This window comes from Arachis hypogaea, chromosome 20, assembly GCF_003086295.3.
Source record: "Arachis hypogaea cultivar Tifrunner chromosome 20, arahy.Tifrunner.gnm2.J5K5, whole genome shotgun sequence".
In the NCBI taxonomy this organism is placed as follows: Eukaryota; Viridiplantae; Streptophyta; class Magnoliopsida; order Fabales; family Fabaceae; genus Arachis; species Arachis hypogaea.
Window position 1 is genome coordinate 123597637 of NC_092055.1, and position 72089 is coordinate 123669725.

At 33.1% G+C, this 72089-nt stretch overlaps 4 protein-coding genes and 1 pseudogene across 10 annotated transcripts in view; 1 reads left to right on the forward strand and 4 right to left on the reverse strand.

Moving 5' to 3' along the window:
* LOC112783209 (uncharacterized) overlaps nucleotides 1–3050 on the forward strand; it is a 6365-nt gene extending 3315 nt beyond the window's left edge. For 3 of the 6 annotated variants that reach the window (XM_025826020.3, XM_025826021.3, XM_072230532.1), the window contains 8 exons: nucleotides 413–467; nucleotides 1098–1184; nucleotides 1487–1571; nucleotides 1670–1765; nucleotides 1965–2149; nucleotides 2217–2305; nucleotides 2543–2642; nucleotides 2748–3050. In XM_025826020.3, coding sequence (XP_025681805.1) covers nucleotides 413–467; nucleotides 1098–1184; nucleotides 1487–1571; nucleotides 1670–1765; nucleotides 1965–2149; nucleotides 2217–2305; nucleotides 2543–2642; nucleotides 2748–2792 — 742 coding nt within the window. In that variant the 3' untranslated portion in view covers nucleotides 2793–3050. Of the gene's footprint in view, nucleotides 1–412; nucleotides 468–1097; nucleotides 1185–1486; nucleotides 1572–1669; nucleotides 1766–1964; nucleotides 2154–2216; nucleotides 2306–2542; nucleotides 2643–2747 lie in introns of all 6 variants that reach the window. The other 3 variants (XM_072230530.1, XM_072230529.1, XM_072230531.1) reach the window with 1 other exon arrangement.
* A 24830-nt stretch (nucleotides 3051–27880) lies between these two features.
* Nucleotides 27881–28696, reverse strand: LOC112786274 (uncharacterized; annotated as a pseudogene).
* Nucleotides 28697–29147: 451 nt separating this feature from the next.
* On the reverse strand, nucleotides 29148–33475 carry LOC112784391 (uncharacterized). 2 transcript variants are annotated; one of them, XM_072230533.1, is made up of 2 exons: nucleotides 33182–33475; nucleotides 29148–30433 (listed from the first exon to the last, which is right to left on the reverse strand). In XM_072230533.1, exons 1-2 carry the CDS (start codon nucleotides 33390–33392, stop codon nucleotides 29445–29447), a joined length of 1200 nt encoding a protein of 399 aa, XP_072086634.1. In that variant the 5' UTR covers nucleotides 33393–33475; the 3' UTR covers nucleotides 29148–29444. The 2 variants fall into 2 exon arrangements, with proteins under 2 accessions (XP_072086634.1, XP_025683354.1); XM_025827569.3 differs by having other exon boundaries at nucleotides 29148–30446.
* A 13851-nt stretch (nucleotides 33476–47326) lies between these two features.
* On the reverse strand, nucleotides 47327–49416 carry LOC112784273 (aquaporin TIP4-1). The gene is made up of 3 exons (XM_025827421.3): nucleotides 49050–49416; nucleotides 48420–48658; nucleotides 47327–47916 (listed from the first exon to the last, which is right to left on the reverse strand). Exons 1-3 carry the CDS (start codon nucleotides 49177–49179, stop codon nucleotides 47542–47544), a joined length of 744 nt encoding a protein of 247 aa, XP_025683206.1. The 5' UTR covers nucleotides 49180–49416; the 3' UTR covers nucleotides 47327–47541.
* A 13492-nt stretch (nucleotides 49417–62908) lies between these two features.
* Nucleotides 62909–64746, reverse strand: LOC140183203 (uncharacterized). The gene is made up of 4 exons (XM_072231227.1): nucleotides 64457–64746; nucleotides 63966–64284; nucleotides 63110–63256; nucleotides 62909–62944 (listed from the first exon to the last, which is right to left on the reverse strand). Exons 1-4 carry the CDS (start codon nucleotides 64744–64746, stop codon nucleotides 62909–62911), a joined length of 792 nt encoding a protein of 263 aa, XP_072087328.1.
* Nucleotides 64747–72089: the final 7343 nt, after the last annotated feature.

Below are 72089 nucleotides of genomic sequence, written 5' to 3' on the forward strand. Positions count from 1 at the left end.
AACATCATTGGGATATATTGTAATTGAAAAGAGTTACATTCAATATTGCAATAATGAGTTAATGTTTTTTTTTTTTTTGCAAATAAAAAAGTTTAAATGCTTTAGATAAAAACTAGGAAATGAATATTTCCACTCCAATTTTGATAATCCCACTTCTTTTTTCCACAAATTCATAAAAATATACAATGCAAAAGAATCATGTGTGGAGTGGCATTATCAAAAATGGAAGTGGCATTATCATTTCCCTAAAAACTAGTTGGGACCAACATAAACGCCATCGCGAAGTTGGTTGATAACAATTATGCTTTGCATGATCACTTTCATTCAAGCTGATACTTTGCTAATAGCACTCAAGGAATTTCTGGTGTTAGAGAGGAAAATATGAAACTTGTTATGACTAACTTGTAAACAGGAATAGGACCATCGAGGTTAAACCTTCTGGAAAGATTGCTTCGGGCACAACAGAGGTAATATATCATTAGTGAATGAATAGAAGTTTCTATTTATTACAGTTTTGTCTTTTAGACTACTTATCTTATTTAAGGCATGATATCTAGTATCAGCTGTCAAGTGGATAAGATATTGAGCTAGCCCATTGTGTTTTGTTTTCCAAAGAGGTGGGCCTGGTGCATGAGGTTCTTGTTTTGGGGATAGAGGAATTTAACTTGATAAAAAGATAAGCATAACCATATGTGATTCTGCAGAGGTTTTCTCATAATTATGGTGAAGTTCAATTAAATATCTGATTTCTAGACTTGCAACCATCTGGAAGATTAAGCTTTTAAGAAGCTGTTTTGTTATATGATTTTACCCCTTAATGAGTGTCTTGTCTCATCTGGATTTACTTTCTCATTTTTGCCAAAAATATGATACTGTCCTACGAAACAAATCTGATCTCACTGTTCGAATAACATAGTTGGATTTGTTCTTGCAGTTCCTGTCTTAAGTTGGCTTTTCTGAACAAAATAATATTTGACATACTATAATGTTCTTTTGAGTGAAAATTTAGTACCATATTTGACAGGTTTTCCTATTAATTTGATTTAACCTAGTTCACTGTGTTCATATTCATTTAAAGGTTTGCAATCTTGTGGCAGATACCATTTTCGGTGACCCTTAGACAGCAAGGTGAAAATTTGGAAAAGTTTTATGAGACTTTCCATGGGGCAAATATAAGTATCCAGGTAATGTAATGGAAGATGCTTTCTTAGCCGACTGATCTACATGATTAAATTTTCACCACCATTCATACTATTGATTATTATCTCTCTTTTTGACATTTGGTAAAGAAGTTGGCTTTGATCTTAATCAAGGTTGAATATTTTTACACTAATAAAGTTTGGTGATGCCATATGGTTCACTGATGGTGTAAATTCTTAGAATTGAAAATTGATCAAAATTAACTCATTTTACACATGTAAGTCTCTGTTTTATTTATTTAACTTATCAACTAATTTCGACAGTTGGTGATTGATAGCCTTTATAGTATTTGGTGACTGTAGATGTGACTCGCGGATACTTACATAAATCTTTATCAACAACAATGGAGTTCATTGTTGAAAGTGATAAAGGTATAAGTTCGTTGCAATCAAATGTTCTGTTTTTATACATTTATTCACGTAATCATGATTAAACTACTAGTATTTCTTTTGTTTGTGGATTTTTTCAGCTGATCTTCTACAACGGCCAATTCCTCCAGAAATGGTCATCTTCTACATAACCCAGGACACTCAACGACACTCTCTGCTTCCTGAATTAAAATCTGGTGTGTTGTTCTTTTATTTAAGGGTATACTTTCTACTCAGGCTTCGTTAAAACCATTTATCTTATTGCTTTCACATTTCTCATTTACTGTGGCAGATATTAACTTGCTTGTGTTTGTTGGTAATGAACTTGAATAATAGTATTTGCAAACATTTTAATGGAAAAAATCATGAGGTTAATGCTGATGTATTGTTGAATAGGTGGATTTCGGGTGATGGGGAAGATCTCTTCTCAGTGTTCTTTGGCTGGTCCTATTAGTGGTGAGTTAACTGTAGAAACATCTGCAGTTCCGATTCACTCAATCGACATTCAGTTGTTTCGTGTTGAGTCCATTCTTCTTGGGGAGAAAATTGCAACTGAAACATCTTTGATACAAACGACCCAGGCAAGTGATACAAATTTAAAAGCATTTGAAATTAAAACAATGTTTTAACTCCCTTTCCATTTATCAGATAGCAGATGGAGATGTATGCCATAATTTGACTATACCTATCTATGTAATACTTCCACGGCTTCTGACGTGTCCAACAACTTTTGCTGGGTAAGTGTCTTGTTCTTGATAATTTCCATTCAGTGTATTGCACAATAGTAATTGTTGTAACTTTTTGCATGTGATGTGCTCAAGGATACTCGGTAAACTATATTTCCATTTCATAAATAACCTTATAATAAATTGTTTCATATTTGCTTGTGAAAATTCTTGGATCCTACACTCCAAATCTTGATGGCTTGATTGATGTCTATTGTTTTATTTTATTCTCTCTCTATTTCCATGCAGTCCCTTCTCAATTGAGTTCAAAGTTGCCATTGTCATAAGTTTTCAGTCAGAGCTATCTCAACTGCATAAGAAGACTGACTCCGGAACTCCAAAACTTTGGGTAAATTCAGTTCCATTTTCCCCAAATAGCAGTTCATTTGTCATTTATTGTTCTTCACTTTATTAAGGATCCTTTTATTTTCCAATTTCCTTTATGAAATTTCAGCTAGCAATGGAAACATTGCCGCTCGAGTTGGTTCGGACAAAGTAAGGTTGTGTATAAGAATGCACCAAGCTATAGCAGGCAGGAAGTGGATATATTGTTTGATATAACATTTGAGTTGGTTTCAAGTGAATTGGCTTTCCATTTCATGTAATGTAACTTCCCAAGATTTGGAACAGTGATACTTGAAAAGTCTCATGTAGACTTTACAAGTGTTGATTACAACCATATAAACTAAGATTAAGACTCACCGGATACGCGGAGAGCTAAATTAATTATATTATATAGTATAAATTTAAAATGCTATATATATTGTTTAGGGATATATTAGATAATATGTAAATTAATATTAAACTTAAAAATTAATTTGTAAAAATATTGTACAATATATTTATTTAATTTGATAATTTATATATGATTCAATAATATTTTATTATTCAACAAAAAGATAAATAAATATACCGTTTTAATATAGATAATAATTGTGTTTAACTGTTATTTTGTAATTTAATTGAATAATAATATAAATTAGATTTAGAGAAAAGGATAAATAGGTCTTTGATTTTTTTTTTCGTGGACATTTTTGTGTCCGATGATTGAAAAATATATTCATGTTCCTGACTTTTTAAAAATGTGGACAAATCTACCCTGCCTCCTCCCTTCCGGGTTAAACTCAGTACGTTAGCCCTGTCGGAAAACGTTGACGTGTCTCTTGTGGCATTGATCTGGCCGTTATGGGATGACACATGGGCTAGATCATTTGAAAATAGGACATATTAGTCTCCAGACTCCAAAACGACGCCGTTTATCCCTCACTCCTCCAAACATAGTTTAATTCCCATATGCAAATACCCATAACACCCATGTTTGCTCTTTTGAATTATTGAAAACCTAAGAAGACAAATGATCAAAGCCCCTCCCCCTGTTTCTCCCTCCAAAAATTACACTACGTGGAAGAGCAATCGGTGTGTGGTGAAGTTGATGCGGGAGGCTCAGAAGGAAGTTTCTGTTGAGGTCGTAATTGCTGTCTTCATCAGAAAGTAAGATCGTGATGCTTAGCGTTTAAGGTTTGGTTATTGTGGTGTGAACAAAGGGTGAAGGCAATGTGTGTGCATGTTGAGAGTGTGGGTAACAGTGGTGTAATGAAGGGGAAAAACTCTTTTGAAAACGTGCGTAGGATTAGAAGGAGGGATTGTGTTCGAGGAAAGGGATTTTGTTTATATTTTTTGTAACTGTTTTTGGACTGACATGTTGTTGATAATTGGTTAATTTCAGATGGTTGATGTTTTTGTGGTCCCGATTTTTCACCATGGAGGTAACTTTGTCAGAGAAAGTGATGGAGCCTTGGTTTATCAAAATGGGAAGGAAGAGAGGTTCCCTGAGATGGACCTGGACTTTGTGAACTTCAGAGACCTTGTAATGTTATTTAAGGGTTTGGGATACCAGTCATATAAGGAAGTATACTGGTATGATCCCACAAGTAGCGACATTGAGTCTGGACTGAACATGTTAACTGGAGATGCAGGAATAAATGCAATGCGAGAGAACATATTGAAGAACCAAAAGACTTCTGAGTTCCATATATACTTTGATCACGAAGTCGATGTCCTTAAGGTCGTTGAAGATGCTGGCAAGAATAGTGACGGGGTAGTGGATGTGGATGTGGATGGGATTTTAGAGGAACTGAAGACATTCTCTTCATCAAATGACGGGTACGAAAGCACGGAAGATGTGCTGTACAAACCTCCACCAGCTGGAGTAGAGACCTATAGTACTAAAAATAACAGTAATGGAGGGGTCGCTGGTTGTAAGAGAAAAAGAAGTACCAATGGGTGAAAAAAAGGTAGTGACTCCGAAAAAGCCAGTTGCAAGGAGGCAAGGGTCAAAGAAAAAGTTTAAGGTTGGAAAGAAGATGGTTCAGCATAGGACAAGGGTGAATGTAAGAGGAGAAAATAGTGCAGGCACTAATGCTGGTGGTCAGGGGACTGATGGGCCAAATGATCAAGGAGGTGGTGATGATAATCCTGGTATGTAGCCGGATAATGCAGGGGTAGGGAGATTCTATGTCAGTGAAGTGCCAACAGAAATGGAGAAAATTGTATTTGAGTATGAGTCCGAGGCGTTGCATACACCCATTTCATCCGATGATGAATGTAATAACAGGAGATTTTCTGAGGGATCAAAACAATACTTATCCCTAAATAAAATGTCTAAGAATGATTGTGAAACTATTTTGTGATTTGTGTAAGTAATAAAAAAATTCAATTGAAGTTTATTCATCTAATTTTATATAATTAATTTTTATTTTTATTTTTAAATAGTTAGTTTTGTTTATTTTTGTTTATCTTTTTAGGTTATATTTACATATTATAGTACAATAATAAAATTATTAGATAAAATACCAATATGAATATTATTAATGTTTTGATAGTTAAAAATGATATTTAATTTTTTAATTTTATTTTTCATGAATTATGACATGTATTTTCAACGATATTACTACAACTAAATGATATTAAAAAAATATAAATGATTGAAAGGAAAAAGAAATTATATATAGGCGATAAAAATAATATATAACTCATGAATACAATTACACAAAGAAATAGAAAAACTAATGGATATACTCACTTAATACATACGTTTAACAAATTAAAAAAAATAAAAATAAAACTATAATTATCTACTAAATTCTAATTGTGCAAAAAGTTAGCAAGAATTGAGAGAGAGAAGCAAAAAAGAGAAAAAGGTATGAGATTCTGCGAGAGGAGATAAAAAAATGTGTGAAATAAATGTTGATTTATATAGTAAGAAAAAATATAAAAGTGAGTAATGAATATGAAAGAAGAAGAGAATGAATTAGTTTTTAATTAAATTTTTATATATTAAAAAAATTTAACATTAACATTGAAAGTAATAGTGTAACCTACACAAAAATAAAGGATAAAAGAATATGAAAAGTTAAGGTTAAAAGGAATCCTATAACATTATATAAAGATATGTTATTATAAAAAAAATAAAAATACAATAAAAATCTTATAGCATAATACAAAGATAGAAGACTGTACTCAAATTGTGTGAATTAGCCACTTAAACTAGGATTTTTTATTTTTATAAATTAAATAAATATAATAATTACCAAAATAAATAATTTTAAAAATATTTGCCGAAATAAATACCCTTTTCTTAGTGATAATTTTGCATGTATCTCGTTTACAGTGTAAACGAGATAAGACAAATGTATGCGACACGTGTTTATCTCTGTAAACGAGATATATATCTCGTTTAAAATGATTAAAATGGATATGTTTGATCAATTTTAGTACATTTTAAATGATAGGATTAACACATTTACTTGAAAATCATTAAACTGTCCACTATTAACACGGTTACCTATTTTCTAACTACCCTGTTTAAAAATTTAAAATATAATTTATTTAATGACTCAGTTAATACATGTCATTACTCTATTGGTATATAATTTTTATCTTTTTTACTTAAATATGAAAGAAACAAATATATTAATAATGTATAGTTAAAAATATATTTGTAACTGCTCATTATTAATAGTGTGCTGCAAATATATTTGTACCTACCCATTACTATTTACACGTGATTTATTTAATGGATAGTTAAAAATATATTTATAACTACCCATTATTAATAGTGTGCTGGAAAGTGGAAATATATTTGTAACTATCCATTAATTCACATGTAAATAGTAATGGGTAGTTACAAATATATTTCTAGCACACTATTAATAATGGTAGTTATAATATATTTGTTTCTTCCATATTCACCTATTTTTTTCGTTTGTACGGAAGTGGGAAGTACATATAAATTTTTTTTATTGGATGGGAGTACATAAAAATTTGAAATATAATTCAAGTAAAAGAGGTTTCATATTATATACCAATAGAGTAGTGACATGCATTAATTGGGTTATTAAATAAATCACGTATACTTAAATTATATTTTAAATTTTTAAACAGTGGTAGTTAGAAAAGAAATAACCGTATTAACAGTGGGCAGTTTAATGGTTTCCAAGTAAACGTGTTAATTCCTATAATTTAAAATAGACTAAAATTGATCAAACATATCTATTTTAATCTCTTTTACCAACTTTTTTATGTACTAATTGCATGACAAAAGTTTGGATTATTGATATTATTAATATTTTTATTATTTCTATTTTAAAAAAATACATATATCTCGTTTACAGTGTAAATGAGATATCATATATCTTGTTTACAGTTTTAAACGAGATAAATACATATCGCATACATCTATCTTATCTCGTTTACACTATGAGCGTTTGAGAGGACGAGAGGGCGGGGGGGGGGACACTAGGGGGAGCGAGGTAGGGGGCTTTCAGCCAATCGCAAAAGATCCTAGAGTTTGGAATCGTGAAGAATATCAGCGCTTGGAGAAGGACTCTTTCTCGGTGTTTGTGGATAATCTACCGGAGGATATTTCTAGGAGGGAATTGTATCACTTGTTTGGTTGGACGGGAAGGATCAATGACATCTATCTCTGTCGGAAATAGAAGAATGGCCAGATCTATCTCTTTGCCTTTGTCCATTACACAACAAAAGGAGGCACTCTCAAGGCTGTTACCGAGATGAACCAATGGCGATTACGGGGGAGGGTGATTAACGTCGGAGAAGCCAAGTTTAGAAGGTCTGGACAGACGCGGGCACGACTGGGGAATATGGACTCGGGGAGCAAGCAAGGAAGAGGGCCAGAGGACTCTCGTAGGGGGAAAGAGGTAGCTCCTGCCCCATTAGTAGAGCAACAGCCAGGGAGTAAGCAACTGGAAACCTATTCGGGTAATGGAGGTACGAAAAGAATTGAGGTGGCCATCGTCGAGGCAAATATGAGTTGGTTGAGGAGGAGCTTGGTGGGGTTAACCTTGAAGCCTTTGGATCCAAAATCTTTGAAGAACATGGTGTGTACGAATATGCCACACATTGTGGACATCAGGGAGATTGGGGCATGCAAAGTGTTGCTAACCTTTGATACTGTGCAACATGCGGACGAGGCATTTACTTTCAGACTGAATACTTTGCTGCATGTCTTTCATAGAGTGTGGCGTTGGGAGGAGGCGGACCGCTGTGACACTCGAAGAGTGTAGTTGGAGTGCTATGGAATTCCTCTGCATGTTTGGTCTCCGGAGACGATTAGAACAGAAGCACGACAATGGGGTGAGGTGCTTCAGTGTGACGTACCGGTAGAGGAAGGTGTGTCGTTTCGAACTGGAAGGGTCCAAGTGGAGACACGGGTGTTTGACATAATACGAGAGTGGGTTCATATCTCGGTTGAGAATGCGGTATATGAAGTTTTCGTGAAGGAGGGGGGATCGGAGGCTTGTGGGGGGGGGGGGGGAGTACCATGTCCTGTGCTGCGAACGGAATTTCTGGCACCCATGGTAAGGGCCTGCCGACGGTGGCGGTGCAGTGGGATCTGGCGGCGGATTTGATTCAAGGCGGTGTAATGGAGGCTGATAAAGACAATGACATATTAGTAATTCAAGATGTGCTGTTAAATGATGTTAACGTTGATTATTTGAATTCAAAAAGGGGAAGAAGGTACTAAATTCAATTAGCTGTACCAAGGAGGAAGGAGGTGCGGTTTCTAAGGGACTTGAGATGAATACGGAAGAGGAGTCTGAGAGAACGGTTATAGAGGTGTGTGGTACAGAGGGAAGAGAAGTTAGTCAATGTGCTATCTATGATATGGGCCGTTTGTGGTGTTCCCATGATAGATGGAGTAAAGTGGGGAGGGATGAGTTGGGCTTGGGGTCCCGTGGCCCAATAGCCACTGAAGAACGAAATTCTCGTGCGATCTAGAATTTTCACAAATAAGTTTCCGTTGTAAGTATAGCTTCTAGACCGACAAGAATTCCTTTCTTACAAACGTTTTGGTTGTCACAAGTAACAAACCCCTTAAAAATTGATAACCGAAGTATTCAAACCTCGGGTCGTCTTCTCAAGGAATTGCAGGGAGGTATGTTCTTATTATTGGTTATGAGTTTTGTAAATTGGGGTTTTGAAAGTAAGGAACAAGTAATTTAAATGACAAGTAAAATAAATAAATAACTATAAAATAAACTCTTGGCAAAATATGAAAATTCGGAAGTCCTATCCTAGTTATTCTTATGAGAATTGAGTTTAACCCCACTTAGTTAACCTAAAGCAAAGGAAAGTCAAGTGGACTAATTAGTTAGATTCCCAAGTCCTAGCCAACTCTTAAGGAAAGACTAGAGTTAGTGGAATTCCAGTCAATTAGAGGAATTAATCAACAATCACGATAAGTTTAATAACTCAAGAGCCTCCAGTTAATCAATTAAAGCCAAGAATATAAAAAAAGCTAAATAAGAATCATAAATTTGAAATACCTCAATTTATATCAAATAAAGAAAATCCTAACATGAATGGTTCATAAGCCAATTTGGAAAAGAAGAAAATCAATAAGAAAAATAAGTAAACCAAAGTACTAGAATAAATAAAAGTAGAAGAGAAACTAAATTAAAAGAACATTGAACCTGTGATGAAGAAGAAATAATCCTAAATCCTAAGAGAGAGGAGAGAACTTCTCTCTCTCTAAAAACTACATCTAATCCTAAAATTATGAATTATGAAAGCATGATCGACCTGTTGTATCATGAATGGATGCATTCCCCCACTTTATAGTCTCTAATCTGTGTTTTCCGGGCTGAAAACTGGGTCAAAAACAGCCCAGAAATCACCCCCCAGCGATTTCTGTTACGTTCAGGTCGCGGCAAAGTGACGCAGAGGTGTCGTACACGCGTTTGCGCGGATTGCACTTTTGCCAGGTCACGCATCCATGTGATCTACGCATTTGCGTCGTTTGGCGTCGGGGCAGCTATGAAAAATTATATATCAAATCGAAGCCCCAGACATTAGCTTTCCAACGCAACTGAAACCATCTCATTTGGACCTTTGTAGCTTAAGTTATGACCGTTTGAGTGCGAAGAGGTCAGGCCGGACAGCTTTGCAGTTCCTTCAACTTCTTGTATTCCTTCCACTTTTGCATGCTTCCTTTCTATCCTCCAAGCCATTCCTGCCCTGTAATATCTGAAAACACTTAACACACATATCAAGGCATCGAATGGTAATAAGAGAGGATTTAAAATTAGCTAAATTAAGATCAAAGAAACATGATTTCAATCATAGTACAAAATCAGGAAGGAGAATGTAAACTCATGCAAATAGTATGAATAAGTGGGTAAAGAGTTGATAAAATCCACTCAATTGAGCACAAGATAAACCATAAAATAGTGGTTTATCAACCTCCCCACACTTAAACATTAGCATGTCCTCATGCTAAGCTCAAGAGAAGCTATAAAGATGAAGAGGACTGGTAGATTAATATAAAATGCAACCTATCTATATGAATGCAACTACACGCAAAATATTTCTACCTACTTGGTTAAAAGTAAATAAGTTATCCAAGACAAAAATAATTCAAATTTCACTTATTAAAATCATATAAAATAAAGACAAGTAAACTTGTAAGAAGATAGCTCATGAAAGCAGGGAACATAGAATTAAGCACTAAATCCTCACTGATAATGTATATGCACTCTAGTCTCTCAAGTGTATAGGGTAATCACTCTACTCTTCTCTAATCATGCTTTCTAAACTTTTGTTCTTCACCTAACCAATCAACATTATTTAATGTACCAATGCAAATATCATGAGGTCTTTTTCAAGGTTGTAATGGGGTTAAGGTAAGGGTAAAGGTATATATATGGCTAAGTGAGCTATAAATTGAATCTTTGACTAACCAAGCTCTCACCTAACATACATACACTCTATATAACTCTAGAATCATGCCTAGCTACCCAAAATTTCTACTTTTGCATCACATACTCATGTATCAACTTTTCTTTTTAATTTATCACATGTGCATTGATCTTTTATTATTAAACTTAGTATTGGGGTAATTTTGTCCCCTTATTTATTTACTTATTTATTGAATATTTTTTGGATTTTTTTTTTGGATTTTTTTTAACATGAAAATAAACATAGCTTATCAATGCACATGGATTTTTGATTTTTCTAGTCTCACATGAGTAGGTACCCAAATTTCCAATATTTTATCAAAGTAAAAACGTAACACATTCTCTTATTAACCCATGTTCTCACAGTTTTCCTACACTTAATTGTTACACAATCCCTATCTTAAGCTAACCAAAGATTCAATTGGGATATTTAATTGTTTTTCTGCTTAAGGCTAGTGATGTGGTAAAATACAAAACAAATGGGGATTAAAAGGCTCAAAGTGGCTGACAAGGGTGATTTAAAGGGTAAGCTTATTTGGGATAAGTGAGCTAAAATCAAACAATGGCCTCAATCATATGCAAGCATGTAACACATTAAACATTGGACATATAGGATGAAACAAAATAAAGATTACAATCATAGAGAAGTAAACACACAAGAATAAAATATTTATGGTTAAATAATGTAACCATATAAATAAGCTCAAAATCTCACGGGTTGTGTGTTCTTAACTTTTTAAACTATGTTCCAAATACAACTTCAAACAAATTTAACACAAAAATTTTGATTTAAATTAGTGAAATTTTTTCAAAAATAGAGTCTTAGAAGAAACTCATTACTTTAACCAAGCAGTAGCTAAATGCATAAAATCAAACAAACATGCAATTAAACATGCAAATGCAATAATGAACAAACAAAGAAAATAAAACAATGGTGTTGGAAAGAAGAAAATAGCTAACCCATGGAGATCGGTATCGACCTCCCCACACTTAAAGGTTGCACCGTCCTCGATGCATGCTAAGATGTACAAGTGGATGGGCTGCTCCAACTGATGCCTTTTTCTATAGATTGTGCAGATTGACTTGCATGTCCCCCCATATAGAAGTTCTTCCTTTTTCCTTTCTCGGTGGCCATCCTGAAAGAAGAGGAAAAGGGGAAAAAGTAACCCAGAAATAAAGATAATAAATAAAATATGGGTTGGTAATGCCAAATAATAAAGGTCTCAATTACATGGTAGCTACAACATGCAGTGAGAAAACAGTAGAAGCATACGGCATATCAATAGTGCAAGAATTGCAACAATGGAAGAGGGTGTGGGTAATGCGAAATAGTGTAAGTGCATATCAATGCAAAAGGAATATCAGTATTATAAAAATTAGCATTGACTTATGAATAATAATACCCAATTAGAATAAAACAAGTCATGAAGCACCAGAATAATTCAAAAAGATGTAACAGTTGAATGAGAAAATTTTAACACCAATGAAAAAAATAATAATTTTAGAAAAAAAAATAAAAAATATGCGCAAAATTAAGATGCAATGAATGAAATATGTAATTAAATTAAGTAAAATAAAATGAAAGATAAGAAAAATGAGAAGGGAAAGAAAGGAAGAAGAAGTAAGCAAGAAAGGAGGGGGAAAAATTAGGATTGGGGAAGAAAAGATGAGATTTTTTGCGCTGATTTGGATAAGCTGTGCTGCGCGGGCGACGCGAACGGGTGAGTGACGCGGTCGCGTGGTGCGCGATAAGGTCAGGTGATGCGAACGCGTGGGTCACGCGATCGCGTGGCCTGATTTGTGCGATTGGCGCGAGTGCAGCCTCGCGTTCGCGCAACTCTCTGTTTTAAATGCATTTTGCCAAAATCTGGGTGACACGTTCGCGTGGGTTAAATATTGAAATTTGAAATTTGATTTTTGAAATAAGATAAGATAAGATTTTGAAAAAGATATGATTTTTGAAAAATATTTGAATTTTGAAATTTAAAACTAAGATAAGATAAGATAAAAAAGTTTTAAAATAAAAATCTGAATTTTTAAAAAGAAAATTCGAAAATCTAATTAAAATAAAGAGAAAAGATATTTTTGAATTTAATGAGGAAAGAGAAAATAATAAAATGACATCAAACTTAAAATTTTTAGATCAAAACGAAGAAAACAACTAAGAACAACTTGAAGATCAAGATGAACACGAAGAACAAATTTTTGAAAAAAAAATTTAATAACTAAATAAAAACCAATAATCTCTTAATTTATGAAAAAGCAAAAATAAAAACAAAAATAAAAACAAATAAATAAGCAAAAAGCAAATATTTACAATAACCAATAATAAGGCACACGTTTGCAATTCCACGGCAACGGCGCCATTTTGAAGAACGAAATTCTCGCGCGATCTAGAATTTTCACAAATAAGTTTCCGTTGTAAGTATAGCTTCTAGACCGACAAGAATTCCTTTCTTACAAACGTTTTGGTTGTCACAAGTAACAAACCCCTTAAAAATTAATAACCGAAGTATTCAAACATCGGGTCGTCTTCTCAAGGAATTGCAGGGAGGTATGTTCTCATTATTGGTTATGAGTTTTGTAAATTGGGGGTTTTGAAAGTAAGGAACAAGTAATTTAAATGACAAGTAAAATAAATAAATAACTATAAAATAAACTCTTGGCAAAGTATGAAAATTCGGAAGTCCTATCCTAGTTATTCTTATGAGAATTGAGTTTAACCCCACTTAGTTAACCTAAAGCAAAGGAAAGTCAAGTGGACTAATTAGTTAGATTCCCAAGTCTTAGCCAACTCCTAAGGAAAGACTAGAGTTAGTGGAATTCCAGTTAATTAGAGAAATTAATCAACAATCACGATAAGTTTAATAACTCAAGAGCCTCCAGTTAATCAATTAAAGCCAAGAATATAAAAAAAGCTAAATAAGAATCATAAATTTGAAATACCTCAATTTATATCAAATAAAGAAAATCCTAACATGAATGGTTCATAAGCCAATTTGGAAAAGAAGAGAATTAATAAGAAAAATAAGTAAACCAAAGTACTAGAATAAATAAAAGTAGAAGAGAAACTAAATTAAAAGAACATTGAACCTGTGATGAAGAAGAAATAATCCTAAATCCTAAAACTAAATCCTAAGAGAGAGGAGAAAACCTCTCTCTATAAAAACTACATCTAATCCTAAAATTATGAATTATGAAAGCATGATCGACCTGTTGTATCATGAATGGATGCATTCCCCCACTTTATAGCCTCTAATCTGTATTTTCCAGGCTGAAAACTGGGTCAAAAACAGCCCAAAAATTGCCCCCAGCGATTTCTGTTACGTTCAGGTCGCGGCAAAGTGACACGGAGGCGTCGTCTACGCGTTTGCGCGGATTGCACTTTTGCCAGGTCACGCGTTCGCGTGATTTACGTGTTCGCGTCACCTGGCGTCAAGGAAGCTATAGCAAATTATATATCAAATCGAAGCCCCGAACGTTAGCTTTCCAACGCAACTGAAATCATCTCATTTGGACCTCTGTAGCTCAAGTTATGACTGTTTGAGTGCGAAGAGGTCAGGCCGGACAGCTTTACAGTTCCTTCAACTTCTTGTATTCCTTCCACTTTTGCATGCTTCCTTTCCATCCTCCAAGCCATTCCTGTCCTGTAATCTCTAAAAACACTTAACACACATATCAAGGCATTGAATGGTAATAAGAGAGGATTTAAAATTAGCTAAATTAAGATCAAAGAAACATGTTTTCAATTATAGCACAAAATCAGGAAGGAGAATGTAAACTCATGCAAATAGTATGAATAAGTGGGTAAAGAGTTGATAAAATCCACTCAATTGATCACAAGATAAACCATAAAATAGTGGTTTATCAGCCACTCTTGAAGAAAATGGGCTGAGAGGTAATTGGGCAAGGAATAGGGACAGTTGGGCGGATAGTGGGCTGGAACAGGGTGGGAGGAGGGATGACCGAGTGTATGGAGCTCCATTTGTTGAGGGAAATAACGCAGCGGGTGATCTGCAAATGCTGGAAGGGCGCCCATGAGCGGACTGCGTGGCTGGCAAGGGTTCCACGCGAAAGCTGACGCCGCCAGGGGAATTGCGACCGCCGGCAGGTTGGCTTTGGAGGCGGGGACTTGGAACTTGGTGGCAGATCTGGAGGACACAGATCTGAGCGCGGAGGAGGGAGTGGGCTGCGATATGGTGGGGTTGGGGAGGGGAGGACTGAACGCCCGAAGTGCAGGTTGGCGGCAGAAACAGGCGGCCAAGGCAGGAAGGAGGACGGGCAGGCTTCCTTGTGCTGAATCCCTGTCAAGCCTGGACCGGGTAACCGGGGAGGAGAGGTTCTCGGCAGCATACCGCACAGCAGTGGACGACATCCAGTGTGTGGCTAACGGTGAGGAAATGTTCGGGGAAGTAGTGGGGGCTGAATTGGAAACAGGGCAGTGTTCCGGGGGTGCTGAAGACAGGGAGAAGCAGGAAAAATAGCGGCAGGAAAATGAAGCAACCTGGGCTCTGGCAGTAGAATTGGGAGCTTTTTTGTATGATGAGGAGGACGATATTATGAGAATTCTGCAAGCACAAAACGAGGAAATAGAGGCAAAGAAAAGGTTGGCGAAGCAAAAGGAAAAAGCAAAAAGGAGTCGGCCGAAGAGTAAACCTAAAGTGAGTAAAAAATGGATTAAATGATTGTCAGCTGTTGGAATATTAGGGGGTTGAGGGGAGACGGAAAGCTAAGTATGGTGAAATCGTTGAAGAAGAAGTATAATTTGAACATGTTTTGATTGCTAGAAACAAAAAGAGAAGTGCTTACTAAGTATGATGCTGCCCAACTGTGGGGTCATAGTTCTGTTGGGTGGGAGTTTGTGGAGTCTGTAGGGATGGCTGGGGGTCTATTATTGATGTAGGATGATGTAGTGTTCAAAGTACAGAATTGTCATAAAGGTGAGCAGTGGTTGTGCGTTGATGGCACATTAACCAAGACCAATTTTCATTATGCTTTTTGTTTGGTGTACGGAGCCCATGGGAGGGAGGAGAAGCGGGGGGTGTGGGAAGAGCTCAGCTATGTTGCGGGTTTGTGTCAGGTACCATTTTGTTTCTTTGAGGACTTTAATGAAATTTTACAAGCTGAGGATCGCAAAGGGGTGAATAGTGTGCCGGCAACATCGGAAGAGTTTAAGAGCTGGGTGGAGGACATGCAGCTGTTGGATTTACCTCTTACTGATAGAAAATACACATGGTTTTGAGGTCGGTCCTGTAGTCGGATTGATAGGGTTCTGGTCAATGTAGAATGGATGGAGAAGTTCCCGGATATTCGGCTAAAAGGTGGTCCGCGGGGGTTGTCTGATCACTGCCCGTTAATTGTGGAAGGGACAAGGTTTGAAGGGGGCCCTAGACCGTTCAGAAGCCTGGATTCCTGGTTTACGCATGAGGGTTTTCTGAGTATGGTGAAACCTGAATGGAGAAGCTTGGGTGATGCTCAGTTCATGTGTAAACTGAAGGCTTTAACAGGTCTTCTGCGGCAATGGCACAAGGATACATTTAGAGACACGGATAAGAGACTGATGAGGTGTGCAGAGGAGATCACAAGACTGGACAATTTAGTTAGCAATGAGATCTATGATGGTACAACAGAGGCGAGAAGGAAGGCGCTGGTGAGTTTTTGTGAAAAATGGTACATCAGGAAGGAAATCCACTGGAAGCAGATGTCTCGGTCCCAGCATGCGGCTAACATGGATAAGAATACTAGGTACTTCCATCACATTGCCTCGGCCAGAAGAAGAAATAACAGGATTGATGCTCTGATGATCAATGGAAGACTTGTGCGGAATCAGGCCAGGATTAAAGGTGCAATTAGGGGATTTTACAAAGATCTATATCGGCAGGAATATGTTCCAAGGATTGGTGTCAGGGATGGGTTGGTTAACCAGATTACTAGAGAGGAGGCTGAAGCATTGGAGGTATTGCCATCGGAGGATGAAATCAAGGAGGCAGTGTGGGATTGCGGTTCATCGAAAGTGCCAGGGAGTGATGGGTATAACTTGAACTTCATCAAAAAATGCTGGGAGGACATTGGTCCGGAATTCATTGCGACAGTACTAGGATTCTTCCAAAGTGCTAAGTTACCAACGGATTCGAATGTAACTTGGGTGATACTAGCACCGAAGTTGGAGGGTGCAAAGGAGGTGAAGGGCTTCCGGCCGATTAGTATGGTAGGGTGTGTGTATAAAGTGATTTCCAAGGTGTTGGTGAGGAGGATGAGGTCTGTTATGCCAGGGTTGGTGGGTGAGACTCAGACAGCATTTGTAAAAGGTAGGAAGATTCATGATGGCGCACTCATAGCCTGTGAGACAGTTCATTGGGTTTAGACACGGAAAAAGAAAGTGGCTATTATCAAGCTGGATTTTCAGAAGGCTTATGATAGAGTGAGATGGAGTTTTGTAGATATTGTGCTACAGAAGATGGGATTCAGCCTACGGTGGAGGAATTGGGTGAAAGAGTGTGTTACTACAGCTACTATGTCCGTCCTGGTAAATGGGACACCTTCCAAGCCGTTCAAGATAGAAAGGGGACTAAGACAAGGAGACCCACTTTCTCCACTGCTGTTTGTACTTGTGGTGGATGTTCTGTATCGGATGTTGGGGGTAGCCATCAGGAACGGGCAGATTGCTCCACTGTTGGTAGGAGGAGATCATATTGAACTGTCACATCTTCAATTTGCATATGACACAATATTGTTCTGCCCGCCAGAGATGGAAACAATCGTGAATTACAAGAGGCTGCTGCGGAGTTTTGAGCTGATGTATGGGCTGAGCATTAATTTTGATAAGTCAAACTTGATCTCAGTGAACTGCAAGCAAGAGTGGATTGACCAGGCGTGTGGCCTACTGGGGTGCCAGCAAGCTGATCTACCGGTTAGATACCTTGGGATTTTCTTAGGGGCAAATCCGCGCCTGGTGAAGATGTGGAAACCAATTATAGATAAGGTGAAAAAGAAGCTCAGTTTATGGAAAGCGAAGGCGTTGAATAAAGCAGGGAAGCTTGTCCTCATCAAATCAGTACTTAATAGCCTACCCATGTATTACCTGAGTTTGCATAAGATGCCGCAGGCGGTGGCGGACAAGCTGATTGCATTGCAAAGGAACTTTCTGTGGTGCAAGGAGGACGAAACCAATGGTATGCCGATGGTTAAGTGGGAGCTGGTCCAGGCTCCAAAGAAGGTTGGGGGCTTGGGGGTTGGGGATGCCGTTCTTCGGAACACCGCACTTTTGTTTAAGTGGTGGTGGCGTTTTTCAAAGGAGGATTGCCCGCTGTGGAAGAAGATTGTTTGCTCTTGTAACAAGTTGAATCCTACTGTCATGTTAGCAACTCAGTCTTTACCGGTAAAAGGGGGCCTTGGAAAGACATATGTCAGCTGAATGTCAAAGAGCAAAAGGTCCGAGAAAAAATGGTTAGTGGACTGGCGATGGAGGTAGGCAGTGGTAGGAAAACTTGATTTTGGGAAGATAACTGGGTTCAGGGTGGTCCTCTGAAAGAGAGATTTCCAAGACTCTTCTCTATATCAGGCCAACAACGGGCTGTCATTGGGGACTGTGGGTTTTGGGATGGGATGGAGTGGATCTGGAACTTCCAATGGAGGAGGGAGTTATTCCAATGGGAACTGGAACTTGTCCATCAGCTACATGAGCGGTTAGGGCCAGTGAAGCTGTCATCTGAGAGCGAGGATAACGTTGTGTGGAAGTTTGATAATAAAGGTATCTTTTCTACGAAATCCTTTATGCAGGTCATACAATCGGAGACGCTGCCAAATGAGATCACGAGCTATAGCTTCACAAGTGCAATCTGGAGAGGCTGGGTACCCCTAAGAATTGAGCTTTTTGAATAGTTTGTGCTAGTTGGTAGAGTTAAGACTAAGGAAAGGTTGATTAGACTAGGAGTTGTTACTAATGGTGATAATATTTGTGTCTTGTGTAACAAAGGGGTAGAATCTGTTGAGCACTTATTCCTTCTGTGTGAGGTAACATGGCAACTGTGGTGCTTTTGGTTGCGGTCCTTGGGTAGGGAGTGGGTTATTCCTGGAACCCTTAAAGAGCTGTTTGAGAGTTGGGGTGCCATGCCCAACAGACGACAAGGGCAGAAGATGTGGATGACGGCATTCTTTGCAGTGATTTGGAACGTCTGGTTGGAACGTAATGCCAGAATTTTTAATCATCAAAGAGTAAGCATTAACATCATTCAAACAAGGACGTTGTCCACTTACACTGAGTGGAATGGCGGGAATCCTTTTGGTGGTTAAGGGCAATGCCAGAGATGTCAGGAGATTGGTTTATCTGTTTTTATTGTTTTTATGTTTGTATGTTTTGTTCCACTTATATGTGTTGAGCTTGCTGTACTTAAAAAAAAAACGAAATACATGTAAAATTATTTCGTTTACAGTGTAAACGAGATAAGTAAAAAATATTTATTTTAGTAATTATTATATTTATTTAATTTATAAAAATAAAAAATTCCTTAAACTAACGTGATATAATATTAAAAAATTAAAAAATTAATCATACATCTAAAAGCTACTTTTAACTCTATTTTAATATATTACTAATAAATATGCAATTTTTTTCCCTCTTGGTGTCTCTGTCTACATCTAACATGACATATCAATAACAATTTAATGGCAAAGTAGTGTATATACTAATATAGAATCTCCAACTAATTTGGCTCTTGTTTTATAACCGCTGTGATACATTCAATCAGCTCACACATATAACTCGAAAGAAATATATTATATATTACTAACTTTATAATTAAAATGTGTTACATAATACTTTTTTTTATTGTAATTGAATTAAAATTTTTTACTCCAAAATTAAGAAGACCTCTCTTTTTTTTCTTTCCTTTTTTATATTTCTTCTTTTTACTTATTCAACTAGTGTATGTTCCCGTGTCCTACACGGGATAATACATAAAATTATATAAAATTTTTTATTAAAATTTAAATAAAAATATACATAGTAATTATTATTATAAATATTTTACAACTTAAAAATATTAAAAATAATTAATATTTATTTTAATCAATTTAAATTTATTGAATGGTCATCTCATTTGCTCGGTTAAGCAAGTATTTGGAGTTTGAATCTCACCTTGTGTGTATCACAATCCATTAGTTAGCGACATACCCTTAATAAATAGAGCATCAGTATGTGGTGGATTAATTCTCAACTTGCCAAGTTAGGAAATCCATAGAAAAAAAGTGCATTTGTCTTTAAAATAGATTAATTTTTCATTAATAGAAATACTTATAAATTTTTGTTTTTTGTTGAAATTTACTTGGGACAATTTTATTTATTGCTATCGTATTCATTCTTGAAATCAAAATAATATGATCAACATTGTTACTTGTTAAAACTTCACATTTTATGAAATAATTTTTAAATTTTCAAATTCATAAACTTATGTCATTACAAAAGTTATTAGATCGATTAATGTTTTTTGGTAATATGGTGTATCGAAACACCATCGTTGAGTATTAGTTAGTGTGAAAAGAAACCAATAACAACTTTTGTTATTCAATATATAATTTATTCTATTGAAAAATAAATTAGTATTTTCTAAACTTGTAAATACATTCTCTTCTAATTTTTTACACCATTTTATTTGACAATATTTATCATTAAAAAATAGCAAATGACCATACTATCTTACAATATATATGATGTACAAAGTAATTTCTTATCTTAAAATTAATTTTGGTTAGTAAGATAAAATTTAAAATATTTTTTTATTTTCTTACTCAAATTTAAATTTAAATTTAGAATTGATTAACAACTCATCATTTTTTTAATTTCAATAAAAAATAAATTAGTTAGATGCAAAATATTCATCATTTAATAATTTTAATCATTTAAATTTTAATTACCAAAAATTGGATTAAAAATTAATTATAAACTTAATAATCGATAATATATATATATATATATATATATATATATATATATATATATATATTAGTACGTAAATAATAATATCCAATGTATTGATTATTTTTTTTGACAGAATTAATGTATAACCTATTGAGAATTGATTTATTATCCAAATTTTTTTTTATAAACTTTGTAATATGTGAAAATAATAATCTTATTTTTTATTATTATATAAGAAATTCTTCATAAGTTTTTAATTATGTAATTAACTTAATTAATAATATTTATTATTGCTTTTATACTAAAAAAATGTTAATTTATATTATTTACATATTTTTTCACTACTAATAAATAAATAAATATTTGCACTATTATATTTATTATCCTAGATGATAATTTAAGTTATTTATTTTGTATGTTAAATTTATTAAATGTTAAGATGAAAAATTAAAATTGTTCAATAAATTATATAAATAGTCATTACAGAAAAGAAAAAAAAATATATATCATATATAATAATCCTTGATATATATAGTGTCATGTATATATTAAGATTCTCAATTTTAATTATGTGAGTGATTATTGTTATTTTCACTTTTTTGTTACATTAGAAAATAATATTTAAAACTAAAAAAGAGATAATTAATTTTTTTTTAATTTGAATTAAAAAATGTCTTGCAAATATATCTAACTTTTACATATACTAAGTGTTATAATATTAAATAGTATAGTATTTACTATAATAATGACTCAAGATATTAATTTAAGATATATTTGGGCCTAGTAAGACCTCAATGCAAGCAAGATCAACTAAAATATATTGTTAGGGTCCCAAAGCAAAAAAAATATTATCCAAAATATATAATTAAACATCTTCAAGTTTATAATCAATCAAACATAAAATATAATCCAAAATATAACTTAAAACTTCTTCAATTATCATCTTCATCCTCTTGTAGATCAATAACATCATAGAAATTTGTAAAAAAATGACTCTACTAAAATAAAAGCTTGACCCAGCGGTAAAGCCTGCCCCGCCCCGCCGAAGCCCGCCAAATCCCGTGGATTAGGCGGTGCAGGGTAGGCGGGATTTTTAAGTTTGGTGGTCATAAATTTCCAGCCCAACCCGCATTTTTTGGCGGGTTATGCGACCAGCTCGATAGGTTTTGACCCGTTTGCCACCCCTAGTCCATCCATTTTCGCGTGGCAGGTCGTGAGGATTTCAGGAGTCCCCGTCTAACTCCAAAACGCGAGTAATCCCTGCAAATACCCGTTTCGGCTGTTTTTGTGATCATCTTTATTGCTAGCATTCATTGGTTCGTGACATGGAGCTATTCTAGCCACTCAATAAATTCTCATATAATCAAAGTTTAGGTTATATCATTTTTATAAAGTTACATGTATTTTATTATAACAATATTAATAAAAGATAAATGGATAAATACTAAACTATTGTTTGGATATAAGATAAAAAATAAGAGGAAAGAAAATGAAAAGAAAAGTATATTTTTTTGTGTGCTGTTTAGATGAAAAAAAAATGAATGAAAAGAAAATAGAGAAAATTTTTTTTTCTTGAATGGAAGGAAAAGTAAGAAGAGAAAAAATCATAATAGAGAAAAATTATATTAATGTTTTTATATATTATATATAAATTATAATTCAAATGGTAACTCTATATTTTTATCCATGTTTGCACTTTTGAATCAGTTTTCTTCGCAACTTTGAAGAGAAAAAATTTACGTGACCTCCATATACACTTTTATGTTTTTCATTCAATTTTTTTGTTGAACCAAATAATGAAAAATTGATTTTTCCATCCATTTTCTTTTCCAGCATGTTATTTCTCTACAAATTCTTCTAATCTAAACAATGCATAAATATGTCATCTATTCTATTATATATAAAAATAACTAATATCACATATTAGGATAATTTACGTTGATAAACCAAAGTCACCCTAAAATTACCTGAATCCCCTAAACCCAATAACGTTACCTAGTTGTCTCCATTTACATTTCCATATAAATCGAATTTAATGAATTTGAATTAGGGTAATAAGTAATAAATCTAATTTATATTTAATAATTTACCTATAATTTATGGTAATATGATGCCAAAAACAAAAAAAAAAAAAAAAAACTAAAGCGACATAAATTTTTTACTAACAAAAAAATATTTTTTTTTATTTTTTAGACACGTATCTATCTTTTTAAGTTATACATTTTGATTTATATAAATTAATGATAATTAAATGTACAAAGAAATACTAATTAATAAAGAAATAAAATTTAAGATAAATATGTCCTGAACAAATTGAAATAAAATAAAGACTTTTAATTATGATCATTAATTATAATTACATATATTTACTTCAAAAACACAGTATATTAATATTTTATATTTTTATTTTTTAATTTTATACTATCACAAACATTAGTTACTCTCCAATAATGACACAATACTTTTAAAAAAATAAACATAACTAAATGATCTTAAAATTATATAATAATTTTTAACATAACAAAAAATATACAATTACCTAAAATATAATATTTGTGTAGTAACTGAAATTTAATTGTCAATATAAAGTAATATATAATATCATTTTGTAATCAAATAAGTGTTTAATCAAAGAATTTAATATTTATATAATAATATGATAAAATAAATTAAAGTTTGAGTTTAATCATAGCAAGCGTTCAAGTTTAAATTTTTATAAATTAATTTATTTGTGTTAAAGTGAACTGGGTAATAAAAAATTCATAAAAATTTCATATATTGAAGTAGACAACAATTTATTTATAAATATAAAAAGTGTATTGAATAAGTAAGAAATTATTTTATTTTAATTTGGTCCATAATTCACATGATTTGAATTTAGCTCAATATATATGATTTGATTTGATTTGATTTAATTATTAGTTAAAAATATCTCAGTTGACTATTTTATTCATAGATTTATTATTTTAATGACTAATAAATTAATCAAATTAATTAATTAGTACACACAATAAATTTGGGTTAATAAATTAAAAGAAATTAAATAATTTTAAAAATATATAATAATTTTTAAAATAACAAAAAATATACAATTACCTAAAATATACAATTACCTAAAATATATAATAAATTTATTACATGAATATTAAAAGTCATGTATTTATATAAATTAAATTATATTAAATTATAAGATATTTAGATATTTAGTTAATTTAAAAATAAATAGTATGCCAATTCAAATAATTTAGATTGGTGATAAAAAAGATATATAATCAAATTATATCATATAACATAACATTTCTATAAGTTTCTTTTATAAGAGATTTAATACAAAAATATTTATCACCATCTGTTTAACGTAACAATTTAAATTTTGGTGAATTGTTCCAAAAAAATACCTTTTTCGAATTATTTATTGTTAATATCAGGTCAATTTCATAATATTCAATAATGACATAAATGATTATATTTGAACTACAAAATTAACCTAAAATAAAATATAGAAATTGATGAGAATAAAATATTAAGACAAAAAATTATTAAAAGCGTAAAAATAGAAAAAAATATCAAATTTAAATAATGTCAAAAAGAATCTAATATATAAAGATGTGAATTGTAAAAACAGAGGGATACATATATAAAGAAGAATAGCATGCATGCATAAACATTTTTTCACTATATCATAATTTGCTCCAGCTATACAATGAATTCAGCGGCAGTCGGCAGCTCCAAAAATTTGCATCGGTGCACCTCGAGCACATGACCTGATTTCTTAAGCCGCAAGTATGCCGAGCACATTGTCATCCAATTTCATCAGCAACGGTAATGCTTAAATTGAGACATTTTCAAGTTGTAAACAAACAATCAACGAAATATTATTCATCCATACCTTCTCATTTATCTATAAAAGAAATTTTACATAAAGAAAAAAAAAAAAAAGAAAAGAAGAGTTGAAATAGCAAGAGCGATAAAAATGATGATTCTTATCATTTTGTTTGGCCGTCTATATATAGAAGACCAGAAAAATTAATTTATATTTATTGCATTTAATTTGAATAAGCAAGAATTTATCATATTTTAGTTTAGCATTTAATTCACATGATTTGAATTTGACCCAATACATATAATTTAATTTGATTTAATTATTAGTTAAAAATATCTCAATTACTTATTTTATTTATAGATTTATTATTTTAATTATTAATAATTTAATCAAATCAATTAATTAATATGCATAATTTATACCTAATTTGGTTTAATAAATTAAAAAATACTACCAGAATATTAAAAGAAATAAATTAAGAAATACTATTAAAACAAATTGAGATAAATTATAATAATTATGTAGTATTTAAATATCTAATCAAATTAATTAGTTGATATAATTAATCTCTTAATAAATTATATTTAATGAGTTAAAAGAAATAAATCGAGAAACACTCTCAAGAGCATGCAACGTCAACTCCATCATTAAGTATAGAAATCCGATTTTTTATAACAGAATAGACGTTAATCCATATATAGTATATAAACAAATTTAATTAGAATAAATAATAATTTATTTATTTTATTTTAGACTTTATAAATAAAAAGACTAATTCACTAATATAACGAATTATAATTAATGTAGTATAATTAATTAAGTAATATAAATTATAATAAATTATATTAAGAAAAGAAATATTTAAATATCTAATCAAATCAATTAGTTGATATAATTAAGTTAGTGCAATAAATTGTATTGAATGAGTTAAAATAATTAAATCAGGAAATACTCTCCGAAGCATGCCACGTCAGCTTCATCATTAAGTGCAAACATCCGATTTTTATATAATAGAATAGATCTCTCTTATACATTATTATTAATTAATAATTATTAATGTAATAATCAAAACGTATTAATTTTTTCATTGCAATTGAAATTAAAATTTATTAAATATTATCAATTTGATAATCATAATGTCACATAATATTCTATATCATTTTAATTAAAATATTTTTTTAATTAAATATTTTTTTCACACACTCTATTTCTCTTAACTTTTTAATCTGTGTCACAATTTTTTAATTTTTTTTTATCAAAATGCTACTCTTTTCCAACTATTTATTCACATGCTACTGTTTTGCCACAGTGATACATTAATTTTTTGTTCATTAGATAAAAATCTTTAATATTTATTACAAGAGTTTTACATATTATTTATTTTTAAAATTTTATAATAAAAATTAAATATTGACATATAATTTATTTTAAAAACTTACAATTTCATAATATTATTATGAACAAAAATACTAATAAATATATTTTTAAACATAATCAACTATGTTATATTTACATGAAAAATCAATCACCAATTAGTCACATTGTATAAGAATATGCAGCTAGTGTTTACCAAAAAAAAAATGATTATATTGCTACAAAAAATTTATTGTTTGGCTATTATAGGCGTGAGTTTGATATAACTACGGTAGATTTTATTTGGGTGATGGAATGATACGTGTGAAATAACATGTAATATTATATACAAAATGTATAGTACCACTTTTAATGTTTATGGAGCACTTTTGAAACACAACAGCATCATCCTTTCTGCCAAAAATTAATCTGTCACGAATCTAAACTTCATTTAAGGGTCTGTCGTTGACTAATGAATTATTACATGCAGTTTGTTAGAATATAATTAGGATCAATTAGAATTATTTAGTATATCTGAATACTTATTATAGAATATTACGTCTTTATTATTACGATTCTCTTAGCCCTATAAATACCCTTCTATATTGTATCATTCTATACAACTTGAATAGACAACTTAAATACAACTCAATAATAGACATACAAATCCTTTCTCCAATATAGTCTCTTGTTTCTAACATGGTATGGTATCAGAGCCATGGTATCCTCCTTGAAGAGGATAGGTTGTTTTCCTTGAGGTGAAATCACCGTAGTTTTTGCATTTTTTTCTATGTCATTCATCTTTCTATTTTGTCACTCCTTTGAAACTTTTTCACCTCACCGACTAGCCTATTTTCTCTGTCTTCTATTTTTTTTCGAGTTGAATGATCAAACACCATTGTCATCCGCTGCTTACCTATTCTCATGAAGAAATCATATAGTTTTCGTTCTCCCGTGACAGTTCCGTCTGCGTTCTCCCGTGGCAGTTCCGTCTGCGTTCTCCTGTGGCAGTTCCGTCTGCATTTTTCCGTGGTAGTTCCGTCTGCGTTTTCCCGTAGCAGTTCCGTCTGCGTTCTCCCGTGGCAGTTCCATCTGCGTTTTCCCGTAGCAGTTCTGTCTGCGCGTTTCCTTGTGGCAGTTCCGTATGCGTTTCTTTCTGGCAATTCCAAGCGGCAGTTGCGTCTGCGCTTCTTTCAGACAAGCGGCAGTTCCGTCTGCGCTTCCTTCAGACAAGCGGCAGTTCCGTCTGCGCTTCCTTCAGACTAGCGGCAGTTCCATCTGCGCTTCCTTCTGACAGTTCCGTCTGCACCCGTTTTATCAATTTATGCAGTTTTTTTTTCTATTTATTTCATTGTTTTAAATATGTTTCAAACTCAAGTTGTCACTTGAGTTTGAGGGGGGATGTTAGAATATAATTAGGATCAATTAGAATTATTTAGTATATCTGAATACTTATTATAGAATATTACGTCTTTATTATTACGATTCTCTTAGCCCTATAAATACCCTTCTATATTGTATCATTCGATACAATTTGAATAGACATACAAATCCTTTCTCCAATATAGTCTCTTGTTTCTAACACAGTTAAAGAACAAAGGAGCACTAATTCTGGACAACATATTCGTTTTACTTTTCTATAGAGTTATTAACTAAGGTGAACTGAGTGACTCAATGAGAGACAAGAAAAAGGGAGGAAAAGAAAATTGAGGTGTGGAATGCTTGGTTACAATATCTTCGGACTGTCTGGGAGTAATGAAGTGCAAGGAAACGATACTAGTATGGATTATAATTTTGATAAAAATACGTAGAACAAATTATTACATTAAGATATGGAGCCAACCAAATTAACATAATTGGTACAAGGTGATTGTCGATGGCAATGCTGGTTGTCTTCTCATTCGGTTAATGAGTCATGTTTTGTTTTTGAGTAAATGGTCTTTGAATAGTTTTTCCTTTATACTGAACTACATTTCCTCCAAAATCTCGTATGTTGAGATTGAGATTTGAACTTGCATACTTATTTTAGGTGTTTTGAGATTTATGCCTCAACTTACTCTTTCTATGTTGATATTCTTAGAACGGTAGAGTCTTGAAACTGTAACATAAAGAAGGCAACACATTTATGTAAAACACAAACACACATTTTACTTTACTCAATTGTGAGAAACACCATTGTTCAAGTTCCAAACCAAAGCATGGAAACAGAAATGTTGGTACAATGGTGTTCCATGCCACATCATCACTTTACTCAATTGAAAACTCAAACATCATTGAATGTTGGTACTTCTCACCAGGTCTAACCACAACAGTTGGGAAATCTGGCTGGTTTATGGCATTAGGGAATCCCTGAGTCTCCAAACACAGCCCTGCATGCTTTCCATATACGGCGCCTCCTTTTCCGTTAACGCCATTGACATAGTTTGCCGTGTAAAACTGCATGCCAGGGGCATTTGTCCACAAGTTTAGCACTCTTGAACTTGAGGGATCTCTCACTTTAGCAGCATGTTTCAAACCTGCTTTCTCGTCACCACAATCAAGCACATAGTTGTGGTCGTATCACATTCCAACCTGACCAATGGTGTTGTCTATTCTGCTCTCAGTGGTAAAATCAAACGGATGCCCTTCACTGGCATTATTTCGCCGGTTGGCACAGTGTTCTGATCGACTGGGGTTACATGATTCCCCCATATCTGAATGGAATGGTTAAGGACGTCTCCTGAGTTGTGGCCAGCCAAGTTCCAATAGGTATGCTGAGCTAAGTTAATTATGGTGGGCTTGTCCTTTGGTACTCCTTCCATGTCAAGCCTCATAGTTGTTCCGGAAATGAGCGTGTAAGTTGCAATAACGGTAATATCCCCAGGATAACCTTATATAGCAGTAAAAAAAATATGAAAATATAAATAGATAAAGGGAAACAAAAGGACAGAATAACTGATACACTCAAAAGTGAGAGGAAGAAAGAATAAATAATGCCTTCCTCTCCATCATGACTGTGATATTTAAAAGTAATTGATGGAGTTTCACCCTTTTTATATTCAACAACCTCCCATACCTTTTTATCGAACCCTATATTTCCTCCTAAAATTGGAAAACAGAAATGGATCAGGCACACACAAATTTTATAACAAAAACAAATAGCTGTCTTAGAAAACACACGCTTTTATGCTATTTCAAATTCCATTCCATAATCATGTAATGTTATTGGTGAAAAGAGCAAAAGAAGGTTTATCCAAGAATGTTAGGTGGTCCACCTCCAGCATTGTTGAGAACAGCTATACAATGTATTTTTGTAATATATAACGAATCCTTAGACTGATGATCAGGATTACAGTGTTTAGACAAGAGTAATTTCCTATAGAAAATGATTGAGAGGGTTGAGTGGTTTTAGAAATTGCAACTGAACCAAACTTGTTAAATAGTATAGAGAAAGTGTGATCCCAGAAAGAAAGAGCTAAGGTTATTTTTCTATACTAGCTGTTAAATAATTATAAGGCTAGCCATTATTCATATTTTTCTTCCTTCAAATATAAGCCAACTCTAGCTTTTATGCTGGATGCTTAAACAATTAAGCACTGGTTTCATCCGAGACGTGTTGGAAGAAGCGAATTCATTATGTGCCTCAACAAATTAGCTGACCATTCCAATAAGTAAAGAACAAAATGAATTGATCAATATTCAATATTACACTTTCCTTTGCACATATCCAATAATTCAACCTCATAGACATGCATGGGGGTCAGCTTCCTACGGCAATTCTATTACAACTAAGAAGTGACCGAGAACAGCATACCAACATAACTAACGAACTTCGGGACCCTCGGTCAGCCTGTTTCTTCGTCTTCTTTTATGCTTGAAATCTTCAGGACCAGCTAGACGAGTAGAAGACAAATTCATCTCCTCTAGAAGCTCTTTAGCCAACTCAACCTTTCCTGATTTGTTTAAATTATTGATTAGCGATCGATAGATGTATATTGAAGGGAGGATCCCCTTCAGTTTCATCTCGCTGAAGCATTTCAAAGATTCCTCAGCATTTCCTGATCTGCCGAAATTCTCAATTAATGCAGTATATGTAAGCAAATCCGGTTCGATGCCATTCTCACTCATTTCCTTAAAATACACAATGCACATGTCTGTTCTTCCAGCCTTCCGCAAGCCATTCAATACAGAATTATAAGAAACAGTATCCGGGACAAAACCAGCTTCCTTCATGGTTGCAAACACATCAAACATTTCATCCACACGACCTGTACGGCCCAATATATCTAGAACAATATTATATGTGACCAAGTCAAGACTACAGTTACGACTCTTAAGATAATCAAATATCACCAAGGCCTTATCCTTCTGTCCACTTTTGGCAAGGGCGAAAATGATCTTGTTTACAAATGATGTACTTGAACAAGTTATCTCTGATACTTCTTCAATGAATCTGAGTAGCTCAATACAACCATCGGCTTTTGTGAAAGCCTGGCCAAAACTAAGACATGAAGCTGCAGTTGGGGATTTACAGGACAGCAATAATTTCTTGAAGGCTTGACACGAAAGGTCTATGTCATTCTTCTGACTTGCCTCTGCTAACAAGACAATATACACATTAGGGGGAACAGAAATGTTCCTTTCTTGTAAAGCTTGTAGCATTTGTCTCACAGTGAAAAGATTTCCAATCTTGCACATCTTATCAATATATGCAGCATAATCTTTGACACTTGATGCTGCCGCATTTTCAATTGTGGGATGAAATTCCTTCAAGACTTTCTCCGCTACTATCTCTTTGTCAGGAGATGCCGCTGTTGAAAAAAACTAAAAATTCCCAATGAATTAACTTTTGCTGATTAAAATCAGACAGATTCAAAAGAGATTGTGTTGCGAGTAAAATATAGACCAAGATCCAATTAGGATAATTTCATTTACTATAAATAGAGATAGTAAAAATGTAATAGGGGGAATTAAGTAATTTGCATCTTTTCCTTTTCTAGAATTCTATGAAGGGAATTATCTCTTTCCCTCTTAATTCTCTCTGTTTGTTAATTCTTTTTATATTCAATTTCTTTCTCTAACAATGGTGCTTTCATTGATCACTCTATCTAATTTTTGGAATGGTTTGACGGATTCAAACATCATCCAAACTACCACTGAGTGAGTATTACGACAAATTCACAGCTTACCCAAATCGTGTTTATATGCGTGATTATGAAATTTTGCTGCATTGCTTTATCAATGGGCTACAGATCCAGATTCATAGAGAAGTTCTCATTGAAAATCTAAAATCTCTTTTCTGTGCTTTATCTTTGGCAAAATTTTATGAAAAATAATTTGCAAATCAAGGTTCAGGTTCTTCAGGGACTTCAACAACAAACTGCTCAACAACAACCACTTTTGATTTTCATGTTCAGCCAGAGCAACAACAAGAACAGAATCTATAGAGCAAGCCGAATTTTAAATCACCAATCTAGAAATCCAATCAAAATTTCAAGGTCCAGTTCCAGCATCATCAATCCCAATTTATGATATTACAACACAAGCAATTCAACGAGTAGAAGATTCAGAAGCACATATAAAATTATCTACTGCGATGGCGTTTGACAGTGAGGATGCTGATGGCACCACTCGGGGCAGCGGCGATAGGGAACTCACAGCCAGAAGCGGCTCCGAGGACGGCGCCGTCGCGAAGAGGAAGGTGGAGGACGAGGATCTATTGGATCTGGTACCGACGCCAATGCTGCGTTGCTGGTTCACGGAAGGGGCGGTAGTAGGCGGAGCAGCTACGAGAAAGAACGCGACGAACGACGAGGTGGTAGCAAGCAGCGTGGACGACGACGCTGCCGTGAAAGGGAGGTAGAGAACGTTTGCGACCCTTATTGATGGAGCAACGGTGGCGAACCCAGATCTTCGGGAAAGGGCGGTGATGATACGGAAGCCACCACCAAACCACCGCATCTGAACTCGCAAGCGGCGGTCACGGGTGGAACGGCCGCGAGCGGCAGTTGGTTCTTGGCTGTTAGGAGGGTCTCTCTTTGGCCTGAGGAGAAATTGAACGCAACTCCTTGTTGGATGATAGGAGACAAACGACACAACACGAAGGGTGGCGGTTGGTTGGACGCAGTGGCGGCGCCGGTGGTTCTCCCGGCAACTGTGAAGTCCATGGCAGAAAGCATGGAGCCGCTGGAGATGTTTTAGGAGAGGAGAAGGTAACTAGGTCAACTGTGTTTGGGGTTGCATTGGGCCAAACCTTATTTTCTGAAGCCCAAAAGAAGAATAGAATGGCTGATCCATTAAATTCAAGTTCAATTTTAAAGATTATAGCTTTTTGGGACCAAATTCAGATTTATGTATTAAATATCATTTATTGGTTTTGGATTGGACCAAAAACTTTTTAATGGGATCCTGGTGGAGTACTGTTATTTTTTTAGCAGCAGAATAGAAATAAAATAGAAAATATTATTTTTAGGCTTATGTATTCGTTTTATTAATTGTAATTAGGATTTATAATTTTTCCAACAAGGTGTCGTTAAGGGGTAGGTAATATTGCGAGTAAAATATAGACCAAGACTTAATTAGAATAATTTCATTTACTATAAATAGAGATAGTAAAAATGTAATACGGAAAATTAAGTAATTTGCATCTTTTTTTTTCTGGAATTCTATGAAAAGAATTATCTCTTTTCCTTTTAATTCTCTCTAATTTTCTCTATTTGATTAATTCTTTTTATATTCAATTTCTTTTTCCAATAGATTGATTGAGAATTGAGATCAGAAATGATATATAATTATATTGGAAAGAGAGTCATCACTAATTAGACTAATTAATTGTATGATTTTCATGAAAAGAATGTTAAACTAATGGTAGTCCAAGACCATAATAACATGTGAAAACTATTTGTATCCTGCTGTGTCCACTAAGACAGGACACAAAGACACAAAATTATCTTTGGTAGAAGACATGAAGACAGATATTGTGTTCTGAAATACTGATTTAGTGTATTTTGTATTTTTCTTGACAAAAAAGACATAAAAATACTAATAAGAAACACAACTTATTTTTTTATTTTTTTTATTTTTTTATTAATTTTTTTGTAGTTACATTTTTTATTATTATATTTTTTTTTCTGAAGTTTTTGTGTGAAAAAACTGAGAGTAAATTAGACTTTTATACTTTGTTCTTTTTATATTTAGTTTATACCAAACAAAATACAAAAATACTAATTTTTATCTTTTTAATGCCTTGTCTTGTTCTCTCTTCAAAACCAATTGCAACCCAAAGAACACTTTAAATTAGCTGAACAAATATTAGCATCACTATTCCAAAATTACAAATGCTATACTTGACATTAGGTTAATCTCATTGGATCAAATCTTTTATTTCATTTGACTTTTAATACCCCAATCATCACAATTTATGTGTACTCTTGCAGTGCTGAATATGTAAAAGATAAGACTTTTCAATAATTCAAAAAGCAGTGACTACTTATTCAAAATAAAATTATGAACTTGAATACGAAAATGAAAACAATTAGGAAGGGGGAGGAGGTACCAACCAAAGAGTAAGAGGATGAGAGTGGAAGGTGGAAGGTGAAGACGGAGCGAAAACAAGACAAAGAGAGAACAAGTTGTTGCTGCTGCAGCTGCTGTAGAGAATAACAAAGGAACCTTGAAGTTGTTATATTTGAAGCAATCAATAACATCATCGATGAGCAAAGATTCAAACATGTAGAGTGCAATTTTTGGTACAAGTATGAGAACAACCATTTAGGAGTTCTCACACTATGTGCTCTGCTACGGTACCAAAGTTTTTGTCTACTCCCTTCTCCCTTCTCCCTTTACATTTCCATACCCTCGCACTCAAGATTAATAATATGTTTTCTTCTTTTTTTTTTTTTTTTTTTTTTGTTAAATCCTTACTTATTTAGAATAAGAGTAAGGTGAATTACTCCTAAGAATTTTTATTTTAGATAAATTAATTTAAAAAAAATAAAATATTAATAAAGGTTTTATAATAAAAAATATAAACATATTATTTTTAAATTAACTTTTATTATTAGAGTAAAACATTTTAATCTAAACTAATTTATTTATATTTATTATTGTGGAAGGTTTTATTAACTTTTTTTAAAATTAACTTGTCAAAAATATAAATTTTTAAGAATTAATTTGTTACTTTAGTTATCGAATAATTTTAGTTATTCTTATAAATTCATACATTACTCATGATTTTTTTTTTGTTTTTGCTAGATGATACATTGATACATTGATATATGATTTTGTCAAATTTTAAATTTTTTCAGGGGCTATTTTGTCAATAACAAAAGTCAGGTACCATATTGTCAACGGCAGAACCTTTCGGGTATCGATTTGGTATTTACCACTTTTATATTTTAACAGAAGCCTCACTTACTACTCCCTAGTCCCTAGGTGAATTAGCCACATTATCGCACCATCGGACGCCATTCTCCCTTACTTGAGGGAGGTTGGGTTTGGTGACATGGTGCAGCTCAGGGACTTTGTATTCGACAACACTCTGATTACTGTATTCGTGGAGCGTTGGCATCTAGAGACCCACACTTTTCACCTGCCTTGGAGGTGAGTACACTATCACTTTTCAGGATGTTTGGTGCACGAAATTGTGATCTCCAGGCTCGAACAAATCCTGGTAATGGCTCCAAAGCTTGGTGCTCTGATCTTAATTCATAATTGTCACAACTTCGATACAACTAACCAGCAAGTGCACTGGGTCGTCCAAGTAATACCTTACGTGAGTAAGGGTCGAATCCCACGGAGATTGTTGGTATGAAGCAAGCTATGGTCACCTTGCAAATCTCAGTCAGGCGGATATAAAATAATCATGGAGTTTTCGAATATTAATTGATAAAATAGGGATAGAGATACTTATGTAAATCATTGGTAGGAATTTCAGATAAGTGAATGGGGATGCTTTTCGTTCCTCTGAACCTCTGCTTTCTTGCTATCTTCATCCAATTTGTCTTACTCCTTTCCATGGCTGGCTGTATGCAAGGGCATCACCGTTGTCAGTGGCTACATCCCCTCCTCTCAGTGAATAATATGCTCACGCACCCTGTCACGGCACGGCTATTCATCTGTCGGTTCTCGATCATGCTGGAATAGGATTCACCCTCCTTTTGCGTCTGTCACTAACGCCCAGCACTTGCGAGTTTGAAGCTCGTCACAGTCATTCAATCATTGAATCCTACTCAGAATACCACAGACAAGGTTTAGACCTTCCGGATTCTCTTGAATGCCGCCATCATTCTAGCTTACACCATGAAGATTCTGGTTAGGAGATCTAAGAGATACTCATTCTAGCTTAATTCATGTAGAACAGAAGTGTTCGTCAGGCACGCGTTCATAAGGGAGAAGGATAATGAGCGTCACACATAATCATCACCTTCATCACGTTCTTGGGTGCGAATGGATATCTTAGAAGCGAAATAAGAAGAATTGAATAGAAAACAGTAGTACTTTGCATTAACCTTTGAGGAACAGCAGAGCTCCACACCTTAATCTATGGAGTGTAGAAACTCTACCGTATGAAAATACATAAGTGAAGGTCCAGGCATGGCCGAGATGGCTAACCCCCAAAGTCTAAGAACAATGCGTTCAAAGATGATCCTAAGATCCTAAGATGATCAAAAGATGCCTTATACAATAGTAAAAGGTCCTATTTATAATAAACTAGCTACTAGGGTTTACATGAGTAAGTAATTGATGCATAAATTCACTTCCGGGGCCCACTTGGTGTGTGTTTGGGCTGAGCCTGAGTGTTGCACGTGCAGAGGCCATTTGTGGAGTTGAACGCCAGTTTCTGTGCCAGTTTGGGCGTTCAACTCTGGTTTTGGATCCTTTTCTGGCGCTGGACGCCAGACTTGGGCAGAAGGCTGGCATTGAACGCCAGTTTACGTCGTCAATTCTTGGCCAAAGTATGGACTATTATATATTTCTGGAAAGCCCTGGATGTCTACTTTCCAACGCAATTGGAAGCGCGCCATTTCGAGTTCTGTAGCTCCAGAAAATCTACTTTGAGTGCAGGGAGGTCAGAATCCAACAGCATCAGCAGTCCTTTTTCAACCTCTGAATCTGATTTTTGCTCAAGTCCCTCAATTTCAGCCAGAAAATACCTGAAATCACAGAAAAACACACAAACTCATAGTAAAGTCCAGAAATGTGAATTTAACACAAAATCTATTAAAAACATCCCTAAAAGTAACTAGATCCTACTAAAAACATACTAAAAACAATGTCAAAAAGCGTATAAATTATCCGCTCATCAATGTTGCGTACCACCTTGGATTATACATCGACGAAGAGTCAGTGGGTGGCTGCTTGCGTGACTTCTAAATATGGTACCAACACCCGACGTGGGAGTGGGTAGAAGAGCTCCTCGGTGCTAGGTCTCCGCATACTCAGCAGCAGGGGGTGGTGGAAGGAGTCGTTTTCCATGAAGCTGACATAGCTTAGGGACAGAATATATCATATGCCATCTGATACAAATTCGGTCATCCTTTGACAGTACATAAAGTGTTACATCCTGTTGCTGATCGGGAGTTACCTGATAATAAATAAGTCAAACAACCAGGTCCATATCAGGTGTCTTCCATTATTGGCCGACTTCGAGAGAGGTCGCAGTATGTCTTGGGAATTCGCTGTGCTTGCATGGGCGTACCACTCATTATGCTCTACAACACATCGATCTACCATTGATATTGCTGGATGCATGCCACTATTGGTGTCATGGATATATCATCGATTTTTAGAGTGGTGCCCATCTGAGAGGTAGATTCCAAGGTTTCCAATGACCGTGAGATATATCATTTTATATATGATTTTTCTCTTGTCATTCATAGTAATTTAATTTTATTTTAGGTGAATATCCATCTCAATCCTTGATGATTTCTTCGAAGGACTACGTGTCTCCCAAGAAAAAATATCCATTTCGGCCATTGATAATTAACTTTATGAGACTAGTTAGTCCTTCTGTCAATGATCTTTCTCCAGAACATACTTTTGTAACACGTTAATTATTAATATATCATCTATTTAATTTTTATAAGTAAAAATAATTTAAAAATCACTAATATTTCTTAGTTTTACACAATAAATTTAGTCAATATATTTGAAAAAAATAACAAAAAAAACTAATAATTACCCCAAAAAGATAACGAGACTCCCAACAAAAAAGAATTTTCTAATCTTAGTTGGTTTTTAACGGATAAATCAACAGTATTTTAACATGCTATGTAAGCTTATTCTGTTAATACAGAGAGAGAATATTGACAATAGGGTTAACCAGTCTCACAGAAATAAAGTTCAAGGGGCAAAAAGAATATTTTTTTATTACGAGTCTTGTTGTCTTTCAAAATAACTATCAGGGGCCATTTAGGATTTTTTTTTATCTTTTATTTTGCATCAAGTGATGCATTGCTTGTTATTATTGCATATGTCCACAGGTTGATAGGTGTGGCTAACACAGCCGATAGATAAAACCCCACGACTACAATAATGAAATACATAACACAACTCGGTATCCTCTGTGGGCTGATAAGGGCACCTTTTCCGAGTATAGCCTATTTGTTTGTATAACCCACTCATTTTCTCTACACGCTCGACCTCATCCATCTCATTACGAAATCTCGTAGAAACTGGTCTCCCAGTAGCTTTCTTATGCATGGCGGGATTAGGACACAAACGATAGCTTCTCATTTTGTATCGGCGGGAACTCTACCTTATACACCTTGAACACTGCCTCTTATATATACACTGGATGAACATATCTCTCCCACTCGACACTTGCAGTGGCACAAGCAGTAAGTGCATGACGACACAGGAAATGAAGTGTCTGGAAAGGACCACAGTCACATGTGCCTGCACTCAAACACTGAGGCCCTCCTATTGCGATGTGTTACTCGCATCTTTGGGATTTCTCCCTATTTTTCTCAATACCAGCTAGCAGCCAGTGAGGAAACTAATTACCGGTTGTCAATTATGTCTGTGTCTCCCTATCCTTTATGACGAACAACTGCTATAGCCTCTCGTAAATACATCTAATAATAGATGAAATCGGTAAATATCGCGTACCCTTCAAAACTTCTTTCAGGCACTCAGAGAGCTTTGTTGTAATGTGCCCAAGCTTGCGACCGCTATCACAATGTTGTAACCATATTTTCTTGTTGAATCTACTGGCCCAGTCTGACATCTCATAGGATTAAAATGGAATCGGTAGACATTCATTCCAAAATAATTATGATAAACAAGAATATACTTTAGACATTGAATAATGGCTTACCAATATCTGAGATTCGGTCGGAGGACAACACGGAGACTCTAAGGATATCTTGTTGTATATTGCCTACAATGCTCATGGTACTTTGATCGATCCAACTCCACGACTCTGTACTCAACACTTCTTTAAATGATGTAATTCTTCACACCTAACATGACAACCTCTCTGTTTTTGAATCTGTGACCAATGCAAAACTCCACACCACTGTCTGTAATGTAATTGTCTCCACCTATATTGGAAATGGAGTTTTCTCATGCCTCAGGTCCAGATCCAATGTATAATAGTGGTTGAGTACAAATGATAACTTCGGAATTGATATTGGGGCAGGAAGAAAATACTGAACTATTCTATCAATAGGAGTCTCTAGTACAAACTTATGCTCATCATCATCCTCAAAAGAACCATTTTTGTTGCTATCGGCAACATACTCTTCATCCGACTTCTCACTGTCCACGTCCATGTATACCACTGGACTAGCACAGTACAGAGAGAGTGGTGCAAGAGGTGGGTCATCTTGGACAAAATTCGAGTGCCCAGAACCACCACCACCAACATCACCAACCTCCACAGAATGCCCCATCACTTGTTCAGCCACGATTCTCCCGTAGATATCAAACATCAGGCGCATACTCATCGCCATCGAGTCAAAAAATACAAAACCAAAATACTCGATTTTTCATCGGTGCTAGTAACCTATATCTAACCTTTTCAATCTCCTTTGTCCCATTTGTACCGAGACTCATCAATATCAGATTTCTGTAACTCAGACAAAGAACTTAGTCTCCAAGTGCGCAAGAGAATAGGACTATCATACTCGAACACAACTCCATTGTCACTATTTCTCGTATGACAATTGGATATATACTTACAACAATATATCCACTACCACTAGATACTTTTATTAGATTTATTGAAAGAATGGAGAAGAAGATGTAAAATGTTTGTGGAGAAGACTAATACTTACAGATCCTTTTATTCCTGGTCGAAATTTCTTGTAGTCTATTTCGTTTAGAGTGTAAATGATATAGTTTTTTATGTATCTCGTTTAAATTGTAAACGAGTTAAATTTAAGTGTATCTCATTTACATTGTTTACAGTGTAAACGAGATACGTGTAGTGCATCCTCTCTCATGTATCACGTGTGCAAATGTGATATGTTCAACGCAAAACGTATCTTATCTCGTTTATATTGTATGAGCAATGAGTAGTTGTGATCAGCGACTGGCGGTAGGGAAATGAGACACAACTGTTGGCGAGAGACGTGGAGACGAGGTTGATGTGAGACGCCGCTGCTGTGTGTGTCAGTTCTTATGCTTGACCGCATGGAGAGAAGCGAGCCACCACGAAACAGAAACTGGTGACAAACGGCACAGGAGTTGGTAGATGCAGTGGATCCGACAAGGAGATGCGTGACCACATGATGTTAGCGATAGCGACTCTGTGAGAGTGGAAAGATTGAGACGCTGTTTTGGTTCATTTTAGAGTGAGAGAGTGTGAGAATGTGTTGGAAAGGAGGTTAAGGTTAGGGGGTTGGATTGTTCGGATGGAATTTGATTAATTAATTAAAAATTCCACCTATATATATACATTAATAATATTGTCATAACAGTAAAATACATTGACCACTTTAGCATTATTTCCGTTAGAGTTACGTTTCGACGAATTTACGAATACGCTTGTTCAAATTTTAAAACCATTCCTCCGCCTTTCAAAACCCTTGTAATTCTTGTTTAAAGCCGGGTAGGTGGATTTTGGGTAGTGGAGTATAATTAGGGCTGTGAAGAAGATAACTTGTTGATGAAGAAAGAGGTAAAGTGATGATGATGATGGTGGAAGTGCTGTACATATAATGAGCTTGATGGCTATGCTAAATAATGAATTATAGTTGATATTGACTATATGAATATTAATTGATTATGTGATTTGTTGGACTTCTAAATATCTGAGATACGAGTTTTCCTGGGTGAAAGCAGTGGTTTGCCACCACATGCTCCAAGTTCAGACTCGATACTCTGCTGACCCTATGTCGTAAGTGTGGCCGGACACTTATACCTTTTCAGATGAGCTCGCCCCCGTGGATATTCACCGGTGTGTGTTATATGATTATGAATGATTATGATTTGAGATTTGGGGATGCACGACAGAGAGACAATCCAGTGGTTAGCTACCAGGACTTGTCAGGTTGGTTATATAACTGACAGATGAAACTCATCAGCCATAGGATAGACGTGCATCATATGCATCTATGTGTTTGTTTGGTGTGCTTTGTTTGGAATGCCTAGCTGATCACATAAACTACTTGCTACCTATTTATCTGTTGTATCTGAATTCTAATTGTGATTTCTTTGCATGTAATATTTGTGTTTGAAACAAATAATTTTAGTGGCGGTTGGGAGGTTCGGAGGAGTTGGAAAGGGGAGTATTAGATTAGAAGGAAGATCCTTAGTTAGTTGCCTAAATGATTTTGGTTTAGTTGTGTTTTATAAGATTAAATCAAGTGTCAGAAGTTCTAGGATTGCCTCTGGCTTTCCCGAAACCTTATATGTTAGTTATGTGGACACTGTTACCATGCTGAGAACCTCTGTTTCTCACCCCATACATATTTTGTGATTTTCAGATACAGGACGTGAGGCACCTCATTGAGGCATACTGGGAGCTTTTGAAAGCAAAGATCTTTTGTGTTTTGGGACTTTATTTTGGTTTTAATGCATATATAGATACTCTTATATCTCCAATGTATATGTATATTATGCTTTGTCCCTCTTAGAGGTTGATTTAGAAAAATAGGTTTTGTAAATTGTATTTTGGGGGATTCTCTTGTATATATGTATATATGCTCTGGCCGGTTTTAACTTCGCGAGCCGAGTCAGAAGCTTTGTTATCTGTATCCTTGGAAATCTTCCCTTATGTAACTATAGCTCTTTGTTCTTAACTTATCCAAATTACGATCATGCTTATTTGTCGAGAGATATGCGCCTTTTCGTTTAACGCTTTTGTTTTAACTCTGTTTCAAAAGGATCCTAGATAAAAATCCTTTTTCACCTATATTATATATATGATTTTACTTTTAGAGGTCGTAATACCTCGCCACGTCAGTTTTATGACTTAAGCATAAGAATCTGTGTGATAGGATGATACATGGAGGCTGCTGATCAAACCTAATTCACTAATTTTCAAAGTATACAAAAGCAAATACTTTAGGTATTCAAATTTTCTAAGAACCGACTTAGGTAATAACCCCTCTTGGGGGTAAAGAAGCTTGTTGGAGGAAAAGAAAGTGACAACGAAAAGGCTTATTTGAAAGATAGGAAGGAGTAACTTAGTAAATGTTATGACAGATACTTGGATTAAAAATTTTTCAATACTGGCTACAATTGTTCAAACAAACAGCTATCGACAAGTAGAATAGGTTAAACAATTAATGATAGAGCACAAAGAATAGAACTATCAAGCAGTGATAGCACAATTCAACCCAAATATTTTTAAGCAATATTACATACATAAATTATAGTGGAAAAAGACAAACCTACCTGTTTACTAGAGAGGAAAGGTCTGTACATTATTGCTTCGAGGTATAAGGTAGCTCATCAATTTTATCATCCACCGTTGGAGGTACTTCCAGATCAATGCAAGTCAAAGAAACTCTGGTCCTCCTTGTAGGATCTGAAATGCCCACAAAAAATTAGTGTTTTTTTATCGAAGGTATTTCACAATGAATTATCGATTGGAAGAAAACTCTATGAGAGGTTACCTGAGGTTTTTTCAATCTGTCTAAGATATGGCCAGGAGGAGAAATCACTTTGGCATTGTTTGCTGATCTGCCCAAAAGTGACGATGACCTAGCAAAATTCTAGTGTGACACCTACCAACATGAACGATGATGCTGAAATGTAGAAATAGTGGCTTAAGCTCAATGAAAATTTGGAAGGGAGCAAAAATGAGAGGAAGAAGATTCAATTTTTAGCTCACCTTTTGTGACAATTGTGGATAACAAGGAATAAATTGATCTTTAAAAGAGAAAGAATTGGCGATCAGCAGATTTTGGGGACAACAATTAAGTTGGAAGACGATTATGGAAAGAGGGTGAAAATGAAGCTCCTCGAAGATCATACCAATCTCTCTCATAAAGTTCTTTTCTTTCATTTTTTTAAAGTTTTTTTTTGTGATATCATATCAGTTTTATCGGATATCCCATCATTATTTTTGTATGGAGTCCACTGTGGACCCAAATTTTTAAGTTTTATTTAATGAAATTTTTACCTTTAAAAAAAAAGACACTAAGATCATCTTTAAAAAGAAAAAGTATCATTTCTTTTTATTATAATTTTTTATTTTTGTTTAATTTTTTTTGCATTTAAAAAAATAATGGCCCATGAGTGAATAATGATGGTCCTACACGAAGACTATCAAACTTTGATACGATTTTTCGGGATAAAAAATAACTATTTATATACTACGAAAATGGTAGAAAAATTAGGTGTAGTGGTGCATTTCATCGGCTTAAAAATAGAAGTGTTTACGGGTTGGATTGGTTTAAATTTAAAGTTTTTTATGTGAATGGATTCAAACCAATTCAAATCAATTCGAATCGATTAAACTTGGGTTAAATCGGTTTGTGTAATCTTTTTTTGGTGTGAATCAGTTTGTGTAATCTGATACTTGATGGAAAATAAAATTAAAAAAAAATATAAAAAAAACGTATGTAGATAATATGCAATAGTAAAAAAAAAATAAAAAAGATGTATATATATTATTATATTTTATTTTTTTAAATTAATATAAACTTAATCGGGTAATCAAATTGGTTTATTTTTTTCAACCCTAAAATTAATGTTTGAACCAATTAAAATCAAGTTTAATTGGGTCCAGTTCAATTACACTACAAGAAAAATATTGAATACTGTCAGATTTTGTATCGGAGTTAACAGTGGATTTACCGACGGATCTGACAATAAATTCATCGGGTAAAAATGTTATCGTCGGATTCGGTTTCCGACGGTAAATTCACTGGTAATAATTAGAGGGGGAAAGAAAAATTGGCACTATCATTACTGTCAAATTTAGGGGAAAAAATCCAACAGTAAGGTAATTAAATGAAATGCGCCGTTTTGGTCACAAGCTGGTCCCCTAAATTTAAATTTGCGAACCCTTCCCTTCCATTTCTACAACATCATTAACCTCACTTCTCTCCCCTTTCTCTTTCTCTCTCATCGTCAGCCCCCATTGCCATCATTTGCTGTCGTTTTGCCATTGTTGACCATTTTCCACGACTCCAGCATCGTTGCCGTCGAGGAGCGTCCACCTAGAGCTTGTTTTTGCCATGGAAGAGCTTGTTTCTCTCCTATGAGTTGCTACCTTTGTTGTTCACCGCCGCCACCGCTTGCCTCCGTCAGCTGCGATGCTACCTTTCCTCCTTCATTTAGGTATGTCTTCTTCCCTTCCTTCTTCTATTTTTTTGACATTATTGACATTTACTAAACCCTAATCCTACACTTCTCTGCCCCCGTTTCTATCATGTTAATTAGTTGTTTGGTTTCTTTAGATTTTATTATGATTCTGAATTTGTGGATTGATGATAAAATTAAGATAGGCCTTTTGCTTAAAGATGCAGATAATTAAATTGTTTGTAGAGGTGTAGCTCTATGACTATTTCATGAAAATGACTAAAACTGTTTGATAAATTTATTTTTTGAAATATCATGCTCGAATAAAATATAACTAAAGACTAAAAATGTACAGAACTTAATCCAAGTTATTGTAAAAAAATTTAAGTACTCAAAATCAGGTAACTTCTAAACTTGTTGCTTTGATTTGGAAAGTATAATAATGAATAAAATAATTTAATATTAGAGTTGCTGTAAATTCAGGGTTATGTAGTAAACAACCAAAAGTTGTAGTTGTAAATTTAGGATTATGTAGTAAACGATCAAAATGTAGTAAATTTGTTGCTTTGTTACCGCTTTCACTAACTGCTAGAAATAATTATCATCGGTAGTTATAAAGCACTTGCAAAATTTGTAGTTTGTTAGTTATCTATTATAATGGAACAAAATTGTGCCCAAATTTGAATAATATGGTATTTAGTTGAATTTTAACCTGAAATCAATCAATCTTTACTCGATTATGAGTTTTAATTAACCTAGATATATGATGGATAATATAAATAAAGATATTCAGTTGAATGATTATATTAAAGATTATATCTAAATTCACTTTTAGTTTATGCGATTAAATTTGGTATTGTAAGCACCAAATTGCATCTGATTGAGTTTTATTATCGAACTATGTCTTTTATGATTTATTTTACTTACTTTAGTCCTACTTTATTATCTTGATCTATGTCTGTAACTTTAATTTGGATTAATTTTTAAAATGCAAGCAACATCTTTCGTTTAACAGTTACCTATACACTCTTTTATTGTCATATCTCATTAAAGATTTTTATTTCCTAGTCTGTTTCTTGAACTATATTACTAGGTAGTATGCTACCAGAAATTATGTTCTGAAGAACAAATAAAGGATCTTTTGAGGAAGAAGAATTACAAAAAAGCGGTACCCTTAGTGGATGAGCTTGAAGTTGAAGATAAAATGTCAAAAGTCAAGCTCTCATTTGTTCATGCTCAAATAGGATTTCTGTTACTTTTTTACTTGTATTTTGATATTTGAATTTGTTTGTGATTTTTTAACAAAAAATTATAAACAAATTATTATAAGAAATTATAAAATTTTGAATTTTTTTAGTTTAAAAATTATTAAATTTAAATATTTAAAATTATATATTAAATTTTCAAACATTTTTTTAAAAAAATTAAAGTTTAAGTATACCGTCGGTTAAATTCATCGGTAACTATCAATTTAATTATTAATAATAAATAATATATTATCGTCGAATTTACCGTCGTATTATATCTCAGTATTTTATTTGGTTCAAAATAAATACAGAGACTAAAATAAGACTAATGACCAATTTACCCCTTTTTTAAAATGAAGACATAACACAAAATCCCCAAAACATAACACCCGAAATCCCTAATCCCCTCTTCCCTCGAAGGTGCCGGCACAGGGATTCACCATCGGAGAAGGCCATCTTACCACCATACTAACGTTTTCCGGTGTCGCATTCGCCTTTGACGAGGAAGGCTTGCCACCATTTCTACAAAGACCTTCATCTCACCTTTTTTGTCGCGTTTCCTTTCGCGATCTGTTTCTCGGTGTTTGCCGGTCTTTGTCTGTTGTACTCTTTGTCTTTCTGTCTATCTCTCTCTCTGATCTCTGTTATGGTCGTTGATTTCTTCTCCATGTATTCTTTGTTTTGTTATTATTTGTCAATTTTTCTCTACGAAGATGAATGCATAACAGACTCGAATAATTCACTATGTCACATAATCTCAGCAGCATAATAAAAATAGTAGAAAAGAAGGTCAATGATAATCTCATGAAGTTTGAGATTACTAAAACTGTATAGAAAGTAATCTCTGATGCTTTTGAGAACCACAGAAAGTAAGAAAATGTTTACCAAGAAAAATAAAAAAGGTAACACAAAAGAGAAGGAATTGAATAATGTTAAAGAAGAGCAAAGAGAAGAAGAAGTGAGATCTAAGCCTATTTGATAAAGTTAGAATTAATTAATTAAAATGAGAATATTTTAGACATAAAATACTATTAAAATTTTAGTTTTTATTTTTAAAATTTTAGTTTTTTGTGTCTTTATTTTTAAAAAATATTGAAAAGATTGAAATTTTTAAGACGGACACTAAAATTTTAGTTCTATCTCAATATATCTAAATAAACGCTGCCTCAACGGGTTTGAATTTGGAGTATTTAATCATTAATTAGTTATAACGATTTGCTTTAAAAATATACATCCATAGCCATTGGTACTTGGTAGTGGAGAATAGCTGTGGCTAGCAGCTTTTAATAAGTCCATGGATGGTGGACAATGTTGTCTCGTCCATTTTCATCATGAAAGCAAACAAATAATTCCCACAAAATATCGTTGACTTTTCCTATGTTGATTAACCAGGATTATTAATACTTTTAAGGCATATATGATCTATCATCCTTACTTGCATGTTTACATCTATGAGACTATGACCCTAAACCTACAAATTAAAATTGTAGTTGGTTTATTTTTCAAATAGAGGAATATGGGGAAAAAATTGATCTATGAATAAAATACTGATAATAAAGTCGTCGTTATTTTTGACAATTGAAATTGACGATGTCATTTTTATTACAAAATGAAAAATTTTTTTCCTTTTATTATCGCCGGGCTCAATCCCGTCGATTTTTATTAGTATTTTAAGAAATCGACAAAATTTAAATTGATAGTACAAATTGTTGCGTTTTCGAACATTTTTTTAGAGAAATTATTTAAATTAGTCTCTAAAAATTTTTAAAATAGATATTTTAGATTACAAAAAATATTAATATACAAAAATATCTTCAAGGTTTTATTCTAAGATACGTACAAATCAGTTTTCAGTTTATTTTTCGACAAAATAATTACCCATATCAGTCCCTAAAAATTTTAAAAGAAGATATTTTAATCCCAAAAAAATTAATACATAAATCAATTCTTAACATTATTTTTCGTCAGACATAATAGTCTTCTATCTAAAAAAGTAAAATAATTATTATTATTATTATTATTATTATTATTATTATTATTATTATTATTATTATTTAATAAAATTATTAGAGATTATTCTACAAGAAATTCAAGATTAAATCTATTTGATATTTTTGTATTTAATATAATTAAAAGATGTCTTATTTTAAAAATATGTTTGTATTAAAAAATATTTTAATTTAGATTTTAAAGTATCATTATTCACCTTATTTGTTTCTAATAAAAAGAGTGTATTAATATGTTAGTGTCATTTTCTACTTACACAAAGTTAAGTTAATAATAATAAATGTTGACATATAGTAAAAGTAAAATAGACGAAAGATTGTTATGATTGACAGAGAAAACGTTAGAAATTGATCTGTGTATTAATTTTTTTAGGGACTAAAATGTTCATTTTAAAAATTTTTGGGAACTGATTTGGATAATTACTCTATCAAAAATAAATTGAAAACTAATTTATTTGTGGGAGTAAAATTTTAAAGATTAACCTATATATTAATTTTTTTTTGGATTAAAATATTCGTTTTTAAATATTTAGACCGATTTGGATGATTATTATTTTTTTTAATTACCGACAAATGAATCATGTATTTTCAACGTGTTTTCTTAATAGGAAATTGATAACTTTTTGTTTAAAGGAATATCTGATAGGAATAAATATTTAGGGTACTAACATGTAAACTGGAAATTACGTTTTAAACTATGATAACGCATAATAGCAGCTTAGATTTTGAATCATTGATTAATAAAAAGAAATTAAACTCAACTACTCAAGTTTTATTAGGAGAAGATCACTAAGTAATAATTAATTAATTATACATAAAGGAGACATTCTCAGCACCTAATACACAATTTACACTAATAAAGAAAAGAAAGACTAGATGATCAAGAAATAAAATACACCACCATATATAGATATAGAAGCAAGTAAAAGGAAAGTGCAAGTTGAAATCCAAAATACAATTTTCATATTAGTTTTCTTCATCACGAGGGATCAGAACATGGGTACGGTCAATGAAGAAATGCTCATAGATGAAACCTGCAAGGCCTCCACCAATGAGAGGCCCAACCCAATAAACCCAGTGATCAGTCCAGTTACCAGCGACCAATGCAGGCCCAAAAGATCTTGCTGGGTTCATTGAGGCCGCAGAGAAGGCCCCACCAGCGAGAATGTTGGCCCCAACAACGAACCCAACAAGTGTGGGCCCATGTCCAGCGAGAGCTCCTTTCTTTGGGTCCACCATAGTTGCATAGACAGCAAACAACAACGAGAAAGTCAACACTATTTCCCAAATCACCCCTTGAGTGTACCCAACTCCACTTGCTAGAGTGTGAACCGGAGTTGCCTGCACATGCAAAATTCAGTGAACAATGAATGAGAGAAAATCTATAGAATTTACTTTTGATATGCCTGGAGTATAAAATGGTTTTATATGTGAATCTAATTATATAATATATTATAAAAAATAAGTACTATTTTTATTGATGGTATAAATGATCATTTAAAAAAATAGATATGATTATAAGAATTAATATATCAAAATTAAATTATTTAATCTGAATTAATTTTTTTTATTTTAGAAGAAAAATTTCAATTAATTATACTATTAGTATATTAAAAATGTGTAAAATAATATATAATAATTAATTTTGTAAGTAATTTTTTTTACATACATAGCATTTTTTATTTTTTAATTTAGAGTTAACAATTTGATATATCTTAAACCCTCGAAACTTTTATAGTTAACTTAAGAGTAACTAGAGAGTACAAAGGGTGATATAGAAAGTAGAAACCAAGGTCTGTGCATAAATACTGAAATATTATTATTAATATTATTATAATTATTACCAGTCCTCCGGAAAGGTAGTAAAGAAGGAAAGAAGCTGCTGCAGATGCCACCAACTGATCTATCCAATAAAGGACCGATCGGACCACCGTGATGTGCCCGCCGACCAGCAGCCCAAGGGTCACGGCAGGGTTGAGGTGGCCGCCGGAGATATGACCGGCTGAAATCATGACAGCCACCACAAGTGCATGTGCCACGGCCACGGCAAACAAGCCCACCAGTGCATCTCCACTCAGCTTGCCTACAATCAGTTACAAATATGTCAGTTTTAGTCTCACCTCATCAATTATTACAAATTTGTTAGCCAATAAATTACTCTATGTACTAAAATTCGAAAAAAAAAGTAACAAAAGTCAATCGTTAACAAAAACTTCACACATCTATAATTTTAAAAAAGTACACAATTCTACAATTTAAAACTTACACATCTAAAATTTATGTTAGTTGATATAATATGTTAAGAAAGAGAACCATATTCTTCTAAAGTGAAAATGTGAATAAAGTGAGAAAGTAAAAGATTAATTATTTTTAAATACGACTCGCAAGTCACAAATTCAATAATAATTACTGTATTATTTTACAATTCTACTCATTAGAGGATTTTCTTTTTTTCCTAGAATAGGATATGTTACCAGCGGCCATGGCGGAACCAACGCCGACGAAGACAAAGAGGAAGGTGGTTATGAACTCAACCACGAGGGCCTGAATGCAATCTGGCTGGGTGGCCTCTCTGGTGGTTCCAAGAGCGATCTTGTTGGCCATGCCTTCTTGGTTCTGAATATGTGATTGTTAATTTGTTTTATGATGAATGATGATAGTAAGTGTTGAGGCAAAGTGGCAATTATATATGCAAAAACAAAAACAAAAGCATCAATTTAATAATTGCGTCCTTCCTTTCCTTTCTCAGAGAAATATTGCAAGTGGTGGACCACACTTACCTAGCTATGCCTTCCCATATGTGATTGCTGCTTTCACTCGTTACATATTCATGTTTCATTCGTTGACAAAATTATTATTAATTGTTATATATTCATGTTCCAACATGTTATTTATTAATTGTTAGATCTGAATTAGTTTAACTTTATGTGTATGATATTTAATTTCTAAGGAAGTTCCTATATATGTTTTATGAATATTCTACATGTCCATATATCACAGCTGTATCTCTTCGTATCTTCTTTTTAACTAAATCATGCCAATATGATTTTTAATTAAGTTTCATTTTGATTAACGAAATCAAACTTGAAATGAAAACTAAAACATAATTTTTTTATTTTTAATTAAAAAATAATTAATTTCTTTAATGGACATATAAATTAAAAAATTTAACTGAAAACCCAAACTATAATTTGAGTAATATTATTAGCATTTTTAATTTGTTTTTCTTTTTATGAAAAACCAAATTTTCTTAGATTATATCATTATTTTCAATTGGAGGTAGTGCAACTTAAAGTGAATGCAATAGTTAGGTAGATGTAAAATCAAAAATGTTAGTAACCAAAAAATAAAATGAATGTAATAATATAATAAATATTAAATAAAATAAATTCGGATTATTTTTTTTTCCTAATAACATTATCGATATAAAATAATTGACAGGTTAATAATTAATAAATTTAGCACTTCGTTGTCGTAGCTTCGTAGGAATCTATACAATTATTATCATACTGAAGGAAAAGAAGAACGTTTTTATGTCAGCAGAAATGAACATGATTGGACAGCTTTTTCTCAACTTTATTTTCTGGATGCATCTCTATAAAGTATAATTATAATTTTACAAATAGTGAAATAATTGGAAATACTTTGTAGCTTTGATTAATTATTTTTTATAAGTTCACTTTGCTAGTTTGCTATTAGAGGTGTTTCTAATTGGAGGCTGAGATGGCACATTAGTATATTAGTACATTCTCATGCGTAGGAAGTTAGGAACGCATGTTAAGATTTTATTTTATTTTATTTATTTTCGTCTTTTTATAATAAGATAGTTGTTATGATGCCTAAAAAAAAGTATTTAATTATTAAAAAATTAAATAATTAATATTCAATTTAAAAGTATAAAATTAATAAATTTTAAATATTTTAAATTTATTATAAAAAATAAATAAATTTACAAAATATCCGAATAAAGAAATAGACATCAGAAAATTAGCCTTATAATAATGCTTTCTGACCTTGATTCGAAAAGAACAAAAACAAAACACACACATATATATACATATATATATATATATATATGTGTGTAAAAATTATGGTAATAATTAATTTTTTGTATTTATAAGAAATTTAATTATTTTGTCACCAAAGGTGTGATGATTTTGTGATAGCATTAGTATTGAGTTTATAAGTCAATTAAAGAATTATATTATAAATACAAATATGATGTAATAGTATGGACATATATGATATAATTAAAAGTTTTACTTTTTTTTTCTTTGATTTTATTTTTAAAAATTTTTATTTTATTCTCTCTTAATTTCTACTTAATTCTTTATTTTTTTTTTTTATACGAATTCGTATCAAATGGTGTTTTGATTGAACACCATGCTAAATTCTCATGGTGATTCTTCACATTCAATTTGATACCAGCTTCAAACTAACTTAAATTTAAATTATCAAATTCAAACCAACATGAAGAAATTAAGGAAACTTTTGCCAGAATTTGTGCAACCGTGAACAAGATTATTGAGAAAGAAGCATATTCTGTTACATCTACATCTCCAGGCCCAACTTCAACTCTACAATTTTGGAAAGCAGATTCCGATTATGAGAATGTAGACTTAGTGGATGCAGCAACAACAAATCCAGCTTTCGAACTGAATTCAAAACATCAATAGGAGGCAAAATTAGATTTCAATTTTAATTTTCAACTAGCAGACTCAACGAAATTTGTAGATCAATCATAATTTCAACCACAAGAAGCAAAATCAACAAAAAATTCAGCTCCAGCAATAATTCAGCAATCCTCATTGTCAATTTGTAATTACAAAGCAGTAACACAATTCCAGCAACAACAACAAAATTCTTGTCTAAAGTCAAATATCATCGATGCAGAAAGGGAAGAAGAAGCAACCATTTTGGCCAATGAAGAGCAATCGAATTTCAAATTTGAATTGCAACCAGAACAACAACAACACGAATCAACAGCAATTTCAGATCAAGTAGGATTTTAGTATCCAATTTCAGAACTACAATCAAAATTAACTCTAAATCCAGAAAATCACTTACTCTCAGAAACAATTACGAAGAAAGTAGCAGATTGCAACAATAATAGAGAAATTAGAACATCTTTCAATGAGTCTAACAAACCCGTTTTTCTCACGGGTCTTTAGTAGTGATGTTCGCGTTTGCGGTGACAGAGAAGATAACTGAGGGCAGTGACCGAGATCGGAGGCGGTTTTGCAATCATGACAAAGCCAGGAGCAACGCCGAGGTCGGCAATTCCGCAATAGGAAGGCGGATAGTTGTGATGGTAGAGGGCAAATCAACATCAGCGACGGTGGAGGGAGGAGCAACAGTGATGAACGGTGGAGTTTGGTTCATGCGCAGCTCTCCATTAGTGGCCAAGCCACCGCCACTCAAGGTGGCTTTCTTCCCTTGGGATCGAGGCGGAGGATGACCATCGACGATTTGCAGTGGCGAGCGGCAGTTTTGGCAAGTGTCGGAGAGAACACCACAGCAAACAAGGGAGAAGGCAGATGGGGAAGGTGGGACGAGAGCTGCATGATGGTTCCTCCATGCAAGTCCACAACTGCCGGCAACGGGAGGGTTGGAGCCAGGGACAAATCTAGAAATGTTATCATGGGGCCAATAACATATATAATATTAAAAAAGATATATGCAAATAAATTATAATGTAAGATACATTACAAAAATATATCGATAAAGAATATATATTTAAAGTACAAAAAAATGTGTACTTTTTACTATCGAAGTGATACACGTCGATTCTTTATATCATAAAATTCATCGAGAATCTGTGTCAGATCTTTCAACAATCTTCTTCTCAATGTAAATCAAAAGATAATTAGTAAGAAATTCATCTTCTATTTTGTTTTTGAGTCTATTCTTTACAATATTCATAGCTGAAAAGATCTTTCAGTTGTAGCAGTTGAAACAGAGAGAGTTAATAACAAGCGAATCAAACGATCAATCAAAGGATATGTTAAAGACTTTCCTGTCTTTGTTAATCCTTGACATAACTCCGAAATTGTGCACAAGTTAGTTAATTCAACATGATTAGGAACATCAAGTTCATAATGTTGAGCTTGCATTCTAATGTGAAATTTCTCTTGGTCACTGATGTCACTTGGATAAAATCATTCTACTAATTTACATGCTTTGTTGACACTGAAGAACTTATAATTATCTCTGGGATCTAAAGTTAAACTTAAAGTAAGAAATTCCACCATATTATCATTGAATCTTCCATTAAGCTCTTGCAATTGTGTATTAATTATAGCCAGAAATAAATTAACATGGTAATGATGCTCCATTGAAATTTGGTCAATAATTTTGCGAGTTCAACCTCTTCTAGGAATATGCAATGCATTCATATTAGGAACTTCAACTTCATGTTTCTCACAACATAATATAACTTCTTTTATGAAAGTCTCCCAACTTGATTTTCTCATTCTCTGGATCAAAGTCTTAGTAGTAGAAACCAGAGTTAAAGCATTCAATATGTCTTAATTTTTTTGTTACAAAGTTTGACAAAGATCCTTACTAACTTCCAAAATATTTCTCATCAAATGCAAAATAAAGACAAATTCAAAGGATGTGATAGTATCATAAGCAGCACTAGCATCACCATGAGTGGAGAAATTACCTTCTTCAGTATTTTTTTCAAGAACTTCACAAGTAGCATCAAACAATGAGACCCCATCTAGTATCTCTAACTCTTTACAAAGTACCAATTTGATTAAGTCCACTGCCTGTCACAATTTGATCATTGACAATTAAGTTTGCAACATTATTTGCTTGAACAACCCTTAACTGATCATGACGTTTAGGAGAAACAGTCACAACAGTCACAATTAGTGTAAGTTTTGAAAAGAATTAATGAACATAGCAAACTTCTTTGGCTGCAGAAACAAGTGCTAATTGTAATTGATGAGCAAGATAATGAATGTCATAAGCAAAAGGGCAATCTTTTAAAATAGAACTTGAAATCCATTCCATTCACCACGCATATTACTAGCTCCATCATATCCCTTTCCCCTAAGATTTTGAACATCAAGATTATGACGAAAAAGAACTGATGAAATTTTTGTTTTCAATGTCAAAGAATACGTATCAGAAACATGTACAAAATCAAAAAATCTTTCTTGAACACAACTGTGCTTGTCTACAAATCTCAAAACCACAGACAAATATTGTTCTCGCTTTGACTCATTTCTTGCTTCATCAATAATTATACAAAATTTAGAATCACCAATTTCTTCTCGAATTATCACACGCACTTTTCTAGCAAAGATATGCAATATATCTTTTTGAGCACCAGGAGATATATATTGAGCATTTTCAAGGACAACATTATTAACATTCTGATTACAGGACGCTAAAAGCTTAATTAACTCAATAAAAATCTCCTATTCAAAGATTCAGTACTTTCATCGTCGCCTCTAAATGCACATGCTTGAAATGCAAGCCATCGAATAGCATCAATAGATGTCTTCAATCTTAAACGGTTATTTGCAATACTTTCATCACTATGCCTATCAAGAACTTTGTCTATATTCTTAGATTGAGCCATTAAATCATCACAAGATTTTCCACGTAAATTATGAGGAGAATTAGGAATAGAACTCTCGCGACATATAAATTCACAATTCATCCCATTGTTTACTTTCTTTCAATTACTAAATCCTAACTCTGAAAATGTATTTTTTTCATCATTGTAAGCACCATAATGTTTACCAAACAAGTAGAAAGGCAAATAATAAGCAACATCTTTTTTTGGTAAATATTCTAACTAATTTGAAAATTTCTTAAATCAAGAAGATTGATAATATCGACGGTGATTGTTGTTACTAGAAACTGGATAGCTAATATTTATTGGTTGGTATGGCCTAGATATTATGTATGCTCTAGGAATCTTATCACGTTTATTGACATTATACTGTCAAATTAGACGTCGCTTTCCTGGATCCCTTTCTAGTAAAGAGATATCAACATCTTTTTCTAATGTTGAAACTTTAGCTTCATGTTGATGTGTATTTTGAGTAAGATTAGAGAGCTCACTTACTTGAACTTCTTGTGAAATAAGATTAGATGGTTGACTTGTTTGAACTCCAACATTATCAGTAACTTTTCTCTTAAAAATTGTATCAATTTTACTTTATTTTCTCATCATAAAATATTCTAGTTTCTTTTTACCTGAAAAAAAAACTTAAATAATTATATACTCACATGAATAAACAAAATCTAAGTATTTTTTATTAATTAAACATAAATAACAATATTTTTTTTCACTAAGTCACTATCAATTTCACTAAAAAAAAAATAAAAAATAAGAGAGAATGAATCTTAAAGATGGGTAAGCCATTTGTCTATATGAGCACAAAGAAACGAAATTGTATTATTTCATAATAAAAAATGTGCTTTGTTAATTAATAATTTTATACAATTATATAGGAGAAGTAAAAAGTAAGATGAGTACATTTGCCTTAATTGATATGATTGAAGACTTCAGTGACAGTGGGGCTATGACTTCAAAAACATATGGACAGTCAACGAGTCAAGGAACAAGAAACATGAAGAAAGAGAATGTCTTTAGGGATTTAAAAAATTTTAAAAATCATTATATTTTATTTAGGTTGGGCTGGGGGGCCAAGGCCTCCACTTACCCCTTCCCCCATGTGTTCGTCCCTGGTTGGAGCTGTGGTAGCTGGTTCCTTCCGTCTCTTTTCCAGCACCAGCAATGAAAGGGAGGGGAGGGTATTGCTCCTTCTTCACGGGTTGGGCCTCCCTTATGGGTGCTCAGCCCAAATTCAACTCCTGAAGAATGGGCCAAGTATTGGGCGAACTTTTAAAAAGTATTATTGTGATCAGTTAATAGATCTAATTTTTTTTAAAAATAGGATCTTGGTGGTAATTTTTTTCCACCAATAGTATAGAAAATATTATCTTAAAATTGCTCATTTTCTTTTATTAATTGTAATTAATTTTTTCAATTTTTTTTAGGATTTATATTTTAAACGCAACCTTGAAGACAAGGTTATTTGAAGGGTAGGATAATGATAAAATTAGTATTGAGCATATAACTCAATTAGAGAATTATACTATAAATAAAAATATGATGTAATAGTATGAATATGCATGATAGGGGTGTTCGCGGGGCGGTTTGGATCGGTTTTGAGTCAAAAACTCATCCGATCCGAACACTAGTTTTACTTGCGGTGCAGTTTGGATTGGATGTTTTTTTTTTTTAAAAATCCGATCTGATCCGATCTAATTTTAAGCGGTTTGGATTGGATTGGATTTGCGGTTTTATAAATTAAAAAAATTAAATATATATAACAAGTCTCAACATCAAATTTTAAATAATCAACATTGACATAACAAATCTCAACAATATCTTAAAAAATCAACGATAACATAACAATGGAAATAAAATTCTAGATTAGTTAAAATAAATAAATAAATAATATTTTGAACATAAAATATTTATTAAATAATAATAATAATACATGAATAATATAAAAATATATAACAAATTGAACATGTTATAAGTATAATTATAAATATAATAATAAAATAATAATATTATAATACATTGTGCGGTTTGGATGGGATTGGATCGGTTATAAAAAATAGATCCGAAATCTGATCCGATCAAGCGGTTTACAAAAAATAGAATCCAATCAAATCCGAATTAGTGCGGTTTTAGTCAGTTTTCGGTTTGGATTGGATTGGATGAACGGTTTAATTTGGATCGATTTGGATTTGAACACCCCTAATGCATGATGTAATTGAAAACTCTACTTTCTCTCTTTGGCTCTACTCCTAAGAATTTCTATTCTATTTTTTCTAAATTTCTAACTATTTCTCTATTTCTTGATACAAATTCGTATCATTTTGGTTGTTAACTATTTTACTGTTGAGATATATTAAAAGAATCATGCCATGCTATATATACTAAAAATTAATCATTGATCAATTACAGTGTATAGAAAACATATATTTAATATAATTTTTTTTATTATATTTGATGGTTATCAGTGGCTAAAAGAAGGGGGTTGAATCTTGGCCTTCTTTTAATTTTGCTTTTAACCTTGAGTTCTGTAGATATGCTGTAAGTTGAAAACAAGAGAGATTTTAGTTTTGTCTCCAGACGCAGTAGGAGCCAGAACAGAGTTGCTTACAAGATGTATTATAGTGAAATGTTGTTGAGTAGAGGAATCAGGAGATACTTTATTTTTGTTTCCTATACAACATAACCAAAAATAGAGAAGAGAATAAAAAATAACACATAGATGTATCCTGGTTCAGCTGCTCAATGCAATGTAGCCTACATCCAGTATCCATCACAACAGTGACAGAATTTCACTATCTTTCAACAGAATTACATACACCAATTTTCCCTAGGATCTACCCAATCCTATTTGGGACAAGTTCAGTTTCTAACCCAAACTGAATTTAACTAGAAAATCACCCTAACTTTCAACAGCAAAGTGCTAACCCAACTTGTAAGGAAATCCCTTCAAGATCATGAAAACAAAATAGAAAAACTTATAAAGAATTCTGAAATAAAATTAGACTTTTTCTCTAAGTCCAACTCTCTGTCTTTTTCCACTCAATATTTTACATACAAACTTCAGCAATTTGCCTTTTACCATTGAAACACAGAAAGACTAAATTGAGAAAAATAAATACTCAATGAAAACCATGAAGGAGAAGAATAAACAGCTCAGTGAGCTATAGAAATTCAAATATTGTGCTCTCACTCATTACTCCAATCTTTGGCCATTCATCCATTTAATAGAGGAATAAAGCTTCTAGAGATTTAAACTTGCTTCAGCACATGTTGGTTTTTTCTTCTCCCAAAATCAGATGTAGTAGCGGTGTTCACAGAGGAGAGAGAGGGTAGAAGCAGTGACCAAATCAGACATGCAACCATATCTTCAATTTCCTAAGAATTTAATATATCAACCAACCTTGAGACAAGCATAAATCAGAGCTAATCCAAAAATTTAATCAAAAGCCATTTATTTAAAACTTAGATACTATGCTAAAGGTTATAAATAATATTCTCAACCAGATCAAAATTGATGAGCTAGAGATTTTCAATAAAAAAATAAAACAGATCAAATCATAAACAGCAGCTTCAACCATCATCAAGAGAAATCAAAATAGAAACAACAACTTCATGATATCATATTTATAGCGCATCACTGTTTTAATTCATTTTTCTTTCTCCCCCTTTTGTTATCAAGAAGGGATGAACCTGCACAAAAAGTTTAATATGCAAAACACAGGTGCAAAGCATATAAGAGTGTCAGTGTCAAAGTTTAAGTCCTAAGGACTATTACAGTTATCCATACTAAATAATGTTCAAATCCAGAAAAGCAATAAGATAGTATTTCAACATGATAAAATCCATAAAAAAAAATAAAGCTTTAGAACATCAACAGCATCAGAAAATATGGTCTAGGCATCAGATCCCTCTTCCTCGATTCCAGCCAGATCCTTATCTTGATCGGTCATTGCTTGCTCATCATCCAAGGAGTCTATATATTTAAGCAACACCTCAACTCAGCTTTGAGATTTCCAAAAAAAATTCTTATTTAGAAGAGCCAATTGCCAAGCTTGTTTGCTTAAGTTAATTATCTGTTTTATGAGGTTGATAAACTCTTGTAAAACATCCTTAACAATACCATTCACAAGGTACTTATGAAATGAGGATGTCCCGGTAGTGGATGGAGGAGGAAGACTTTCTTCCTCATCTTCTTTAAGAACTGTGTCCTTGGTAGCCTTTGTGCTTTTTCTCTTTGTCTATTTTATTGTACTACCACCCTTGAGGTATGAAAATTTGTCTTTCATGATCTCATTACTTAGATCAACACCAAAGTATTCAAAAATATAAGTTAAAAATATTTCATATGGAATAGAGACATTCTTATCACTTTTAATGCAGTCAAACATATGGCACATCATTAAGTAGGCAAAAAATCTTTATTTTGTTGAATATAGCATATAGGACCAGGGTGTCACAGAGGGTGACCCTTTGGTAAGAATCACTTTAGGACAGCAAAATGTGAGTGATAATATAGTGAAGCTGTGCTTTGAAGGGACCTAAGACTTTATGATTTTGTGTGATACCATCCATAAGGGATATGTTCACACATATGTTAGCCAAAACATCTTGGTGTGAAACTGCAAGATCATTATCTCATTTTTCAGAAATGTAGGTATTTATTCATACATCATTGTAAGCAAGGAATTCACTGATATTTTCATGGTTCAAAAAGAGTTAGTAGCCTTTAACATATGAGTGAACATAAGCCTTACTATAGTGCATATTAGCGTAAATTCTCGGACCAAATTAGGGTAAACAGATTTTCGAATTTCAAACAATTTTTCCCAATCTAATGTCCTAAAAGTTTCAACAAAGTCAATTCTTTTTTCAGCCAAAGATTTTAAATCAGCAACATAGGAAGAGCACAGAGGTCTTTTTGAGACAATGTCTTTGTGAAACTCAAAATCCATGCAAGAAGTAAACTGTAGAAGATCAAAATGAGAGTGAGGTCATTTACCAAAATAGGATTTGAAGACAACTGGATCAGGATAAATGGGTTCCTTAACGAAGTGAAGAAAGGTCTTTTGTTACCTTTTGATAGTCGAGAAGAGGGGCCAAGTGTCCTGGAGGATGAGAAGTTGAACGAGGAGGAGGAGAGGATGGAGGTTCCTCATCTGTCATTGGTCTTTTTCCTTTCGCCACTTTAGTCCTTGAGGAGCCTTCGTGTTGAGGAGCCGATGATGGCCTCGGATTTGTGGTCTTCGTTCTTGCCATTGACTCCGGTAGTTGAGAGTAGTAAAAAGGAGGATAAGTGTGAATGGATATGAATGTGAGTATGGGCTTGTGGTCTGAAAGGAAGATTTCATGGGGGTCTGATGGTGTCCATTCCCCTTCTTATGGCAACCTTCTTTCTCATGATGAAAGAAATAAGGAGTGTGGAGAAGAAAGAGAAAGTGAAAGTGGTGGAGTAATGGAAAAAGATGAGAAGTTATCAAATCAATAACTGCTTTAAATGCTCAAAAATTCTTTGAAAACATAAAAGAGAATAAATGAGAACGTTATTTAAAAAATTTTGAATTTTAAAAACAATGCAGGTAGCTTTGAAATGACAAGTCAAATGAGGATTTTGAAAAGAAACTGAAACTTATTTGACTTGAGAGAAAATAATAAAATTACTAAATTAAAAGCTAATACTTTTTGATGTTGATGATCCCAAACAAGCAATGAGGCCCACTTCATAGAACAAAATATCCTTCTCTTGGGCCCAGTGGTGGTTTTAAGGAAACACAATGGACCGCCATGGGTTTGGTTTAGTTTCAGATTAATTAAGATCATCAACACACTTTTAAATCTTCATGGAACCTAGAGGAAATCATCATCTACCCAGTTTGTCTCCTGACGACCTGAGAGACAAAAATAACCAGAGATCAAATTAAGCATATTTAGTTCAAAAACTCAGCATCAACAATCCCTAAAGCAGTTCTCAATTTACAAAATCTATCTTCACAGAGGGGTCTCATAAAAATATCAGTCAATTGATTCTCAAATTTCAAAAATTGAATGTCAATTATACTTTTTTGCACTTATTGAATGAAACGTTACTTCAATGTGCTTTGTTCTTAAGTGTAAAATAGGATTTTTAGAAATATTGATTGCACTCAAGTTGTCACAAAACAAAGGAATACTATTGACTTGCAATTTGTAATATGCAAATTGTGTATCAAGCTAAATTAATTGAGAAAAACAAGAGGAAGTTGATATATATTTTGCCTCAGCAGTGGATAGAGCAATAGTAGCTTGCTTCTTACTTGACCACATATTCAAGGATTGTCCAAGAAAGTAACAAATTCCTGAAGTGCTTCTTCTATCTACACGGTCTCTGGCAAAATCTGCATCACAATATCCAACTACACAAAATTGATCAGTTTTAGGATATCATAGACCAAAATCAGCCTTGCCTTTGATGTACCTAATGATCTTTTTCACAGTAGAAAGATGTGATTCTTTTGAATGAGATTGAAATCTAGAACGCATTTTCACATTATGAACAATGTCTGGTCTAGAGAAAGTAAGATACATGAGAGATCCTATCATACCTTTATGCCTTGTTTCATCAACATCTTTTTCATTTTCATCCTTTTCAAGTTTGGAATTAGGATGCATCAGTGTACTCATTGGTTTAGAGTTGTCTAAACTAAATTTCTTTACTAACTCCTTGGCATATTTATCTTGGTGTACAAAAATTTTACTAGGAGTTTGTTTGATTTGGAGTCTTAGAAAGAATGTGAGTTCTCCCATCATACTTATATCAAACTCACTAGTCACTAATTTTCTAAATTCATCACACAAGGCTTCATTTTCCGATCCAAACATAATGTCATTCACATAAACTTGAACAAGTATGAAATGATCATTAGATTCTTTAATGAAAAGAGTTGTATCCGTAGTTCTCCTTTGAAAGCAATTTTTCAATAAGAAAGAGCTAAGTCTTCCATACCAAGCTCTAGGAGCTTGTCTCAAACCATAAGGTACTTTAGAAAGTTTAAAAACATGGTTTGTAAAATCTCTATTTTCAAAACCGGGAGGTTGAACTATGTATACCTCTCTATCAATAAAACCATTTAAAAAGGCACACTTACATCCATTTGAAAAAGCTTGAACCCTTTGTGGGCTGCATATGCAAGCAATAATCTTATTGCTTTTATTCTTGCAACCGGAGCAAATGACTTATCAAAGTCAATGCCCTCCTCTTGATCATACTCTTGAGCTACTAATCTAGCTTTTTCTAACCACACTACCATCCTCACTCAATTTATTTCTAAAGATCCATTTAGTACTTGTTACCTTCTTACCATTCGGATAAGGTACTAAAGTTCAAACCTCATTCTTCTCAAATTGGACTAATTCTTCCTCCATTGCCTTTATCCAAGAGGGAACATCAAGTGCTTCCTTCATATTTTGAGGTTCCACTTGAGATATGAGAGCAAAATTATTATGTTCGGCCCTCTTTCTATTTGAAGATCTTGTGGCAACTCCTTGTGATGGATCTCCAATGATAAATTCATGTGGATAGTTCTTCATGAATTTTCATTCTTTGGGTTTTGGTAAAGTGATTTCAGGTTGAGTATGATTTGGTTCTGTGGTGTTCTGATTTCCATAATTTTTTGCTTCAGTAGGAGATAAAATAGAATTATCTCCTGCATTTTGTTCTGCAGAAACAGGAATAACTTTTTCCAAAGAAGGTTTTGTTTTGTCTTGATCATGAATCCTTTCAAAGCTAGTTCAGTTTCAATTTCTGCATCATTTTTCTCAATAACACTTGAAATGGTGTTAGAATCACAAAAGGTAACGTGTATGGACTCCTCTATTATTCTATGTTCCTTGAGGTAAACTTTATATGCTTTACTGAATAACCAACAAAGACACCTTTATAAGACTTTGGATCAAATTTTTCAAGATTATCTTTAGTGTTTAAGACAAAGCATTTGCATCCAAAAATATGAAAGTACTTAAGATTGGGTGGTACTCCTTTCCAAAGCTCATATGGGATTTTCTTTAAAACTTTTCGAATGATGGTTCAGTTCAAAATGTAACAAGATGTGTTCACAATCATAGCCCAAAGGAATTTTAGAATTTTATTTTCACAAAGCATTGCCCTAGCTATTTCTTGAAGGCTTCTATTTCTCCTTTCAACAATCCCATTTTGTTGAGGTATTCTAGGACATAAAAAATTATGTAAAATACCAAATTCATCACAAAATGATTCAAAGTCTTGATTTTCAAACTCTTTTCCATGATCACTTCTCATGGAAACTATTTTCAATTCCTTTTCATTTTGAATCTTTTTTCATAAAGTAGAAAAAGCAAGAAAAGCATTATTTTTATGTGCCAAGAAAAGAACCCATCCAAACTTAGTATAGTCATCAACTACTACTAAACTATAATGTTTTTCACCTAGGCTTTGAGTCCTAGTAGAACCAAAAAGATCAATATGTAGTATTTTCAATGGCCTTTTAGTTGAGATGTCGTCCTTAGGTTTAAAAGAATTTTTAGTTTGTTTATCCAATTGACAAGCATCACAAGTGATGTCTTTGTCAAATTTTATTTTTGGAAGACCTCTAACCAAATTCCTTTTCACAAGTTTAGAAATTTGAAACATGCTTGCATGCCCCAATTTCTTATGCCATAACCATTTTTCATATTCAAATCATTCAATAGAAGTGAAACAAGCTACATTTTGTTCTTTTAGTTCCTTCAAGGTAAGTCCACACACATTATTGCATCTTTTACCTACAAACAAAGTTTCACCAAAATTTTCACAAACATCAAGAATTCTAATTTTTTGAAAATAACCAAATAACCGAAATCACACAATTGGCTAATGCTTAGAAGATTGTGTTTCAATCCATCTACTAAAAAGACATTATTGATGAAAGTAGAGAAACTCTTACCTACCTTACCTATGGCCACTATTTTTCCTTTACCATTGTCACCGGAAATCACAAAGGCTCCATCGTATTTATCAAGCTTGATGAAGAATGTGGACTTTCCGGTCATGTGTCTAGAGCATCCACTATCCAAGTACCACATGTCATTCTTCTTCTTGAATGCTAGGCAAAATTGCACAAAGCTCTTAAGAGACCTTAGGTATCCAAATCATTTTGGATCCTTTAATGCTAAACCTTCTTGGTTACCCAAGTGCATTATATTTGCCAATTACTTTGTAAAATTTATCACCAATTTTTTCTTTCAAAAATGAAACATCGAATAGAAAAACGACCATCCCGATTACATATATGACAGAATTTGTTGCTTGCTGATTTTCTAAGGTGATTTGGATTTTGAAATCTTTTGTCTTTGAATTTTGAGACTTCATTTTCAAAGTGTGAATTTTTGAAAGCATATTCATATTTTTCACATTACCCCAACCCAACCTTTTCAAAAAGAGGTCTTTAACTAGTTAATAATTTGTCCAAATTCTTAGAACTTTGAGCAAATTTAGCTAAGTCTTGTTTTAGACTATTAACCTATTTATGCAACCTTTCATTTTATTCAATGTAATTCCAATAGGCAACAACAGAATGCTTTTCATCAAAATATTTGATTTCAAATTTAAACTATTTGTTTTCTTCAACCAGGTCAACAGAGGTTTCGACTTCTCTTAATTTTTTTTAAGAACAACATTTTTAGCCTTTAGGATGTCATTTTCAGATTTAAGTTCATGATATTGATTCAGAAATTTTCTTATTTTCTCAATGAGATAATCAATCATAAGATGGAGTTTTTCATTAAAAGGTTCAAGAAAGATTACCTCATTATGGTGGCTGTGGTTGGCCATCAAGCAGCCTTGATAGTTATTATCCGAATCAGCATCTTCTTCAATATCATTCTCCAGATCTTTCCAAGAAGTCATAAGTTCATTTTTCTTGTCCTTTCGAGACTTATCTTCTTTCTTCAGCTTTGGACAGTCATAGTTGTGGTTTCCAGCTTCTCTGTAGTTGTGGCAAATGACCTTGCTTAAGTCCTTCTTTAGTTCCTTTGAGATGCTTCCTCTGCTTCTTCTTTTGAGTCGCATCTTTCTTCTAAGTTTTCTAGCAAAAAATACAAACTCGTCATCTGATAAACAATAACTAGATTCATCATCCAATGATTCAGTACAAGATTTAAGAGCCACTCTTTTCTTTTTTGTATCATTTTTTTATCTGAGTGATTTCATATGCTAGTAACTTTTCTCTCAGCTCATCATAGGTCATTTGACTTAGGTTACTGCTTTCAGAGATAACAATAGCCTTAGTTTCCTACTCTTTTGTTAAGCTTCTTAAAACCTTCCTCACCAGCACTTGTTCAGAATGAGTAATCCTTATAGCATCCAAACTATTAATGATGATAGATAATCTCTCAAATATGTCATCAATTAATTCTCCTTCCTTCATAGAAAATATTTCATACTCTTTACTCAGGATGTCAATCATTGTCTCTTTTACTTGTGTGGTGCCCTCATATGTGACTTGGAGCTTATCCCAGATTTCCTTTCTTGTTTTGCATCTTGAAACCTTTTGGTATTTCTCGAAGCTAATTGCACAGTTCAGCATGTTGACAGCCTTGGCATTGGGTTCCACCTTCTTCTTGTCTTCTTCATTCTCTCTTTTCAATAGTTGTAATTTTTTCCATTGAAGAATGGAGGTCTGTTGTTGGATTGTCCTTCTGTCAGATTATAAGCCACTGTGTTGGATCCCATGTTGCTTGCCATCTGGATATTTCTTCCAAGCTGCGAAGCTTGATCTCTTTGAGACCAAACTCTGATACCAATTGATGCTTATCAGTGGCTAAGAGAAGGGGGTTAAATCTTGGCCTTCTTTTAATTTTGCTTTTAATCTTGAGTTCTGTAGATATGCTGTGAGTTGAAAACAAGAGAAATTTTGGTTTTGTCTCCTGACGCGGTAGGAGCCAGAACATAGTCGCTTGCAAGATGTATTATAGTGAAATATTGCTGAGTAGAGGAATAAGGAGATACTTTATTTTTGTCTCCTATACAGCAGAACCAGAAACAGAGAAGAGAATAGAAAATGACACACAGATGTATCTTGGTTTAGCTACTCAGTGCAATGTAGCCTACATTTGGTATCCATCACAATAGTAACAAAATTTTTCTATCTTTTAACAGAATTACATACACCAATTCTTCCTAGGATATACCCAATCTTATCTGGGACAAGTCCAGTTTCTAACCCAAAGTGAACTTGACTAGGAACTCACCCTAATTTTCAATATCAAAGTGCTAACCCAACTTGCAAAGGAATTCTCTCAGGATCATGACAACAAAATAGAAAAACTTACAAAGAATTTCTGAAATAAACTTAGACTTTTTCTCTAAGTCCAACTCTCTGCTTTTTTTTCACTCAATGGCTTTTACATACAAGCCTCACGAATTTGTCTTTTACCATTGAAACACAGAAAGACTAAACTGAGAAAAAGAGATACTCAATGAAAACCATGAACGAGAAGAATAAACAGTTCAGTGAGCTATGGGAACCCAAACGTTGTGCTCTCACTCTTTGCTCCAATCTTTGGTTGTTCATCCCTTTAATAGAGGAATAAAGCTTTCAGAATTTTAAACTTGCTTTAGCATTTGTTGGTTTTTTCTTCTCCCAAAATCAGATGTAGCAGCGACGTTCATAGAGGAGAGAGAAGGTAGTAGTAGTGACCAAATCAAACATACAACCATACCTTCAATATTCTCTTTCAACCTTTTTCTTCTTTGCCTCTTGAATCTGAGCCGTGCATTCTTGCTTTGACTCCAAGTTTGATTTTTGATCAAGCAGCAGAGCACCATTGACTTCACTTTCTTCATAGTTTTCAAAATGGTGCTTGTGACACAGAGAATTTCTTCAACAATCCTTGATGAATCACAATTGTAGAAACTTCCTTTTGTGATTTGCTCTTTTGGTGTGATCTTTCATTTTGCTATAGCCCATTTGACCTTCTCTTCTTGTTTGAAATTGAAAACTCACTTTTTGTTCTTCAATTGCCCTAGTTTCAGAATTTTTTCATTTTTTCTTCTTGTTTCTAAGTGATGTGATGTAAAAGAAAAAAGAAGAGAGAGAAGAGAGGATTTGGCTTTCGATGGTATGATGAATTATTCAAATGAAATGAGAATTAAATCACTTAGTTAGAAACTAAATTGGAAGAATGGATTTGGATATGGACCACTGGTTTGGGCTTGTGATGATCTTAGGCCAAATATGATTTCATTCTTGAGGCTAGATATTTGCTTTTGTTTCTGATGAATGAAGTGATGAGTATAGCAAATATCTTCTTAGATTATAGAGTGTGTGTATGTGAACTTAATATTTTGCTTCTTGAGCCAATTTTAATTTAATTTATTTTCTGCACACTAAACAAAATAAATCACAAAAACAATTGGTTTTATCCAATAATATTTAGTCATCATCATAAAATATTTTAGTTCTTTAAACTCAATAATATTATTATAAATAAATTTGATTGTTTATTTATTGTATATTTAAATATCTTAATATAATAAGTTTGATTATTCTTGTAATTGATTATTTAGTTAAATAATATATACAAATAAATAGTGATGACTTTAGTTATTAACTTTAATATACATAAAATATTTTAATATTCAAAATATATAAATATACGTAAATATATACGTAATACCTTATTTTAATAGTTATGTTTAAAAGGCATTTTTTTGCTAGTATTAAGCTGGATGGCGCAATACTAATTTTGTCTGGGGTTATTTAATTTAATTCAATTCATTTGGATAGAATTGACAATTCGATTTGCACAAAAAATAGAATATACTGATATGTGAATAAGATTAGGTGCAGATTTAGATTTAACTTAACCTGATCAATTCATATTTTCAAAATATTATAATTATAATTAAAAAGTATTATATATATATATATATATATAATTAATAAAGATTGAACCCATATTTTTTTATTTTTATAATTTTAATAAATATTTTATTTTAATTTTTTTGCTTTTAATTTTAATATGAATTTATTTTATATTTTCTATTTTACTACTACGTTTATAAATTATAAAATAATTAAATATTATATTTGATTAAAAAAGTTGATTTGCCATAAATTGAGTTCCGGGTGAAATCTTAGAATATAAATAAAATTAGAATTAAAAAATTTTTAAACTACGAATATAATAAAATTAAATTAAAAAAAATTTAAATTTACAAATAGAATTAAGATAGAATCTAAATCTTATTGTATTCTATTCATTAGTAGTCCTAGCTAGTATCTTTATTCACGATTCTCCTTGCCATTCGATCTTCCAATCCTAAAGTCTTTGCTAATAATAGAGAATTATATTCAAAAATACTGTTCTAGTTATACATGATATGTTTTTAATCTCTAATAACGTACACCGATCGTTACTCTCCAGTATTAATACGAATATTACATTTTAATAACATAGAAAATACTTTCGAATAACAGATTTTAATATGTGTAATTATTGAGAGAGAAAAAATACTACGATATAAAAATTAAAGAAGGGAATATGACGAAGAAATTGAGAAACGCACAAATAAAAAAAATAAAATAAAATGAAGGTATCTTGCAATTTCATAAAGAGAGTTTGCAATTTTCTACAAAAATGGCGTTCAATTTAGGACTTAATTATCATCAGTGACTATACGCTACTTGTACATGGAGCAGTACCATAAAAAATTAAGCCTATAACTAAATAATAATTTATATCATGTTATGACACATTGGCACGGATAAATTGAAGGGTTCAACACGCAAGTACTTAATTAACAGGTCAACTAGTATGGTGATCAGTTATACTTGACTAACATAAAATGATTATATATACTAAAAAATTAATAAAATAAAAATATCTCCCACCTTCATTTCTCCCACTTGCATTGACAACTAACTTGGCTCGTCATACATGTGCTAATACTTGCATTTTTTTCTCTTAAAAAAACCTACATTATTGTAGTTTACCATATGATTTTGTTTGTTTTATATATACACACTTGCATTACACTCACTTTAATTTTTTTTTTAGATGTCCAACAAATTAAACACTAATTAATTATATCTTAATTTATCCGATCGAACTTCTCACTTTTCATCAAATTACCATCTAATCTTCTTTTTTATTTTTTATGTTTACTAACTACACCATATTCTATATTACAAAATGGTGTGTGTACGAGTTCAAAAACAATGTAAATGTGGGTTCTTGATGAACAAGCAAAAATAGATAAACACATTGGATCTTAATGAGAGTTTTTAGATAGAATAAATTGAATACGTATATTGAAAAAAATATTTAAAATGAATTTAGATCTAAATTTTGAATTTTCATTTTAAAGGATAAAGTATGATGTCTCACCCTTTAATAATATTTCTCTCATATTTTTTCTTGGTCCCACCTATGAAATAAATAGTGAGAGATCACACTTTATCCTCTAAAGTGAAATTCAAAATTTAGAGAATCCAAATTCATTTAAAAAAGGGTAAAGTTAATTCTAACTGCAGTACAATGGTAGTTAGAGTTATTATATAGACCAAAAGTCCTAACTATCCTTTACATCCTCCCTTAAACTTAAGGGTTACACACATCCGAAGTTTGCCTCAAATTTTTTGAAAAAGGATAGTGGGCAGAACTTTGTTGAGAATATCTGCTACTTGGTCAATAGCTGAAATGCTAACAACAAACAATTATTTGTGATTGACGGCTTCTCTAGCAAGTGTAAATCAATTTCTAAGTGTTTACACCGAGTGTGAAGGATTGGGTTGGATGCAAGCAAGCACGCATTTTGTTTATCACAATAGATCGTTGGTGGTGAAGGTTTTATATTGAGCTTTGGTATGATCAGAAAAAGATCATGCACTAGACTTGATTATGCAGAACCAGAATAAAGAGAAATAAAATTCTAGACTTGTAAAAAAAGCTGATATCATTATTGATTAATAGTGTGTCATCTCTTTACAATGAGCAAGTTCCAAATATATATAACACACAGAAAAAGGAAAAACAGAATAAATCTCTAGTCCAAAGAGTACCAATTAAAAACTATTAAACTAACTACTCTTAACACCCCCTCAAACTTAGGTGGGATTTTGAAATCACCCTAAGTTTGTCTTTGAACTTGCTGAGTAAGTGTAAAGATAGAGGTTTGGTCAAAACATCAACTACTTGATCTAATGCAGGTATGTGAACAACATAAAATTCTTTGCTATTGACCATATCTCTAATGCAATGCAAATCGATTTCTAGATGCTTGCATCTACTGTGTAAAATAGGATTGGCAGCAAGGAGGCAAGTACTCTGATTGTCACAAAAGATAGTAGGAGCTATGGATTAAATAATGTGTAGTTCCTTTAGTAATTATTCGATAGACACAAGCTCACTTTGAGCAGTAGCCAGCGAGCGGTATTCTGCTTCAGTGCTGCTTCTACTAATCTTGGATTGCTTATTGCTCTTCCAAGAAACAAGATTGTCTCCGAAGTAGATGCAGTAACCTGTGATGGACCACTTATCATCAATATCACCTGCCCAATCTGCATCAGAAAAGGCCATTAAACTAAAGTTAGAGCTTTAATGAAAAATAACTCCATGATCTAAGGTTCCTTCAAGTATCTAAGTATCCATTTGACTGCCTTCTAGTGATGCAATCTTGGATCATGCATGAATTGGGACACCTTAGTCACAGAATATGCTAGATCAGGTTTAATTATTATAAGATATTAAAGTGCACCTACAATAGATCTATATAGTTTTGGATTTTCAAAATGGTCAGACTCATGAGCACTCAATTTTAGATTAGATACCATTGGTGTAAGCATAGCATGACAATCAGACATGTTAGCACGACTTAGAACATCAACAGCATATTTACGTTGATTTAACAACAGATATGTATTAGAAACATAATGAGCTTCAAGTCCCAGAAAATAGTGAAAACGATCCAAGTCTTTAAGAGGAAAAATATTGTTAAGATCTGTAATTAATTTGTTAATTTTAACACTATTATTGCCTATTACAATAATGTCATCAACATAAATAAGGAGAAAGATAACAGAATTATTATTTTGTTTAACAAATAGTGAGTGATCAGATGTAGTGTGCTTAAACCCAATCTGCATTAAGGTATGATTTAAAGTATTGAACCAGGTTCGTGGCGCCTGTTTGAGGCCATAATTGCCCTTGTGTAATTTGTACACAAATCCATTGGAGTAACCCTGAGGCCGAGACATGTAAACTTGTTCTTCTAGCTTTCCATTAAGGAAAGCATTGTCAAAGTCAAACTGCCTCAGTGGCCAACTAAGAGACAAAGTAATACTAATAACAATTCTGACTATACTAGGACGAATTATAAACTGAAAACATGTCCATAATCAATTCCTTCTTTTTGATGGTACCCTTGTGTTACTAAACGAGCTTTAAATTGAAGGATATTGTCCTGGGGGATTTCTTTTGATTAGGAAAACCCAACAAGATCCAACTATAGTAGAATTGGGAGGAGGGACAGCTAAGTCCCATGTGTGACATCTCAGTAAGGCTCTCTAATCAATATCCATCGCTTGTTTCTAGTAAGGACACTAAAGAGCTTGATGAATATTTTTTGGGATATTGTGAACAAGGTCTTATGTGGTTTGAATTTTGGTGCTAAGAGCAGTTGTGTTAAGCAGTTTTGATTTCAATCTAGTAGTCATACTGTGAGTATTAGCAGTAGTATTTGTGACAGAATTAGTAGGCAAAGCATTATTAACAGTTTCAAAAATAGAAATATCTGAAGATGGATTAGTATCTTGTGTAGGAGCAGCAAGAGGAGAATCATTATCAAAAATATGAATAGAACTATTCACAATAGTAGGAACATCAAAAGTAAAGACAGGAGGAGGATTACTTGGAGCCATATTAGAATTTACCTTTATTTCAAACATGTGAATAAGGGAATAATTTTTCATCAAACTGAACATGCCTAGACATGTAAACTCTACCTTTTTTATTCATGCACTTGTATCCTTCCAACTGTGAATCATATCCCAAAAAAAGGCATAGTTCTGACTTATAATCAAATTTAATTTTGTCAAAAGGTCACAAATAAGGATAATAGCCACAACAAAAAATTTTAAAAATAGAGTAATCAGGAGGTTTATTGCATAATGTTTCATAGAATGATATGTTATGAAGAACATTAGTAGGAACTCTATTTATCATAAACACAACTTTATATTGAGATTTGGTATGATCAGAGGAAGATCATGCACTAGACTTGATTATGTAGAACTAGAACAGACAGAAATGGAACCCTAGACTTGTAGAGAAGACTAATATCATTATTGATTAATAGTGTGTCATTCTTTTACAATGAGCAGGCCCCAAATATATATAGCACACAAAAAAGAGAAAAAATAAAATAAATCTCTAGTCTAAAGAGTACCAATTAGAAACCATCAAACTAACTACTCTTAACAAGTGGAATAGATTGAGGTAGTCTTAATTCCATTAAAAGTTAACAGATGGATACAAGCTCAGCAAGTACGAGTGCCAATGCCCTGTACCCTGCCTCAGTACTTGAATGACTTATCTTTGTTTGTTTACCACAATTTCATGACACTAGGTTGTTGCCTAGATAAACACAATAACCACTCACAGATTTTTGAACATATAAATCTGCTCCCTAATCAACATCTGCAAAGGCCAATAAACAAAAATCAGTATATTTTGTAAAGATTAAACCATGACTTACCATACCTTAGATGTAATGCAAGATTTGTTTAACTGAGTTCTAATGCTCTAGTGTTGGACAATGCATATATTGAGAGAGTCTATTTACAGAGAAAGCTAAATCGAGACGAGTAATCATGAGGTATTGGAGAGCTCCTAACATTGATCGGTATTGCTTTGGATCCTGAAAGGG

Excerpts from the sequence above, each read along its gene's own strand:
- LOC112784273 (XM_025827421.3), bottom strand. The coding sequence starts at position 49,179 with ATGGCCAACAAGATCGCTCTTGGAACCACCAGAGAGGCCACCCAGCCA. Across the intron at positions 48,659-49,049 it reads TGGTTCCGCCATGGCCGCTG|GCAAGCTGAGTGGAGATGCA; the intron begins GTAACATATCCT and ends AACTGATTGTAG. Across the intron at positions 47,917-48,419 it reads ACTACCTTTCCGGAGGACTG|GCAACTCCGGTTCACACTCT; the intron begins GTAATAATTATA and ends TTGCATGTGCAG.
- LOC140183203 (XM_072231227.1), bottom strand. The coding sequence starts at position 64,746 with ATGCTGAACTGTGCAATTAGCTTCGAGAAATACCAAAAGGTTTCAAGA. Across the intron at positions 63,257-63,965 it reads ACCACAGCCACCATAATGAG|AAGAAGAATGACATGTGGTA; the intron begins GTAATCTTTCTT and ends CTAGCATTCAAG. Across the intron at positions 62,945-63,109 it reads AAATAGTGGCCATAGGTAAG|GTAAAAGATGCAATAATGTG; the intron begins GTAGGTAAGAGT and ends CTTTGTTTGTAG.
- LOC112784391 (XM_072230533.1), bottom strand. The coding sequence starts at position 33,392 with ATGGTTGTTCTCATACTTGTACCAAAAATTGCACTCTACATGTTTGAA. Across the intron at positions 30,434-33,181 it reads TCTCATCCTCTTACTCTTTG|CGGCATCTCCTGACAAAGAG; the intron begins GTTGGTACCTCC and ends TTTTTTCAACAG.